General features: G+C 42.4%; 1 protein-coding gene across 3 annotated transcripts; it reads left to right on the forward strand.

The window, feature by feature from the left end:
* The first annotated feature begins 1,682 nt into the window (after positions 1 to 1,682).
* On the forward strand, positions 1,683 to 58,022 carry OCLN (occludin). 3 transcript variants are annotated; one of them, XM_003981047.5, is made up of 9 exons: positions 1,683 to 1,822; positions 11,578 to 11,694; positions 17,039 to 17,714; positions 20,370 to 20,531; positions 42,925 to 43,070; positions 49,195 to 49,410; positions 52,631 to 52,802; positions 54,205 to 54,246; positions 56,166 to 58,022. In XM_003981047.5, exons 2-9 carry the CDS (start codon positions 11,645 to 11,647, stop codon positions 56,265 to 56,267), a joined length of 1,566 nt encoding a protein of 521 aa, XP_003981096.1. In that variant the 5' UTR covers positions 1,683 to 1,822; positions 11,578 to 11,644; the 3' UTR covers positions 56,268 to 58,022. The 3 variants fall into 3 exon arrangements, with proteins under 3 accessions (XP_003981096.1, XP_019690751.1, XP_044917701.1); XM_019835192.2 differs by lacking the exon at positions 1,683 to 1,822 and adding an exon at positions 1,927 to 2,027; XM_045061766.1 differs by lacking the exon at positions 1,683 to 1,822 and adding an exon at positions 2,731 to 3,138.
* The last annotated feature ends 6,617 nt before the right edge of the window (positions 58,023 to 64,639 follow it).

The following is a 64,639-nucleotide window of genomic DNA, read 5'->3' on the forward strand; positions in this document are numbered from 1 at the left end:
AGTACACTATAAAATAATAGATGTGTGTTTATAAATCTGAGAGTATTAGGAAATGTTCCCTTGTTTAATTATAAACTGAATGGAATGTTTGGCGATTTCAGTAATCTGACAGCGAACATTAAGAGGATTAACCTGACTTCCCCAGTGTTAACACCACCAATTTAAGCTGCATCATTCAAAAACTACATGCTCATGCTAAAATAATTGTAGCAATAACTTCCACACACACACAAACACACACACACCCCAATTAGAGTAATTATCCATTAAGGTTGTCATCATTTCAAATACCTTATATTTATATAATGCTTTTACTTCCTTAAGTATTGAATTGTGCCTTAAGATCTAATGTATGGGAGAGTCACATCTCTAATCACTTAATTAAAGGCAGAGAAGTGGGTGAGATTGGACAAAAATTAATTAGTAATGCTGACATTCCAGATTGGAACACAAAGTGAAGCAGGAATTTAGGAAACCTGAATTCTAGCCTTCAATGTAGGTTAAATTGCAAGAACTAAAATTGCAATATTCTGGAATATAATTGAAAAATATATATATTGATGGGCGCCTGGGTGACTCAGTTAAGGGTCTGACTTTGGTTCAGGTCACGATCTCACAGGTTCATGGAGTAAAGCCCTGCATTGGCCTCTGCAGTGGTAAGGCAGAGCCTGCTTGGGATTCTCTCTGCCACTTCCCCACTTGCAGGCTCTCTCTCTCAAAATAAATAAACTTAAATTAAAAATATATATAGATACAGATATGCTATATACATACATAAAAGGATACACAGTTTTGTGTAGACTATGAACTTTCCTAAGTGAACTCTCCTTTGGAACCAGCCTCCAGATCAAGAAATAGAACACAGTACACAGAACTAGGGCCTTCAATTTTTTATTCTTTTTAAAATTTATTCATTTTTGAGAGAGGCAGAGACAGTGCAAGTGGGGGAGGGGCAGAGAGAAAATCCTAAGCCGGCTACCCACTGCCAGTGCAGAGCCCTATTCCAGGCTCGAACCTACTAACTGTGAGATCATGACCGAGGCCAAAGTCAGAAGCTTAAGGACTCAGCTATTCAGGCATACCCCCCCCCTTTTTTTTAAGCTAAAAAAATATTAAAATAGTTTAAATCCCTTAGGGGGGGTGCAAAGGACCTTGAGCTGGTAATCATGTACACTACCGCATGCACTTTATTTTTACAGCAAGTTAACCAACGAGATCCTACCACACTTTGAGTAATGGTCTTTTATCTGGCTCCAGAGATTCAGAACCGGTTCCTTAATTTACAAGTGACTTTTGCAAATCTCCCATTTCTGGCTGCTTTCCAACAAAATTTTAACCAAATTTTAGGAACAGAAAATTGTTGGGTAAGGACATGCCTTTCGTGTCAGCGTGTGAGCACCCTGGGACCTCCTTCAGAGTAAAACAGTCCTCCTCCAGACCTCCCTCCGCCTCTCGTCGGCTGTTCTACCCCAAGCAGAGGAGCTCGGTGCGCGCCGCAGGACGGTCCAGGACCACCCCCACCTTCTGGGAGCCGGGGCCCCTCCTCTGCGCTCGGTCGCCAAAGCTGCGCTGTGCCTTTAATTGGGATCGCTGGGAGGGTGTGCGGGGAAGGGCTGGTTCCTCCCGCCTCCTTCTCCACCGCTCCCTTCCCCCTCCCATCCGAGTTTCAGGTGAATGGGTCACCGAGGGAGGAGACGGCCACGACACACAATTCCTCGCTGGCGTCCACCCACACCCCCGACCTGTCCTTCCCCGGCTGGAGGCCGCGGGACTCCGGGGAAAGCTAGCCAGAGCGCCCAAGAGCCCGCGCTTGGTGTAACAGGTGAGACTGGCCAGTGCGCGGCCCCAGACCTCCAGCACCGGCCAGGCGGTGGTGCGCATGCCCGGGGGCAGGACCGCAGGGGTGGGGGGGTGGGAGGAGGAGAAGAAGGAGTGGAGGAGGAGTGGAGGTGGAGGACCGACAGAGTTCTTAGTCTAGTCCCAGTCTGCTGGCGGGCGGCCCGCACCTCGTCAGGTGCGCTCGCCAGGTAAGCGCGTTCCTTGGCTCCCGCGGTCCTTGGTGGGTCGTGCGGGGCAGCAGTGAGTAGATGGGAGTTGGGCGCGGCGCCGGGGGTCACGGTGGCCCCAGAGTCCCCCAGGGGATCGTGGCTCCGGTCTGGTAGGGGAGGCGCGGCGGGGGAGGACGCCCGGCGCCAGTTTCGGTGGCGGTTTCGCCTCTGGGCTGGGACCGGCGGAAGCCGGAGGGGCGCGGGTCCGCGGAGAGAGTAGCCCTGGGCTACTTTGGCGGCTGCCTCCCCCAGCGAAGGGCCACTTGGAGCCGCCGATCAGCTCTTTCGGCGGAAACACTTACAGCTCCTCGAGTCCAGGCGGCGCGGGCACCTTCTCGCTTTAAAGGGGGGCGGGCGGGCGGTTCCCGAACTGAGGGAGCGCAGAGCGCGGCTCCCGGGACGGAGAGCTAGGAGGTTCTCAGGGCGTGGGGCGTGCGCCCGGCTCCTAGGGGTCCTGAGTGTAGGGCTGGAGACTGGGGGTCTTGGATCCCGGCGGCGGGGAGGGACCTCATCGATTCCGCCCCGTTCACTCTTTGGGTACCGAGCGGGGAGAGGGGTGACGGGTTTAATCCGTGAAGTATTCCTAGAGCTCTGGGGTGGGCCGATCCGCTCTTTGGAATCCAGCTAGTGCGAGCGGTGCGAGCGCGCGTCGATTTAAGCCTGGGGGCGGGGATTTAATTTCGAGCGAGGCTGTACTTCGAGGGAAGCTGTTCGCGCTTGGGATCCTCACCCGTGACCCGCAGGCCGCCGCCAGGTGGGCGGACCTGCCTCCGGGCGGTCCCTGCTGACCGCTCGCTGCGCGCACCGGCCAGGGCGCAAGGACACGGACTGCCGCGGGCTTAGAGACTCCGGGGAAGGGCCGGCGCGCACGCTGCCTGCCGACATGTTCCCTGCGTCGGAGGAAGTGTGCGGGGAGAGCAGGGTTGAGGGGTCAAAATGGCCTCTGCTCCTTGGGGCTGGAGGAGCACCTCCGAGCCCCTGTGCCCCAGGTGAAGCGACTAACCTGGAGAAGCCACGGCATCCTCGGGCTGGCTGGGCACACTGCCCATTTGGGAAATGACCCGGGGCGGGGGAAGAGGCAGCCTTCCAGGTTAGTGTGTGGCCCTCACGCACAACAGGTGTATTATTGGGATCCCTGGAAAAGGTGAAACCTTCCTTTTAAGGCACTTCTAGTGATTCCCGCTGTGATTGGAAGCTAGTTCTTTCCAGGCGGAGGTAGATTTCTCAAGCTGTCAATTCCCAGTATAACAGTGCTTCTCTGGCACGGTACAAATGAATATTTTCTCTTTCTGGTATTTTAAAATAGACATTGTAGGGGCGCCTGGGTGGCGCAGTCGGTTAAGCGTCCGACTTCAGCCAGGTCACGATCTCGCGGTGGGTGAGTTCGAGCCCTGCGTCGGGCTCTGGGCTGATGGCTCAGAGCCTGGAGCCTGTTTCCGATTCTGTGTCTCCCTCTCTCTCTGCCCCTCCCCCGTTCATGCTCTGTCTCTCTCTGTCCCCCCCAAAAAAATAAATAAACGTTGAAAAAAAAAAAAAAGACATTGTAAATGGTGGAGCCACAGTAATGGCTGTCTCCTCCAAGCCGCCTTTTTGTGTAGTTCTGCATTTCTGTAGTTACCAGGTGCCTCTTTGGTTAAATGATGGAGAGGAGGATGGCGAGATTTGTGCAGCTTCCAGGCTGTTCAGGGAAATGATGGGCAGTGCCTCCTAAATGCTGGGCTAAAAAGAGTTCTGTGCTTTGTATCCTTTAATGATACTATCAACTCTGGAAGGTAAGTCTTACTAGAACTCCATTAAAAATTTTTTTTTTCAACGTTTTTATTTATTTTTGGGACAGAGAGAGACAGAGCATGAACGGAGGAGGGGCAGAGAGAGAGGGAGACACAGAATTGGAAACAGGCTCCAGGCTCCGAGCCATCAGCCCAGAGCCCGACGCGGGGCTCGAACTCACGGACCGTGAGATCGTGACCTGGCTGAAGTCGGACGCTTAACCGACTGTGCCACCCAGGCGCCCCAAGAACTCCATTTTAAAGGTGAAACACCGGTAGAGGAAACATGTTGCAAAGTTTGTGGCTTGAAACCTGCTTCAACAAATCGGGGAAGGTATACTGGACAAGCAGCAGTCCTGGATATTCCAGCACCAGAACGCTCTGGGGTTTTTCTGGAACTCTCTACCTTTGACTGGTCCCTATGGTCTCATAGAATATTTCCACATCTTGTTTGATGTGAAGATAAACTTCTTGTTTTCTTTTAAAGGTAGTGTTGGAATTACTGCCCTTTAAAAATTGAGAGATTACTTTTAACCACACAAATTAACTGATAGAAAACCTTTCACCTGCCTAGGAGCCTGCCAGAAGGGAAGTTTTCTTCACTTGCATTTTAAGGTTTACTGGATTAGATTCCCTAGTGGGCTTTTTTCTTCCAAGTTATTATTTATGGATGTACTGAGGTAAAAAGACAATGAGGATTTTTGTTACCCTTTTTGTTTTAGCTTCTAGGCTTAGAGCTGCTGTGTGATTTAGTGCTTCCTAATCTCGAATATGGTACGAATTGCCTGGGGATCTTATTAACATAGATTCTGATTCATAGGTCAGATGTGGGGCCTGGAATTCTGTTTTTCAGCAAGCTACAAATGATGTCCATGGTTAAGTGTTTGACCCTTTACTCTCCCTTTCCTTCAGACTGTAAACACTTAACTAATTTGGTTGAATGTGAAGGAGTCTATTTAGTGGCTGTTAGCATTGTGAACTTGAAGGCGTTCACAGCTGTATTGAAATCCCAACTCTGATATGGGTTGTTGGTTTTATAAATCAAATGTTGATTGACCATCACTTTGTACCAGGGACTGTAGGGATCTGGAAGAAGAGTGATGGTCATGATAGACATCTGGGTGCTTGTAAGGCCGGTGTTCCAGTTGAGGTGGAGATGGTGGAGATTATTTAAAAAATAACAAAGAAGAAAAAATAATAATTAGGGGGGAAATTCGCTCTGAGAATAAAATAGGCTTGGTGGGTGGAGTGAATAGCAGGGACGGAGCTTCTGAAGAGGTGACATTTGAGTTGAAAGCTGGACAGCTAGTTCCCACCATGTACAGATCTAGACATTATAGACAGGAAACTGACAAGATCAAGGCCCTCCTTGGATCGATGCCTTTAATTGAGGCAGTGATGCTCCAAATACATGGTGTGCTTAAAGATCACCTGGAAGGGGGGGGTGCCTGGGTGGCTCAGTCGGTTGAGCGTCCGACTTCGGCTCAGGTCATGATCTCGTGGTTTGTGAGTTCGAGCCCCACATTGCGCTCTGTGCTGACAGCTCAGAGCCTGGAGCCTGCTTCGGATTCTGTGTCTCCCTCTCTCTCTCTGCCCCTCCCTGCTCACGCTGTGTCTCTGTCTCTAAATAATAAATAAACGTTAAAAAAATTTTTTTTGTAATTTTTTTTTTAACGTTTATTTATTTTTGAGACAGAGAGAGACAGAGCATGAACGGGGGAGGGTCAGAGAGAGGGAGACAGAGAGAGGGAGACACAGAATCTGAAACAGGCTCCAGGCTCTGAGCTGTCAGCACAGAGCCTGACACAGGGCTCAAACCCATGGACTGCGAAATCATGACCTGAGCCGAAGTCGGATGCCTAACCGACTGAGCCACCCAGGCGCCCCCCCCCCAATTTTTTTTTTAAATCACCTGTAGGAGCACCTGGGTGGTTCAGTTGGTTATGTGTCTGACTTCAGCTCAGGTCATGATCTCTAGATTTCATGGATTCGAGCCTCGCATTGGGCTCTGTGCTGACAGCTTGGAGACTGCAGCCTACTTCCGATTCTGTGTCTTTCTCTCTGCCCCTCCACATTCTCTCTCTCTCTCTCTCTCAAAAATAAATGGACGTTAAAAAAAGTATTTGTTTTTGTTTTTAAATCATCTGGAGAGGGGTGCCTGAGTAGCTCAATTGGTTGAGTGGACGACTTGATTTCGGCTCAGGTCATGATCTCACGGTTCATGGGATGGAGCTCTGCATTAGTGCGGAGACAGCTTGGGATTCCTTCCCACCCCCCACCCCTGCCTCGTTTCACTGTTTTCTCTCTCTTTCTCTCTCTCTCTCTTTCTCTCTCTCTTGCAAAATAAATACACTTAAAAAAATCATCTGTAGATCTTACTAAAAATGCCCCTTCTGATACAGAGCTAGTCTGTTTCAAAATATGCCTAATTTTAAAATTTTAGACAGTTTACTAATTGTATGCCAAAATATAATAATTTAATACCAGGCACAATTTTAAAAAACTTCTTAAAGGCAAATTAACTCTTGCTGCATATGATTGAAAAGGAATAGGCTCTCCTTAAATATGATAAAGTTTATCTTTTACTTACTGACAGTTGCTTCAAAGAATTTTTCAGGGGGATAGCATTTTCAGGCTTTCTCTTCTTCCTCTTATGCTTAGGTTTCTATGAAGACAGCTTTGGCCAGTAACCATTTTCAAGGGGAGAACTTTTTAAATATTTTAACATTAATCAGCTTTACATATTTTGTAAGAGTCGGCTGTTTGCCTTATGCTTTCGACTTTTACTCAGCTGTTTGATTTATGTCCCTATCATTCACATGGTACGGGTTCTGTGATGGTGACCGATGAGCCCCTTAGGCCAGATCCTGTGTCCTTTTCATTCATTTTGTCCTTCACTCAGCATACTTTTACTGAGCAGATGTTAATATTGTTGTGCTGGGCGTTGGGTAAACAGTCTCTTGGTCCTTTTTTTCTTTGGCTGTGGCCTTAAAGCACAGTCCCGACTGCCTTAAAGGAGACATTAGAATTCCTCCAGTCCAGTCCCCCTACAATATCAAACAACTTAAGCTTTGCATACATGGCTTGAGATCACATTGTTATTTGTTATTTTTGAAGGGTGTGTGAAGTTAGGGTAAGGGAGAGGCTTCCTAACATTGACATGGAATCTGACCCTGTGGTATCTTTTTTTCAAAGAATGGTTTCTAGGACTACAAAGACAGCTGTGCAGATATTTGAAGGCTGCTGGAGTGCTCCTTCTAATGTTGATTGGTCCAGGCCAAACATTTCCTGTTTTATCATTTGTCTTAAGACATGGTTTTTCTTTTTCTTTTTTTTTTTTTAAAGTTTATTTATTTTTGGGACAGAGACAGACAGAGCATGAACGGGGGAGGGGCAGAGAGAGAGGGAGACACAGAATCGGAAACAGGCTCCAGGCTCTGAGCCATCAGCCCAGAGCCCGACGCGGGGCTCGAACCCACGGACCGCGAGATCACGACCTGGCTGAAGTCGGACGCTTAACCGACTGCGCCACCCAGGCGCCCCAAGACATGGTTTTTCTAGTTCTTTAACACTCTTAGTCACCTCCTGGAGAGGCACCTGCTTGGAACATGATGTACACATTTCAAGGTTGTGCAGAGGTTTGTTTCTTTTTCATAACTGTATCATTCCTAGATCTAAGCACTGTCTGTGCCTACTGCCAAAGTTCCGGATGGCTTGTTAACTTTGATGAAATTCTCCCCAAGGAAACACACTTCCAGAAATTGAGTCTAGGGGTGCTTGAGTGGCCCGACTCTTGATCTCAGCTCAGGTCATGATGTCACGGTTAATGTGTTCGAACCCCGCATCGGGCTCTGCACTGATAGTGTGGAGCCCTGCTTGGAATTCTCTCTCCCTCTCTCTCTGCCCCTACCCCACTTGTATGTGCACATGTGCTCTTTCTCTTAAAATAAATAAACCTAAAAAATTTTTTTTAATAAGATAAAAATTGAGTCTACATTTGTAAAGTGATTTATTCATGCCACTAATATTTGAAAATGGAGACAAAGTACCTAAAATGCCCAAACACTGAAATTTCTCACCTTCAGGGTAACCATCTTGCTGTGAATGGTTTTGCTCATCTTCCTTAATATATTGTCTTAATTATAACACCCTAGAGGTCAAGTTTGTCCCCAGCCCTTTGGCATAGGGGGGTAGTAAAGTTCAAGGAAGAGAAGTAGAATTTGTCCTCTCTGATTGTGAGCTGTTAAAACCTCTAGGGGACATAAACGCTCCATTCTTCATCCTATTTAGATTCTGTTTTTCAGTCCCAGAGGCATCTGCCTGAGCGTGCTGTCTGTGCATAGGGATGTGCTCAAGATCCTCAGGCTTCATCTACCAATCTGGCAACCTTCTCAAAAAAGTAAATGAAGTTCATATGCCATGATTTGTCCTTGATAAACTTCCTAAAATTATTTGCTTCACAATATAAAATCTCTGGTATCAGAGGATATTTGATAACAGAACTCTGAATCCAGAAAATGGCAGTTTGGAAAGGGATTTTTGTTGTCACCGTTTCTGACAAAATGTAAACTTCAGCCTGAGCCTGGATTAATTTAGAAGTTTCAAAAACTACCATGGAGGGGGCGCCTCGCTGGCTCAGTCGGTAGAAAATGTGACTCTTGATCTCCAGGGTCCTGGCTTCACGCCCTACATTGGGCATAGAGGATACTTAAAAAAGCCAAAGCAAAACAAAAATCTACCCTACCGTGGAGCCTGGAATTTTTGGCCTAGTCTTGAAGGAGTAAGCCCTGGCTATGAAAGGGGTAAGAAGGTCAGTTTGTCAGTATTTGACATTCAGTTTCACAACTAGAGTCCTACATTAAATAGTGTTTAAATTCCGTTTTTCTTAATATTATTTTTCTGAACATCCGTTAAGCCAATCTGGACTTTCACTCTCCCATAACACTGTAACGTGCTAGTGGCCTCAATTGCCCATTTTTATGTACATTTGGGTGCTAGTCATAGGTCTGTGTATGCTTAGGATTTGTGTACCTTTTTGTATGTGAATACTTCAGTAAAAACAGTTTTTTAAAGGAAAAACATAGCTGTGTTTGGAAAATCATGCTAATGGTGTTGGTGTTCCTAACATTCACTCTATTTCTCTTTAAGGTTTTTAGCTGATGTACGTTTGGGCATTATTTTCTTCTGAGAAATGTGGAATTGACTGTCCTTAAGGATGTGGAAGATAGTTGCCATTGATATTAAAGAACAAAATTTAGAGAGTTTGAATTTATTTACTTGACTAACATAATACCTTATTTGCACTTGCTTTTTTGGAAAGGAAAAACAATACTAGACCCTTGAATATACTCAGATTGTAGATCTTGCTCAAGTGACCCCTCCCACTCCCACTTCCTGCCCTCCTTCTTCGGGTCTTGGTCTTTCTTCTCTGCTTGGCCCCGTCTTGGGCTCGATCATGTTGTCAACCCTAATAACTCGATAACTGCCTGTTGTGGTTGCTTTTTTCTTTGTGTGTGACCTTCTGTAGTACTTCCACAGACTCCCATGGTGTAGTGTAGACACTTAATAAGTACTTGTCGATTGAATGAAATTGCCTCTCAGGTATGTAGGGATTGTGCTCTGAGGAATTTTAGAACAAAATCATACTGCTTTTCTCGTAGGGCAGAAGACTCTTTAATATAACACATAATTAATGTTTCCCCCCTTTCTGTAAACATTATGCACACTTTTGAAGACTTGGAAAATGAAAAGGAAAAAGTGTCCACAATCCTACCATCCATAGATGTATTGTGTAATAATTGGTAGTGATAAAGGCATACTTTTAAACCAGATTACGTTTCAACATTGAGGGACTAGTATGTGCTAGACGCAGCTCTGTATCCACTTTCCTATGCATTCTCTTCTGATATGGCCTTTCAAAAGTAATATGAAACAATAAGTTTTAAGAAGTTTTCTTTTTTTATGTTTCTTGTTCTTGGAAGGGACTGTTTTGAAAATTACCAATTTTTTTTTCTTTCTATAATTTATTTTATAATTTACATCCATGTTAGTTAGCATATAGTGCAACAATTTCAGGAGTCGATTCCTGAATGCCCCTTACCCATTTAGCCCATCCCTCCTCCCACAACCCCTCCAGTAACCCTCTGTTCTCCATATTTAAGAGTCTCTTATGTTTTGTCCCCCTCCTTGTTTTTGTATTATTTTTGCTTTTCATCCCTTAGGTTCATCTGTTTTGTATCTTAAAGTCCTCATATGAGTGAAGTCATATGATACTTGTCTTTCTCCAATTTCGCTTAGCATAATACCCTCCAATTCCATCCATGTAGTTGCAAATGGCAAGATTTCATTCTTTTTAATTGCCGAGTAATACTACATTCTGTGTGTATGTGTATATATATATATATATATATATATATATATATATACACACACACACACACACACACACACCACATCTTTATCCATTTATCCGTTGATGGACATTTGGGCTCTTTCCATACTGTGGCTATTGTTGACAGTGCTGCTATAAACATTGGGGTGCATGTGCCCCTTTGAAACAGCATACCTGTATCCCATGGATAAATACCTAGTAGTGCAATTGCTGGGTCATGGGGTAGTTTTGTTTTTGATTTTTTGAGGAGCCTCCATTCTGTTTTCCAGAGTGGCTGCACCATTTGCATTCCCACCAGCAGTGCAAAAGAGATCCTCTTTCTCCACATCCTCGCCAACATCTGTTGTTGCCTGAGTTGTTCATGTTAGCCATTCTGACAGGTGTGAGGTGGTATCTCATTGTGGTTTTGATTTGCATTTCCCTGATGATGAGTGATGTGGAGCATTTTTTCATGTGTCGGTTGGCCATCTGGATGTCTTCTTTGGAGAAGTGTCTACTCATGTCTTTTGCTCATTTCTTCACTGCATGATTTGTTTTTTGGGTGTTGAGTTTGGTAAGTTCTTTATAGATTTTGGATACTAACCCTTTATCTGATAGGTCATTTGCAAACATCTTCTCCCATTCCGTCCATTGCCTTTTAGTTTTGCTGATTGTTTCCTTCGCTGTGCAGAAGCTTTTTATTTCGATGAGGTCCCAATAGTTCATTTTTGCTTCTGTTTCCCTTGCCTCTGGAGACATGTTGAGTAAGAAGTTGCTGCGGCCGAGGTCAAGAGGTTGTTGCCTGCTTTCTCCTCAAGGATTTTGTTGGCTTCCTGTCTTCCATTTAGGTCTTTCATCCATTTTGAATTTATTTTTGTGTATGGTGTAAGAAAGTGGTCCAGGTTCATTCTTCTGCATTTCCCAGCACTACTTGCTGAAGAGACTGCCTTTATTCCATTGGATATTCTTTCCTGCTTTGTCAAAGATTAGTTGGCCATATATTTGTGGGTCCATTTCTCAGTTCTCTATTCTGTTCCATTGACCTGAGCGTCTGTTTTTGTGCCAGTAGAAAATTACCAGTTTTTACCTGTGCTGTAAAAGCTTTGTGAAATTTTTATTACTACAACTTAGCAATGAAAGTTAATATTTGTAAGCCAGTGATATGCAGTGCTTGGTGCTGTGAGGACGACCAGGCTGAATGATTCCTATGCTTAGTGATTTTCTGTACTCAAGGAATTAATGATCCATTGTATAAAGATGGCAGTGAGAAGGACAAGAGAAATAATCATGGTGTGACAAGTTACTTGAGATTGGTCTCATTAGTTTTTTTAGCAATGCAAGGAAACTCTGAGCTCAGTAGTAACACCCTTACCCTACTTACTTTGCTTAGATTGCCTTATCTTGGAAGCTACGGGGCAGCGCTCATCCTGAAGATCAGGTGATCCTTGGTATCAGCCATGTCATCGAGGCCTTTTGAAAGTCCACCTCCTTATAGACCTGATGAATTGTAAGTAATTCTTTAGTTGTTGTTTTTTTTTTTTTTTAAACTGTCACATGTAAGAAATGTGTATAGTTGAAATTTTCATCTGTTAAGTGTTTGCTGTTAAAAATGTCTGTTTAGGGGCCCCTGGGTGGCTCAGTCGGTTAAGTGTCCAACTTCAGCTCAGGTCATGATCTCACAGTTTGTGGGTTCGAGTCCTGAGTCAGGTTCTGTGCCGACAGCTCAGAGCCTGGAGCCTGCTTCAGATTCTGTGTCTTGCTACTCAACGCTGTCTCTCTCTCTGTCTGTCTCAAAAATAAATAAACATTAAAATATATATGTGTTTATAAATTTAAATCAAAACAAAGGTTATCAAGTGAAAGTTTTCCTCTGCCGCTTAACTTCCAGGATGACAGTTTTTCTCTGCAGAGGCAACTATTGTCACCTGTTCCTTCTTTCCTCCCTTCCCCTTCCCCTTCCCCTTCCCCTTCCCCTTCCTTCCTTCCTTCCTTCCTTCCTTCCTTCCTTCCTTCCTTCCCTTCCTTCCTTCCCTTCCTTCCTTCCCTTCCTTTTTTTCCTTATTTCCTTTCTTTCTTTGCAAGAGAGAGCAGGTGCACACGTGAGTGGGCAAGGGAGAAAAAGAGAACGAGTGAGAGGGAGAGAGAGAATCCCAAGCAGATTCCACACTCAATGCAGAGTCCAGCTTGAGGCTTGATCCCACAACCCTGGGATCATGACCTGAGCTGAAATGAAGAGTCAGACACTTAACTGACTGAGCCGCCCAGACACCCTTATCTCTTTCTAATGGTTGCTTCTAGATAGTTTAAGCTTATATTTGTGGGTATATTTATTCCTTTTTGTTTTTTCACAAATGGTGCGAAGCTTCTTTATTAATGCCCTGTTTAGGTGACTAACCCTAAACTTGACTCCTTGTCAATTTTGTAGTAATAACTTTTATTGACATACGGTTCACACACCAAATAATCCACCCATTTAGAATGGACAGTTTAGTACTTTTAATATATTCACAGAGTTGTACAACTGTCACCACATCAATTTTAAAACATTTTCATCACCCCGATCAGCAGTCATTCCTCATTTCCCTCTAGTACTAGGCCATCAGCAGTCCACTTTCTCTTTCTAGATTGTTCCATGTTGGACATCTCATACAAATGTAATCACACAATATGTGATCCTCAGTGGCTGATTCTTTCACTTGGCATAATGTTTTCCACATCGTTAGTTTTTTTCTTTTCTTTTTTTTTTTTTTTAAAGCCACCGGAGAGGTGGATCTTTTTTTTTTTAATTTTTTTTTCAACGTTTTTTATTTATTTTTGGGACAGAGAGAGACAGAGCATGAACGGGGGAGGGGCAGAGAGAGAGGGAGACACAGAATCGGAAGCAGGCTCCAGGCTCCGAGCCATTAGCCCAGAGCCTGACGCGGGGCTCGAACTCACGGACCGCGAGATTGTGACCTGGCTGAAGTCGGACGCTTAACCGACTGTGCCACCCAGGCGCCCCTAGTTTTTTTTCTTTAAAAAAATTTTTTTTAAGTTTATTTTTTGGGGGAGAGAGAGAGAGAGCGAGCGAGCACAAGCTGGGGAGGGGCAGAGAGGAGAGACAGAATCCCAAGCAGGCTCCACACCATCACCGCAGAGCCCAATGTGGAGCTTGAACTCACAAACTGTGAGATCATGACCTGAGCCAAGATCAAGAGTTGGATACTTAACTGACTGAGCTCCCCAGGCACCCCATCCACATCATTAGAGTGATTCTTGCCATTAATAAACTCAAGAAGCAAAGTTGAGGGTTCTTGCATCCCTATTCATTTGGGGGTTTCACCATGAAAAAATTTAAATTTGTTATCAGACTTTGATAGGGATTTCTTCCTGTAAGTAGTTTGTAGCTTCAAGTCTTTGATAACTGTAGTAGGAGTTGTGTTCCTATTACATTGCCCCTATAAACATGGGTGAGATATAACACACACACAGAAAAGGGCACAGAACGTGTGATGATGATGAGTAAGATAAAGATAAAGCAAAATCATCACGTAGGTCACCTCCAAGTGCATCCTTGTCTCCTCTCCTTCCCCTGGAAACCACCGTTCTGACATGATTATCACTTGATATTCTCTCTTTCTTTTTTTTTTTAAACATCTAAACAGTACATTTTAGCTTTACTTGTTTTTAACCTTTTTTTTTTTTTTTGCTTCAGAGCAATGCTACAGAAATAAAATGTGAATGATATATGTAATTTTTTGTTTTTTTTCTAACCGTATTAATAGTATTTCGCTTAACCCAGTATATTTAAAATGTTATGTCAACAGGTGATGTAAACACTGACTCATGAGGCAGTTTATATTCCTTGTTATTACTAGATGTTATATTTTAGAGCAGCTTTACATTCACACCAAAATGGAGAGGAAGGTACAGAGATTTCCCATATGCCCCCTGCCCTTATACATACATTGCCTGTCTCAGTATCCCCCTTCAGGGTGGCGCACATGTTGTAATTGACGAACCTTCATTGACAAATCATTGTCACCCAAAGTACGTAGTTAATATTGGGTTTTCTCTTTATGGTGCTACGTTTCTTTTTTTACACTATGATCAGTTTGGACTGGCCACATTTCCAGTGGTCAGTGGATCGTGTGGCTAGTGGCTGCCATATTAGACACAGCCCTGTAGCATTCCGTCCTGTGGATATGTTACAGTTACCTGTTCCACTCTAGGTAGAAATATACACTGTTTCCAGTTTTGGGTTATTCTCAACAATGTTTCTGTGAATGTTAACAACGTTAATGGAATTTTAAGTGGTGTAATCATCTTTTTTTTTTTAATGATATAATCATTTTGAGGGGGGGGGGTGCCTGGGTTTCTCAGTTAAGTGTCTGACTTTGGTTCAGGTCATGTTCTCACAGTTTGTGGGTTCAAGCCCCGTGACAGGTCAGAGCCTGGAACCTGCTTCAGATTCTGTGTCTACTTCTCTCTCTTCCCCTCCACTGCTTGCTCTCTCTCTCTCAAAAATAAATAATAAATATTTAAACAGTTTTTTAATGATATAATCATTTTGGAAAACACTTCGACATTGTCTTATAGAGCTGAAGTTAAAAAAAGAAAAATTTGACTCAAAAATTCTCCCGGATATATACCTTAGAAAAATAAGTGCTTTTCAGGGGTGCCTGGGTGGCTTAGTCTGTTAAGCGTCGGACTTCGGCTCAGGTCATGATCTCACGATTCATGGGTTCGGGCCCTGAGTCAGAGTCTGTGCTCACAACTTAGAGCCTAGAGCCTGCTTTGAATTCTGTGTCTCCCTCTCTCTCTTTTCCTCTCCCGCTCATGCTTTGTCTCTCAAAGACAAACAAAAATGTCAAAAATTATTTTAAAAAAGAAAAGAATAAGTGCTTTTGTGTATGAGGACACATGCTCAATCATGTTCAGAGCTACATTGTTCACAACAGCCCCAGATGGAGACATCCCAAATATTCAAGTAGAATGAGTTATGGAGTTTTCATATGTGACGTTTTCAAAGACCATCTTATCAGTGTTCTTTCTAGTTTGCATTTCCTTGCATTCAAGTGGTTAGCAGCACCCAGTAGTAAGATATCTTGCTTTGCAATGAGAGAAGTGGACCAAGAAAATAATGGCAAAAACAAAAGGGGGTGAGGTCAGTTGAGCAATTGAATTTTGTTCCTGCAGGACCCACATTTCTTACATTCAGCATCCACAGATCAATGTGCCTGTCTCCCGTGATGTTTATGATTGTATTACTGAAGTTTGCAAAGTAGTTGTTTTTTTTTGTTGTTTTTTGTTTTGAGAGAGAGGGCGAGAGCAGGGGAGATGGGCAGAGGGAGAGAGAGACAGAGACAGAGAGAGAGAGAGAGAATCCTAAACAGGCTCCACGATCAGCACAGAGCCCGATATGGGACTCAATCCCACGACCTGGGATCATGACGTGAGCCAAAATCAAGAGTCGGACACTCAACTGACTGAGCCACCCAGGCACCCCTGCAAAGTGTCTTTATAAAGATCTAATTAGACATCACCTTGATGAGTCCTCTTTGCATATTTGATTTACTTCGTAGCTCTTAACCATAACTAACCTTTGAGGGGTCTGGATTGAGACACTGCTGTTCGTTGTTGTATCCTCAGTATCTAGCGTAGTGCCCAGCGCACATCACCCTGGTGGCTCCAGTTAATAGCTATCATGTGAATAAACGCATGAATGTGCTTTCTCAGGTAGGAGAGTGAAGCTGCCAGGAATTGGACATGACCCTGGGTAGGCCACCTTCGGTGTCCTGTTTGAATGCACTGGTCTCAAATTCCACAAGCAGTAGCGTTGACATCCTTATTCTAAACTGCTTGGGCTTCCCTCCCCAGGAATCACAGTTTAACTGGTGTGGCATGCTCTGTCTAGGGATTGTACCCACTCCCCAGGTGATTCTAATATGTCAGAAACTTGAGAACCTCTACTCCATAGAAATCCACTCCATAGAGTGGTCATTCTCAGTGCACGTTTCCCAGACTGGCTGCACGAGCAGCAGCTTGTCCTTCCTGCAGAATCAGCACCTTGGGGTTGGGGACCAACAGTCTTTGTTTTAACAAGCCCTCCAGGGGATTCTGACGCACAGAAACTTATTGTTCACTGGGTGTCTCAGTAGCTTCAGACTGCTGTAACAAAGTAGTACAGACTGGGTGACTTATTTTCTCTATTAAAAAAATTTTTTTAATGTTTATTTTTGAGAGAGAGAGAGAGAGAGAGAGACAGAGCATGAGTGAGGGAGGGGCAGAGAGAGGGAGCCACAGAATCCGAAGCAGGCTCCAGGCTCTGAGCTGTCAGCACAGAACCCGATGCGGGGCTCACACTTCACCGCGAGATCATGACCTGAGCTGAAGTCGGCCGCTTAACCGACTTCGTGACTTATAAACAACAGTGCAGACTGGGTGACTTATAAACAACATAATTTATGTCTCACAGTTCTGAAGGCTGAAAGTCCAAGATCAGGTGCCATTGTGGTCAGGTTCTAGTGAAGTCCGTCTTCTGGGTTGCAGACTGCCAGCTTGTGGTTGTATCCCCTCGGAAGGTAGAAGGAGTCTCTTTTGTAAAGACGCTGTTTCCATTCTTGAGGGCTCCATCTCATTACCTAATTAGGCCACCTCCTAATAGCATCACATTGGAGTTTAAGGTGTTGGCATTTGAATTTGCGGCAGGGGGTGGGGGGAGGCATAAAGTGTTGTTGCTTGTAGTGGGGTGGTACTAATAATAGTTTTATTTGCCAATGGATAGTTTAAATTATTCCGAGTACACGGTATGTTCTTTCTACTTACCTCCAAATGATACTAACTTGAAACTGTTTTCATGTGTATTTCAGCAAACCCAATCATTATGCACCAAGCAATGATATGTATGGTGGAGACATGCACGTTCGACCAATGCTGTCTCAGCCGGCCTATTCTTTTTACCCGGAAGATGAAATTCTTCACTTTTACAAATGGACCTCTCCTCCAGGAGTGATTCGGATTCTGTCTATGCTTGTTATCGTGATGTGCATTGCCATATTTGCCTGTGTCGCCTCCACGCTTGCCTGGGATAGAGGCTATGGAACTGGCTTAATAGGAGGTGGTATAGGCTACCCTTACGGAAGTGGCTTTGGTACCTACGGAACCGGCTACGGCTATGGTTATGGCTACGGCTATGGCTACGGAGGCTACACAGATCCAAGAGCCGCAAAGGGCTTTCTCCTGGCCATGGTGGCCTTCTGTTTCATTGCTGCATTGGTGATATTTGTTACCAGCGTTATCAGATCTGAAATCTCTAGAACGAGAAGATACTACTTGACCGTGATAATACTGAGTGCTGTCCTGGGCATCATGATGTTCATTGCCACAATTGTCTACATAATGGGAGTCAATCCAACTGCCCAGGCTTCTGGGTCGCTATACAGTTCACAGATATATGCCATCTGCAACCAGTTTTACACGCCTGCAGCTGGTGGACTCTACGTGGATCAGTATTTGTATCACTACTGTGTGGTAGATCCCCAAGAGGTATGGGTGGTTTCCTCCCTGCCCTGCTTTGGGTAGAGGCTTTTGGGAGGCTTAGTAGAATCACTTTGGGACCTTTTAAAAGGTATTTATGACAAGGCTTCACTTCCTTTGAAGTCAGAATCTGGAGAGGGTCTGGTGTCATTATTATGATACTTTTAATACCAGATAGTTCATCCATTTAAAGTTTGGTTCAGTAATTTTTAGTATATTCAGAGTTGTGTGTCCATCCCCATAATCAGTTTTAGAACATTTTCGCTATCCCTGAAAGAAACCCCATAACACAATTAGCAGTAATTTCTCATTTCTCTAACCCTACCCAGACCAAGGCAACCGCTAATCCTATTCTATAGTTTTGCCTATTCTGGATAGTTCATATATAGAGTCACACAATATGAGGTCTTTTGTGATTGGCTTTTTTTAAGACCTTATTTATTTAAAGTTTGTGTTAGAGAGAGAGAGAAAAAAATGTTAGCGGGGGAGGGGCAGAAAGAGGGAGAACAGAAGGATCTGAGGCGAGCTCTCCCCTGATAGCAGAGACCCTGATGTGGGGCTTGAACTCACAGACCCCGTGATCATTACCTGAGCCTAAGTGGGAGGCTTAACCAAATGAACCACCCAGGCACCCAACCTTCTTTCCTTTTTTAAAGTTTTATTTAATCTCTACACCCAATGTGGGGCTTGAACTCAAGACCCTGGGATCAAGAGTCATATACTCCCCTGAACGAGCCAGCCGGGTGTCCCCGTGATTGGCTCCTTCCAGTTCACATCAATGTAAAATTCTCAAGGTTCATCCATGTTATATAGCATGTTGTGTCAATTCCTTTTTGTTGCCGAGTAATAGTCGATTGTATGCCTGTATCATTGTTTATCCATGCATCAGTTGATGGATATTTGGGATGTTTTCACATTGATTGTTTGGAATAATGCTCTGAACATTTGTGTACAAGTTCTTATGTGAACTCATGTTTTAGTTTCTCTTGAGTATGTACCTAGGGATAGAATTGCTAGGTCTTATGTTGTCTCTGGGCCTTTTTTTTCCTTTTTTCCTTTTTTTTTTTTTTTTTTTTTTTTAATGTTTATTTATTTAGAAAGAGAGAGAGAATCCCATGCAGGCTCCACACTGTCATCTCAAAGCCCAACACGGGGCTATATCTCAACGAACATGATCTGAGTCGAAATCAAGAGTCAGACACTTAACTGACTGAGCCACTCATGGACAGTGTCTCTGTGTTTTATCTCTTGAGGAACTGTTTTCCCAACAGGTTGTACTGTTATACATTTACTAGAAACGTATGATGATTGCAATTTCTGCGCATCGTCACCAACATTGTGTTTTGTCTGCTTGATTCTGTCCATGCTGATGGGTGTGAAGTTGCTCATCTTTTTTTCCTGATGGATTTACCTTTTTTTTCCCTTATCTTCTTGTTTTGTTTTGTTTTCCCCCTCCTTACACTGACTCAGTAATTCTCATTCTTTTACCTGAATGAGTCACTCTTTTGGGGTTACATCATCTCCAGTAACTCTCATTATTTTGAAGACTGAAATGTTTTCACCCCAAATGTAGGTTTTCGGAATGTTTGTTGACTTGCGAATGTATGTCTGGTAAATAGAGCTGAGGGCTGATATTCCTATCTTACCACACCCCCCGTCTCTCTTAGTCCTCTGAATGCCCCAAACTTGTATTCACTGAAAAAGGATATCACTGTTAGATGGCTGCAAAGAGACCCACTTGTTACCCATTAGCAGAATCCAGGCCAGGGTCCAGGTACCTGCCTAATTTCAAGCGTCGGCAGGCCAGTGGACCACTCAACATGCTTATCAGACACTGGGAGAACTGTCACGGGGAGGGATTCCTTGTCACAGGGCCCTTTCTTGTAAGTGCACAGAAGACTCCCAACAGAAACCACCTGCCAGACTAAATGAATCATTTTCTCTAATTTATAGCTTGGTTAGATCATGTCTGCATAATTTATGGTAAGGTAGATCCTCTATAGACTGGAAGTTACATTCAGTATAAAAAGATTTGCCGAGCATGTGTTATGAACAAGATTATAAACATGATTGGGTATTTGAAGCTACTTCTGAGAGGGGCGCCTGGGTGACTGCGTCGGTTAAGCCGCCGACTTCGGCTCAGGTCATGATCTCACAGCTCCTGAGTTCGAGGCCCGTGTCGGGCTCTGTGCCGACAGCTCAGAGCCTGGAGTCTGCTTCGGATTCTGTGTCTCCCTCTCTCTCTGACCCTCTCCTGCTCACACTCTGTCTCTTTCTCAAAATAAATAAACATTAAAAAAAAATTTAAAGCCCTTTAGAAGTATACCAGTGATTGAGTTAATTTACTGGCCATTTTCATCTGTTGGTAAAAAGGCCACTTAGTGCTCAAGCTTTGGAACTAGATTTCTATCATTTAAAATGGGGTGATGAGAGTACCTAACTTTAAGCCTGTTCTGAGTATTGAATCAAGTCACATATGTATTGCTAGCCTCCACCCAACTGACATGGGCTACATTATATATTTCTAAAATGTAACTATTTGTATCAGTTTTATATCACACCACAGATATGTAAGTGCAGGGCCTTAGGTATTTTTGGATAGTGCATTAGGATAAAGTAAACAATTGAAATCTAACTGTGTCAATATCTTTAATCTCTTTTTAGGCAATTGCCATTGTCCTGGGATTCATGGTTATTGTGGCTTTTGCTTTAATAATTTTCTTTGCTGTGAAAACTCGAAGTAAGATGGACCAGTATGACAAGTCGAATATTTTGTGGGACAAGGAACATATTTATGATGAGCAACCCCCCAATGTCGAAGAATGGGTAAGTGTTGTTAAAAAAAAAAAAAAAAAAAAAAAGAGCATATGTCTGGTATTTTATTAACCCCCCAGGTTTCTGTCTCTAAATTTGACTTTGAGTGCTTTGTGAAACTCTGTTCTTAGAATTATTGTCTGTATATGTTGCAAAAGTTGTGCTCTCATGTTTTGCTCAGACCTCTGAGAAGGTGGTACGATAACTGGAAATTGTTTCACTACAAGGTGAAAATCAGATTTCCATTTTTTTTTTTTTTTTAATTTTTTTTTCAACGTTTTTTATTTATTTTTGGGACAGAGAGAGACAGAGCATGAACGGGGGAGGGGCAGAGAGAGAGGGAGACACAGAATCGGAAACAGGCTCCAGGCTCCGAGCCATCAGCCCAGAGCCCGACGCGGGGCTCGAACTCACGGACCGCGAGATCGTGACCTGGCTGAAGTCGGACGCTCAACCGACTGCGCCACCCAGGCGCCCCAGATTTCCATTTTAAAGAAGTGTACCTAGGCCCTGAAACCAAATGGCTTCTAAAGAATTGTGCAGAAAGGACTTGGCTTTTGCAAAACAAAACACCTCTCCCCTCCCCTTCTATTTTCCTTCTTGTCATTTTGGAGGGAAACACTTGGGCGGGATGCTTGCTGTCTCTTGGCTCAGGATTGGCAGTGGTGTTTTGGAGTCGTAGCAAGTGGCATATGTTTAAACTTCTTCCATGGATAACAGCCTAGCAAATTACAGTGACTGATTCTGCATGGATACTTACCTAAGAGATACTTCCGTGAAGCAGAGAGAGACTGGAGCGATTCCCTTTTTGTGTATACTGTACTGTTATTCGTACGAGTATGTGTTAATATCTCAGAAATAGGTGTTCCTGATACCTGACCTGTCTTTAGAGATGTCTGCAGTGAGACTTTATTTCTCAGAAGTCCTGTTAGAATGCAGTTGGGAGCATCCTCAGAAACCCCCATCATAGGTTTCCTGGAGCAGATTGAAGTTTTGCCGTGAAGGGGAGGTGTGAATCCTGGACACGGGTTCCAGGGTAGATGTGTTCTGGACCGAGGGAGTGGAGTAAAGAGGGCTCAGGTTGGGTTCTGCTGGTCAGGGGAGGGATAAAGACATGGCTCATCTCGAAGGCCTCTTTAGCTCTGGCGTTCTGTGTGTCTGATTTGAAGAAACGTAGACGAGATTTTCTTCTGGTTAGTTAAGGAGCCACAACGAAACTCTTTTGAAAATCAGCAGGTGTGGTAGGGTTCCTGTGTTCCTGAACTCTCCTTGAAGCCTGCTTGTTCTCTTTTTCCTCCTCCTTCCCTCCCACCCCCAAAAAGTGTGAAGGTGTTAAGGACTGTTTTCTTTCGACCTTTAGCTCCAGGCAAGGCCACCTGTAGATGGAATAGGACTGTCTATTGTGAACTGTGAAGTAAATGTTTCTCCGGGAGTTTCTGGGAGTTTCTGGGCGTGTCAGTTTTCACTGGCTGTTGGATTTGTTTATTTAAGGTTTCGAGAGCCTAACAAAAAAAAAAAAAACTGACTTAAGAGAGACCAGTGCTGGTAATAGTAGAGTTCCAGTGAACTTTGGCTTCTCATCTGATCTTACTGTCAGGAGGTTTTAATCAGTTCTGGGTGCTTTAGATAATTGGGCAAAAGATAGCCTTAACAGTTTATGGAGGTGATAATGATGGTGAAGCAGAAAGCACTTTATTTTTTAGATTTTTATTAAAAATTTTTAATGTAATTTTTAATTTTTTATTTTTATAAAGATTTTATTTTTTATTTTTTTAAATAAAGAAATATTTTAAGAAAAGTTTTAAGAAGTTTATTTATTTTATTTTGAGAGAGAGAGAGAGAGAGAGAGCACCTGTGGGCAAGTGGGAGAGGGGCAGAAAGAGAGGGAGAGAGAGAATCCCAAGCAGGCTCCACGTGGAGGCCACCTGGAGCCCGATTCGGGGCTTGAACTCACCATTCATGAGATCATGACCTGAGCCCAAATCAAGAGTTGGGTGCTTAACTGACTGAGCCACCCAGGTGACCCAAGATTGTATTTTTAGGTAATCTCTACACCCATTGTGGGGCTCGAACCACCATCTGGAGATCAAAAGTCGAATGGTCCACTGACTGTGCCAGCCAGGTGCCCCAGCACTTTACTTTTAAAAAAGCATTATTTGGGGTATATGTATTTATTTTTTATTTAAAAAAAATTTTTTTAATGTTTATTTATTTTTGAGAGAGACAGAGCATGAGTGGCAGAGGGGCAGAGAGAGAGGGAGAGACAGAATCTGAAGCGGACTCCAGGCTCTGAGCTGTCAGCACAGAGCCCGGTGTGGGCTCGAATTTATAAACTGTGAGATCATGACCTGAGCCGAATTCGGACGCTCACCCGACTGAGCCACCCAGGTGCCCCAAGGGTCTACGTATTTTTAATATAAAAATAATCTTTGCTTAAAATAATGGTAAAAAACTCTAGCATTGATTATTTGTATTAAGGATTAAAATTTGAATTCTTGTTGTAGAGAACTAAGACCAGATACTCCCCATATAGCTACTAATGTTTTTTGTTTTGTTTTGTTTCTTTTTGGTGGGGGAGAGGGGAAGAAAAACTTACCAGAGGAACAATTAATTAGCTACTGAATATTAGTTTACTCCTTCCCTATATGTTAGGGTAGGTTTAGATGTTCATTATTTTATTAGATCTTACTGCCTTTCCTGGATTTTAAAATCTGTAGTATCGGAACCTTTGAGCAAAGATGCCTCAAAAGTTGAGCCTTAAGAGTTGTAAGCAGGTTTCAGCTCTTACGTATTATGTGTGGGGAAAATGTGCAACTCGCTAATTTCCTGTCTCTGAATCTCCAGTACAATGGTTTCTCTGCCTTCCTAGGGAATTTTCGAGTTGTTTTTTTTCCCTTCCCCTTCTGGATATCTTGTACTTTGTAAAATAAGCAGGCCATGTTTGCACATTGTTTTGGGTGTTAACCTGGTCCTTTGTAGTCAGTCAGTCACTTCAGTTTGTACCAACGTTGTAGATTAAATATTTGAAGGTTCTTTTAATTAAATTTGCACGTGTTTATTTTTTTCTGTTATGTCCTCAAATTCCAGATGTAGTTGGTACTTTTTCTGAATTAAAGTGTGTATATGTGTGTGTGTGTGTGTGTGTATTTTTAAAATTTATTTTATCTGATGGGTAACTAGAGATTTTGAAATACAGTGAGCTATAAAGAAAATTCTTCCACCCTTAGTTACAGTTCTCATGTATTTTCTGTCATACCCCAGCCTCTCCTGCACCTTCTTAATCTGAATCCGAAGAAGTAGGACTATGTTCCCCATCAGTGTAAAATCCTATTTTTTTAATAGAATTTTTTTAAAAGTTTAGTTATTTTGAGATAGAGCCTAAGCACGAGCAGGAGAGGGAGAGAGAATCCCAAGCAGGTTCCTCACTATCAGAGCAGAGCCCAACACAGGGCTCAAACCCACAAACTGTGAGGTCATGACCTGAGCCTAACTCAGGGGTCGGATGCTTAATTGACTGAGCCATCCAGGTACACTATGTAAAATCTTACATTTTTTTAATGTTTATTTTTTTATTTTATTTATTTTTTAAAATATTTATTTATTTGAGAGAGAGAGAGAGAGCACAAGCATGGAAGGGGCACAGAATCCGAAGCAGGCTGTAGGCTGCTCAGCTGAGCTGTCAGCACAGGGCCTGACATGGGGCTTATCCACGAGTTCATGCCCTGAGCCACAGTCGGACATTTAACTGACTGAGGCACCCAGGCGCCCCTAAAGCATTAATTTATTTTTGAGAGAGAGCAGAAGCAGAGGAGCGGGAGAGAAGAGGACAGAGGATCCAAAGTATGCTCTGCGCTGACAGCAGAGCCTGATGCGGAGCTTGAGCTCATGAACCTCGAGATCATGACCTGAGCCAGTCAGATGCTTAACTGACTGAGCCACCCAAGCACCCTAAAATCCTATTTTTTGATTTAACATTATATTGTAGGCTTTTTATGACATCATTAAATATTCCTCAAAAACATTTTTGATACTCTTAATTTTATTGAAGTACAACGTATATCTTACACAGAGTAAAGTACAGCAGGTACACTAATTGCGTGGCTTATGATCATGAGATCATGGTCGTGATCAAAGAGATCAAGACATAGTTCATTCCGGTGTCCGTGGTTTCCTCATGCCTCTTCTCAGTATCCTCTAGAGAGTGGTGACCTCTGTCATTTCTGTCACATCAATTGGTTTTGCCGTTCTTAAATTTCATATAAATGAAATTATGTACTGTGTACTTTTGTGCTCACTGAACATATTGTCTGTGAGATTCATTTAAAAAATTTTTTTAATGTTTATTTTTGAGAGAGAGAGAGACAGAGTGTGAGTGGGGAGAGGGGCAGAGAGAGAGGGAGACACAGAATCCAAAGCAGGCTCCAGGCTCTGAGCTGTCAGCACAGAGCCTGATGTGGGGCTCAAACTCACGGACCATGAGATCATGACTTGAGCTGAAGTCGGACACTTAACTGACTGAGCTGCCCAGGCGCCCGAGATGCATTTATATTGTTGCATCTATCAGTATGATACTGTTTTAATTTTTGTATTTTTTGGCAAAATAGAAACTTTCCTAAGTATCCCCTTTAAAAAGATCCCTTGGTCAGAATTACAGTGAAAAAAAAAGGTTTTCCCAAAGAGGTGAAAGACATCACTGATGATAAAAATTGAAGATGACACAAAGAAAGGGAAAGACATTCCATGCTCATGGATTGGAAGAATTAATATTGTTAAAATGTCTATACTGCCCAATGCAGTCTACACATTTAATGCAATCCCTATCAAAATAACACCAGCATTTTTCACAGAATTACAACAAACAATCCTAAAATGTGTATGGAACCACAGAAGACCCCAAATAGCCAAAGCAGTCTTGCAAAAGAAAAGACTGTATACAAATCACAATTCCAGACTTCACATTGTATTACAAAACTGTAGTAATCAAAACAGCATGGTACTGGCACAAAAATAGACACATAGATCAACAGAACAGGATAGACAGCCCAGAAATAAACCGTGATTATATGGTCAATTTATCTTCAACAAAGGAGGAAAGAATATGCAATATGAAAAAGATAGTCTCTTCAACAAATGGTGTTGGGAAAACTGGACAGCTACGTGCAAAAGAATGAAACTGGTCCACTTTCTTACATCATACACACAAATAAACTTGAAATGGATTAAAGACCTAAATGTGAGACCTGAAACCATAAAAATCCTGGAAGAGAGCACAGGAATCAATGTCTCTGACATCGGCCATAGGAATATTTTTCTAGATATATCTCCTGAGGCAAGGGAGACAAAAGCAAAAATAAGTTATTGGGACTACATCAAAATAAAATGCTTCTGCACAGGAAAAGAAACAATTAACAAAACTAAAAGGCAACCTATGAAATGGGGTAAGATATATGCAAATGACATATCCAATAAAGGGTTAGTATCCAAAATATATAAAGAACTTCTAAGACTCAACATCCAAAAAACAAATAATCCAATTTAAAAATGGGCAGAAGACGTCAAGAGACATTTTTCCAAAGAAGACATACAGATGGCTAACAGACCCCTGAAAGGATGCTCAGCATCACTCATCAGGGAAAAAGAAATCAAACATGAGCCATCACCTCACACCCGTCAGAATGGCTAAAATCAACAACACAGACAACGGATGATGGTGAGGATGTGGAGAAAAAGGAACCCTTGTGCACTGCTGGTGGGAATGCAAACTGGTGCAGCCACTGAGGAAAACAGTATGGAAGTTCCTCAAAAAGTTTAAAACAGAACTACCCTAGGATCTAGCAATTGCACTCCTGGGTGTTTGCCTACCTAAAGGATAAGAAAACACTAATTCTAAAGGGATACATGCACCCCTATGTTAATAGCAGCGTTATTTCCAATAGCCAAAATACGGAAGCAGCCCAAGTGTCTATTGATGAATGAATAAGGACAATGTGGGATATATATATATATACAATGGAATGTTGTTCAACTATAAAAAAGGATGAAATCTTGCCATTTGCAATGACATGGATGGAGCTAGAGTAGACAGTATAATGCTAAGTGAAGTTATTCAGCCAGAGAAAGACAAGTGCCATATGATTTCATGTGGAATTTAAGAAATAAAACATGAGCAAAGGGAAAATAAAGAGAGAGGCAAGGCAAGAAACAGACTCTTAACTATAGAGAACAAACTGAAGGTTACCAGAGGGGAGGGTGGTAGGGGGATGTGTTAAGTAAGTGATGGGGATTAAGGAGGGCACTTGTGATGAGCACCGGGTGTGTATGAAAGTGTTGGATCACTATATTGTACACCTGAAACTAATAGAATACTATATATTCACTAACTAGAATTAAAATAATAACTTAAAAAATAATAAATAAAAATTTAAAAACAGGTTTTTGAGGAAATGTCTCCTTGCCATCCTTGTGTGCCCATTTTCTCTTTTTTTAGGTATCTTCCCCTCCCCCCACTTCCCACTCTTCTAGGTACTCCTCTTAGTTTTTTATCATGCGTTTCATGGTTTTATTTTGCAAAAATAAAACCAAAGAAAAATAGACTCCCTGCTTATTTACGCAAAAGTTAGTGTAGTGATCACACCATTCTGCTCGTACCTTGCCCTTTTTGCTTTACAGTGTATCCTGATGAACTTTCTAACCAGTTTTTAAGGAGCTTCATCCTGGTATGGATGTACCATGATTTTATGTCACCAAAGTCATTGATGGTTACATTTGCTATTTAGTATTACAAACAATGATATGATTTAAAATCTTTGTTTACGTTGTGTACATGTGTACACAATCTTCTCTAGGATAGATTTCCCAGAGTATCCTACTAATACTCAGTAATATTACTGAGTCAGAGGATATATGTGTCTATAATTTTGATAAATATTGAGAAATTGAGTACTGAAGTTGCCTTTTAGAGGAGTTGTACCACTTTATACAACATCAGTGATGTATGAAATTCTGTCCACACACCTTTTCTAGTAACATTCCATGGTACAGGTTATTTGGCCAATCCCTGCTGTTATTTTTTTCAATTTTTGACGTTTTAAAATAATGACTTTTGTTTGTGGTGGTTTGCAAGAAGTTCTTAATGTGAAAAGAGTACATATTTATTGTAACAAAACACAAGCAATACAGGAAAAAGGAAGAAAGGGCACCTGGTTGGCTCAATTGGTAGAGCATATGGCTCTTGATCTCAGGGTAGTGAGTTCAAGCCCCAAATGGGGCATAGAGCCTAATTAATTAATTAACTAATTTAAAAATTTTTAAATGTTTTTTTGTTTTTGAGATTGGGAGAGAGAGACACACACAGAATCCGAAGCAGGATCCAGGCTCCTGGCTGTCAGTACAGAGCCTGACACGGGGCCCCATCTCATGAACTATGAGATCATGACCTGAGCCAAAGTCAGATGCTTAACTAACTGAGTCACCCAGGTGGCCCAAGCCTACTTAATTAAAAAAAAAAAGGGGGGGGGGGAGTTCCCACCCCTCTCCCTCTGTTTCCCATTGGGGCAGTGACATTTAACAGACAGATTTATATCCTGTTTTTATTGTTACTGATGTCATACATTCTAAGACACTCCTTTGTTCCCTCCAATGTAATTTTTTTGAGATTAGGGACTTCTTACTGTTGTAGTGTGGATGCTTCTCCTCCCCCAAGTCCTCGTCTTAGACTCCCTCCATGTGTACGGTCGCAGGCACAAAACCAGTACAGTGTAGTAGAGTGGGTGTGAAGTGTGGAGCCAAATTGCCTGGGTCCCAGTCCAGCCCTGCCCGTTGAGTTTGTGAGGCCTGGCAGGGTCTTCCGTGTCTGTGCTTGAGCTTTCCCATCTCTAAAATGGGGATGGTAATTGCATCCACCTCATGGGTTTGTTACAGTGAATTAACTTTGTAAAATCCTTAAAATAACTAAGTCTGTCGGTACAGAACCCATGTACCTCATTGCTTTTAGCAGCTGTAGGGTATTACACCGTATGAGGATACCATGATTCATCCCCCCTGTTGATGGACATTTTGATTGCTTCCGGTTGTTTGCTCTTGGAGATAACGGTGCAGTGAACATTCTTAAACGTGTCTTCATGTGCCCTTGCTCGTGTAAGATAGATTTCTCCAAGTGTTCGTTGAGTGTACAAGTTTTGTATTTTGTTAGGTGCTGCAAAATTGCCGCATCGTGAAAGGCTGTTTAGTTCTCCTGACAGTATGTGATGTGAGAGTGCTCATTTCTCAGCATCTTTGCCCTGCCCTGGCCATTACCAGTCTAACGTTTACCAATATCCTAAGTGACGATTGAGTTGTATTTTAACTTTAAAAATTCTGTGATCCAGCATGTTTCCTCTGGAGTTTTTCATATTAATGCTTCATCTAAGACCGGGCCGGGGAAGGGCCCTGATGAGGCCTGGGTCGGGTCACCATCTGCACACCAGTCTGCTGTGCTCCAGGGAGGGCTCTCATCACATAATATGGCAGATGGCATTTCCCACAGTTACTGTGTGGCATAGGGAGATGGTTTCTAGAGAAACAGGGCTCTGGAAACAATACGTACTACATGAATTAATTGTAACTGCCCTCTTATTTTTGATAACATCTGGACATGTAGCCAGGTTCACATTCAGAGTGCCTTTGGAAGAGCTTAGGATGACTTCCTGAGCAGCTTTGAACGTGCCTGCTTCACTCCAGTGCCCCTCTGTGCTCTGTCGGCTCCTCCCAGGAGGGTGTCGTGCTGCTCAGATCCCTTTGGGCCCCTGCTTGAGCTGGGATTCTTACCACAGGGCAGGGGACAGTGTCATGGGGGCACACTGTTCAGCCATGGTGCCAGAGCCACGGGAAGGACTAATATTCATTAGCCTGTGAAAATGAGTATTTCCTGTTGATCTTTGTGCTCAGATCTCTCCCCCCACACACACACTTTCCGAAGGTCATAAATATAAATACCAAGACATACAGACTCATTTTTCTTTAAGTAAATACTCATAAACGGAGCCTGGTCTTGGGAAAGCATACGCCAGTGGTAATTATTAAAGCGTTGATTGTAAGAGGTGTGCACTTGAGGTTAGTTTTCATTGATACCTACAGCGTTCCGGTGCAATAGTAACAAAGTTAAGAACCTCAGTTTCAGGCGCTCCTGGGAATGACTTTTGATTTGGCTTTGGTAAAGTGAAACGAATTTGAGGGAGGTCTGGGACCTTAGGATGAGGTCCTCCAGTCTGCCTCAGTGACCTTACCTGCAGGCAGCTGTGGGTGTGCCAGGCGGACACGCTAATTAGATGGCAGCCAGGGTGGTGACTTAGTGGGTCAGGAATAGGCCGCTGTTGTTTAGACGACTTTCTCAGGGCTCTCGCCGGTGTAGTACATCAACTGACTCGGGTTTGAGCTTCACATTTTAATTTTGGCAACAAAGCTATAAAGAAAAAAAAATCACAGCAAAAGAAAGGAACCAGCATTTCCTAAGTAACCATTATAGGCTAGCCACTTTATACATGATTATTATCCTAACTGCAATCCTGACGGTGTGGGCGCTCTTCTTGCAGAAGGAGAGACTGAGGTTTGCAGAGGGCTCCAGCAGTTTGACTCAAACCTGACATAATCAGCAGGACAAGGATTGTATTTGCCTTATAACTTGTGTTTTGGGGTCTGTTGTTTTTCCTCTGAAAACCTCTGAGCTTTAGTTTTCTTTGCCAGCAGAACTGGGGAAGATACCACTTAGTCAAACTGACAGATTAAAATGAGGTGTATATGTGTAAGGTGCTTATCTGCTACAAACCAGCTTAGCCATTCTCAGCTAGTATTTCCTGCACGGCTCCTAATTTGCACCCTTTTCCTTGTCACGTCACTTGATCTGTTTCAGAAGCAAGAATAGAGTAAGTTTGGAGAGAGAACATGCCATTGACTCACTTCTCCATTGTTATCAAGTAGTAAATGAAGTCTGTTAAACAAGATCCTGTTTTTAAGTTGGAAATACTTAAGTTTAAAGGCTAATAACTTTGTTATCTGGGTAGTTTTATTTCTAGAAATTTTTAAGGTTTTTGACATGGTGATGCAACATTGATGTAGTATTGTTTTCAGCATTTCACCTGTCAGGATAGAGAGGATGATCTGGCTGGTTGTAGGGAAAGGGGGCAGGATCCTGATGTACATCTTGGCCCCTGTCCTTTATGGTCAGCATTGGGTGGCTTTTGGTTTCCTTGGACTCTGATGAAGGAAATCACTTTGCCCTGAGGTGGTTTTATCTGTTCATTTAATAGGTTCTTCATATGTAAATGAAAATAAAGGTTTCATCTGCAGACAAGCTGATGTGGTCATGATTAAAGGGCTTAGGTCAGGACCAGCACATAGTTTATTAACACACAGTAAATTTTATTTGACGTTTATTTATTTTTCAGACATAGAGAGACAGAGCATGAACGGGGGAGGGTCAGAGAGAGAGGGAGACACAGAATCTGAAACAGGCTCCAAGCTGTCAGCACAGAGCCCGATGCGGGGCTCGAACTCACGGAGTGTGAGATCATGACCTGAGCCGAAGTCGGTCGCCCAACCGACTGAGCCACCCAGGTGCCCCAACACACAGTAAATTTTAGCTGGAGTGAAATTGTCAGTGTTTGTACTGAGAGCTGGAATAAGGAAGCTTGGGTAAGAGTACCCAAAATATAAATACTTTTAATGTTGGTTCACTTTAACTTAATCCTTTCCTTATTTGTAAGCTTGCCACAAATAAAATAACAACGACTTTCCTAAAGGTCGCAGGCGGGCTCTGCTTGTTATGTCCCTGCACACCGAGTGGGGAGGCAGGTGGGTGTGGGGCAGGTGGCTGGGACTAGCCGGTGGTGGTAATCAGCATCAGACATCTAAAGAAACTTGAACGCCTTTTTAATTTTCAACCAGTGCCAGCATTCTTTAATGTACCAGTAGTCCTATGGGCTGCCGACTCTCAGGACATTAGGTTCTCACTGCGGGAAGGATGGTGCTGTTACCTGTGGCCTTACAGGGGGCAAAATGGAACAAAAGTGGAAGTGGCCTATCCATCTACTGACCTAGCACTCAACAGCGTGGAGTACAGAAAGCCCTGTCTGTCCCAGCACCACCGTCAATGGAAACGGGGTGGCGGATGGGCCAAGGCATCCTGGAGAGCCGGTTTAGAGAGTTGTAATGAATGGCGAGGTAGGTGGTAGAGTCTGTGGCTGTCTGAAAGCAGAGATTCCTAGGTTTCCAGCCCCGCTGTTAATGCTAAGTTAGCAGTAGGTATTGTCCATGGCTGGAGGAAAGTTGTGTCCTCCCTCGGCTGTTCTTAGCAAGCATCAGCATCACCTGCAGGGCTGGTGAAAACAGCCTGTTGGACCCCACCCGCTGTGGTTTCTCATTTTCAGGACTGGGGCATGAGAATTGGTGATTCTAACAAGTTCTCGGGCCAAGTTGATGTTACTGGTCTGGGGACCACGCTTTGAGAACCAAAGCTGCAGCTGGCACACTGCAAGCCCAGAGAGCTGTTGAGTTAAGGCGAGGCCTTTTCCAACCCATGGCATACTTAGAAAATGGTATTGTCGTACAGAGCAATAGAGTAAACTGAAAGGGGATTTGGATCCCCACACGTGGACTGACCACAGGCTCTGAGGACCAAGGTGTTCTGTGCCTTGTGGCACACCTGTTGCCGTGTGCCGGCACAAGCTACGTGCCTATTAAAATACAGTCTGCGCCAGGATTTCTGTTACTAGGACAAGAGGGCCTAGAAGGAGATCACAGACTGAGTGTAAAGTTTCTCCACTGCACCCCCTGCCGAAGCTCGAACAACTCCTTGACTCTGAGGGAGCTGCAGAATTCATCTTGGCTGGTATATGTTATTTCCCTGTGGGCAGCGTGCATTTGGGTAGGGGACCTTGTGCTTGCTAAATCCTCAGTGCCGTGTGATTAACATACGTTAATCAGACTGTGCTCAAGCCTCGTCCATCCGTGATCTCTTCGTTTGTGGGATTTGTACATCTGGGAGCATCGCCTTCAGGCAACCTAGAGTGGAAAAACCTTTGAGGGTACTTTCCCGAGGCAATTTTGAGGTTCCTGTGGAGGGAGCATCTGCGAGTATAAAATAACAGCAAACAGGAAAAACGAGTTGGACCACTTACTGTTCTGAGAACTTGTAGTGCAAGGGAAGGGGGACCTCAGGTTGTAAAGACTGGCGATGGTACTTTGAGATTACAGTGCTCTTCTCTCTGATGTCTGATGTGTTTCTCCACTTTTAATTACCAAGCAGGAAAAGCCTTTCTGTTTCCCTTTTTGAGGGTGGTGTTCCTACGCTCTGTTCTAAACAAAGGCACCTGGTGATAAAGCACGTATTCATTTTAGGTTGTATTTTGTGTTTCTTGTGTTTTTTTTTTTTGTTTTTTTTTTTTTTGAGAGAGACAGAGCAAGCAGGGGGAGGGGGGACAGAGAGAGAGGGAGAGAGAGAAACAATCCCAAGTAGCCTCCACACTGTCAGCACAGGGCCCGATGTGGGGCTCGAACCCATGAACTGTGAGATCATGACCTGAGCTGAAACCAGGAGTTGGATGCTTAACCGACTGAGCCACCCAGGTGCCCCAGCATGTATTCTTTTTAATTTTCAGGTCAGTTTAATCCATAGTAATTTTGTGTCGAAAGCTGCTCTAACAGTGTTAGTCTAATTGGTGAGTAAAACTTCAAATGGATTCACATCATATCCCATTAGGGTGTGGTGAGGAGTTAAGGCATTGAGAAGAATGGTTCCTTTTGTTACAGGGAATAGTCAGTACCTCAAGACCGTGAGTATGTTATGCCAGAAAGAGCTGGTTTTGGAGTCAGGCGGACGAGGGTTCCAATCCTGTCTCTACCATGTGACCGTGAACAAATTAATTTAACCTTAGAGGCTCAATTTCCTCATCTGAAAATGGAGATAACCCTATCTCACCAGGCCGTGGTGAGTAATAATGTCAGGTTTCATAGGCACATGATCGATACTTAAATGCAGAACTTTCCCTTTTGTTCTTAGAGGTAGGTGACTTTTGTCACATTGCTACCACCAGCTGGATGCAGGTCTAGCCTGATATTTTCTTGTGTTATGTGATCGAGGAATGAAGACAGGACGAAGAGAAAAGTGGGGGATGGCTGTCATTGCGCCTTTTTGGTTGTACTAATTCCAAATGACATTAATTTGCTTGGAGAGAAGTGTTTCCCTAAACTTAGTTTTGAGAGAAGGTTTTCTTTCTTTAAAAAAATATTATTTTGGGGGCACCTGGGTGGCTCAGTCAGTTAAGAGTCTAACTTCGGCTCAGGTCATGATCTCACAGCTCGTGGGTTCGAGCCCCATGTCGGGCTCTGTGCTGACGGCCCAGAGCCTGGAGCCTGCTTCAGATTCTATCTCCGTCTCTCTCTGCCCCTCCCCAGCTTGTGTACTGTCTGTCTGTCTCCCCCCACCAATATAAGTAAACATTAAAATAAATAAATAAAAAAAATTGTTTTTAATGTTTTGTTTATTTTTGAGACAGAGTGTGAATGGGGGAGGGGCAGAGAGGGAGGGAGATAGAATCCGAAGCAGGCTCCAGGCTCTGAGCTGTCAGCACAGAGCCCGACCCGGGTCTCGAAACCATGAACATCGAGATCATGACCTGAGCTGAAGTCGGGTGCTCGAACGACTGAGCCACCCAGCTGCCCCTAGAAAGTTTTCTTTCAGAGTGACCTAAAAGTTTTTTGACCTTTTTATGCCATCTTTGACTTCAAGGATTCGGGGTCAGGAGGCTGCTCAGGAGTCCGTATAGGCACAAATGAGGGTGGAGATGGCTTTGTGAGGTGAGGAAGTCACAGTGAGGAGGACAGGTGTTTGGAGCTCAGCTGTTCTGGAGCCTCGCTCTTTGTGTGCCTCTTGACACCCCATGGGGATTTAGGATGTTTTCATGAACTCTCCAAGGAGTGTTAGATGTCATTTGTTACCAAGATTTTTTTTCACAAGTGTGTGATCAGAGCTCTTCTAATAATTAAATTTGGAATAAAAATTTGTCCTCATTATAATGACCTCTTGTGAAGATCTTTTGAAATTATTTGATTTCAGTGTATTTCATTTTGACATTTCACAAGCACTTTAGTTCTTTCTTGATTGGAATATGAATCTCAGTGAAATCTGCCCTGTGTATCACGCTAAATTAATTCACTGTATTCTGTAGACATGGTCTCTGTGAGTACTTGTGCTTTTTTGAAGTTAGTCTCAATAGTGAGTCTGAGTCATTCTTTTGGTTGGTTAGGTGTGCTTTTTCTCCACAGCCTCTTAGCGTGTCTGTGTTTCTTTCTGGTGTCTTGTTTTTCCCTTTTTTTTAATGTTTATTTTTGAGAGAGAGAATGAGTGGGGGAGGGGCAGCGAGAGAAGGGGACAGAGGATCAGAAGGGGGGTCTGGGCTGATGGCAGAGAGCCCAGTGCAGGGCTCGAACTCAGGAACCGTGAGATCGTGACCCGAGCCGAAGTCAGGCGCTTCACCGACTGAGCCACCCCAGTTGTTTTTCTCTTTTTGGAAGTCTGGGGTGGGGTGGGGTGCCACTGCCAGCACCTCGTCAAGTAGAACCCAGTTAAGGGAAGCCAGCTGGGCCCCGCTGGGTGGGTTTCTGCTGCCTGCAGTGTCCCTCCCCCTTCACTTAGGTCTCCTCCCCACCGGAGGGCCCCCGGGGTGGGAGTCTGCTGGATGAGCCCTCCTGCCTGGCCCGAGAGTCCACTGGGCTTCCGAGCCGCATCTCTAGCCTTGATGGACTCTCAAACTTTTCTTTCCCGTCACTAATTAAAAGACAAATTTTATTTACTTAACGTTTCACTCCGCTTTCTTTTGACCCTAATGTCTTAGAGCTTTTCTTTTTTTTTTTTTTAATTTTTTAAAAATGTTTTATTTTTGAGAGACGGAGAGACAGCATGAGTGGGGGAAGAGCAGAGAAAGAGGGAGAGACAGAATCCGAAGCAGGCTCCAGGCTCTGAGCTGTCGGCACAGAACCTGACGTGGGACTCGAGCTCACGAGCTATGAGATCATGACCTGAGCTGAAGTCGGATACCCAACCGACTGAGCCACCCAGGCGCCCCTTTTCTTTTTTTTTTTTTTTAGTTTTTTAAAAATGTTTTATTTTATTTTTGAGAGACAGAGACAGCATGAGTGGAGGAAGAGCAGAGAGAGAGGGAGACAGAGCTTTTCTTAAGTTATTGGAGGAAAATTGTTCACAGTTTGCTCTATAGCATTAAGCCTCATTTTTCTCTGGTTCTAAAGCTTTAAAAATTTACTACAGTCATTAGAATGATTGGTTTTGTTTGTTTGCTTGTTTTAAAGAACTTTTGCTAGGGGCGCCTGGGTGGCTCAGTCCATTGAGCATTTTTGGCCTGGGTCATGATCTCACCATTTGTGAGTTCAAGCCCCACGTCGGGCTCGCTGCTGTCAGTGTAGAGCCTGCTTCAGATCTTCTGTCCCTCTCTCTGCCCTTCTCCCCCCACCCCCTTAAAAATAAATAAAACATTAAAAAAAAAAAAAAAAGCAAGTCACATCATCAGGTTTTGTGGGTGGGCTGGGCACCCTGTCCGTAATACAGTGAAGCTCAGAAATCCATTTGCTCACCCCAGGAACACAGGCTGAAGACTCCTTGTGTAAATCACTATCACCTGGTCAGGCCCTACTGGGGCTTCCCCCCTTCTGTCCTTTGAAAGCAGCAGGTTTATACTCACTTGTCATCGGTAATATGAGGAACGCAGTATTTTTGCTTCTTTGGGAAAAATGAAGTATAAACAGGAAACAAATACCTTACTCCTTGTTTTTACAAATACATTTCACCTCGGCCTCTAGATGCTCAGGCTCCTTTTTAAAGACAAAGACTGCTGCTTATTCATCTTTGGGCCTGGCTGGGGATTTTTTTTTTTTTTAATCTGCAATGCATCATAAATTTGCATGCCCTTCTTGCAGCGGCCATATTAATAATTAATCTTCCCTCCATTGTTCTAACTTGAATATGTGTTCTGGCAAAACAAGCGCGCTGCCTTGGAATTTTTTGTGCATGTGTGTAAAAAAAGGTTTAAGACATGGGAGCCCTGTGCTGGAGGGTGAAGTTGGTCAGGCTAGTCCAGTTCTGCGGACGCTAAGAGATAAAGGTCAGCTCAGAGCAGCCCCATTTGATAAGACGTTCGAATATACACAGTGTGGAAGTACAGCAGTAATAAATAAGGTAACCTTTAGGCAACAACTCTGGGCTCCTGATTTGTGCCAGGTACCGTGCTGGGCTCTGGAAACCCGAAGGGGAAGGTAGGAGGCTGCCCAGGTTGCGATGGTGGATTTTCACAGAGGCTTTCACATGAGTGGCGTATTTAAGTCCCACATGACCATTTACTCAGTGTAGGTCCTTGGGAAAGTTGTCATAGTTTCCTCATTTCTAAAAAGGGAAAAATAGTACTTACCTGTAAGGCCGAGCCTACTAAACCATCTGTCAGTTCGTTGTTTGGCACATTGTAAGCAGGCAGGCAGCGGTGGCTTTAAGAAAGCGCACTGCCCCCTGGAGTTAGAGACCATGGGAGCAAGCCATCAGACTGTGTGGGGGCAGTTGTTCCGCAGTGCATGAGTGCTCTGGTGGGAGGCTTGTGTGCACAGGTGTTCAGGGAGCTAGGAGGACAGGTGGGTGCCTCTCCCAGCAGAGACATGTGTGCAAAGCCTCCAGGGAGTAGTGAGCCAAGACTTGAAGCCCAATTAAGGATTAGCTGGCAAAGAAAGGGGAAGGACATTCCATTCCAGGCTGTAAGAAGTTTACAAGGACACCCAGGCATCTTTTTTTTTTTTTTTTTTTTTTTTAATAAAGTTTTGGTTTCAGCTTTGCCAGAGTCAGTAGAGCTTTGCAGTCTCCGTTCAGGTTGTAAAGGGGGAAAACCTGGAAAAGGGTTAAATGGGTTTTTAAGAAAAGGAGGTCGTTTTAAATTCTGATGAAGTGTCCAGAATAAGAATAGACCTTTGACTTGGCAGTGCATGTGCCTGTGAAGCTTGGCTGATGGTGTCAAGTCCTAGGGAATTCAGTGGGAGCCAAGAGTGGTTCCCACCTGTCCCTGTCCCTGCTGTGGTGACATCTAAGCACACTCCTTGCAACCTACCCACTGGTTTCCCAGTTGCAGACAGACTCCACTTTCAGAAGAAAATAATTCCATTCTTTTCTTTAAACAATCAAGAATACCTTGTGTTCTGGGCGCCTGGGTGGCTCATTCGGTTAAGCATTCGCGTCTTGGTTTCTGCTCAGGTCATGATGTCATTTCGTGAGTTCGAGCTCTGCATCAGGCTCTGTGCTGACAGCATAGAGCTTGCTTAGGATTCTGTCTCCCCCTCTCTCTCTATCCCTCTCCACTCACACTGTCTGTCTCTCTCAAAAATAAATAAACTTTAAAAAAAGAATACCTCATATACTTAAAGTGATGCAATAACACATACCTTTCCTTGGTAGGAAAGGAGGAGGTCATGTTTTGATGCTATGCATAATGGAAAACAAAGCGTAAAGTGTGTGTGTTTCAGGGAAATACACTGTCTTGATGCTGAACCTAATTGCAAGGATTTATAATAGCAAAATAATCCCATTAAAAGTCTGCTGTCACCTTCAAATACTTACAAAAATTCTTTGTTTAGATCCAGTAGCTTTAATTTCAGAATCCAGCATCTTGTGAGTTTTTACAATGCTCATCAAGGTACTGTGCTAAATATGAGACCTTGTCATCCGATTTGATTGTCAAAAGAATGTTATGAAGTAGGTAGTTTCTCCCCCCACCCCGAGTTTCTTTTTTTCTTAAAGTATAATTAACATACAGTGTTACATTGTACAACATAATGATTCAACAATTTTGCACTTGACTCCATGCTCCTCATGATGTGAAATCACCATTTGTCACCAAGCAAGATTTTTCCAGTCTTATTAACTATACCCTCTATGCTGTGTTTTTCATCTTTGTGACTTATTTTGTAACTGGAAGTTTGTACCCCTTATTCCTCTTGAATGTACTTATCCCCCCAACCACCTCCCGTCTAGCAACCAGAAGTTTGTTCTCTGTATTTAAGAGCCTGTTTTTTCTGTCTTTTTTCTCTGTTTTGTTTCTTAAATTCCATATATGAGTGAAATGATAAGGGATTTCTCTTTATCTGACTTATTTCACGTGGTGTAATATCAAGTCCATTCATGTCGTTGCAAATGGCCAGGTCTCGTTCTTTTTTATGGCAGAGTAATATTATTCCATTGTGCATATATGTCACATCTTCTTTACCTGTTCATCTGTCAGTGGAGATTTTGGTTGCTTCCGTGTCTTGGCTATTGTAAATAATGCTGCAGTAAACATAGAGGTGCATGTATCTTTTCAAATTAGTGTTTTTATTTTTGTTGAGCAAATAGCCACTAGTGGACTTCCTGGATCATATGGCCTTTCTGTTTTTAATTCTTTGAGGAAACTCCATACTGTTTTTCAAAGAGGATACATCAGTTTGTATTCTCTCCTGTAGTGCACAAGGGTTCCTATTTGTCCACATCCTCGCCAATTTCTTATCTTTTTGTTATTATTTTTTGGTGTTTTGTCTTTTTATTACTTCTGTTTTATTTTAGCCATTCTGACAGGTGTAAGGAGATACTCATTTTGGTTTTGATTTGCCTCTCCCTGATGATTTGTGATGTTGAACCTCTTTTCATGTGTCTGTTGGCCATCTGTTTGTCTTTTTGGGAAAAATGCTTAACAGGTCCTCGACCCATTTTTTTTTTTTAATTTTTTTTTTCAACGTTTATTTATTTTTGGGACAGAGAGAGACAGCATGAACGGGTGAGGGGCAGAGAGAGAGGGAGACACAGAATCGGAAACAGGCTCCAGGCTCTGAGCCATCAGCCCAGAGCCTGACGCGGGGCTCGATCTCACGGACCGTGAGATCGTGACCTGGCTGAAGTCGGATGCTTAACCGACTGCGCCACCCAGGCGCCCCTAGACCCATTTTTTAATCAGATTATTTGGTTTTACTTGATGTTGAGTTGTGTAAGTTCTTTATATATTTTGGATATTAATCCCTTACTGGATATATCATTTGCAAAAATCTCCAATTCAGTAGGTTGCCTTTTTGTTTTGTTAATTGTTTCCTTTGTTGTCCAAAAGCTTTCTATTTTGGTGTCGTCCCAGTAGTAGTTTATTTTTGCTTTTGTTTGTCTTACCTCAGGAAATATATCTAGAAAAATGTTTTCGTGGCTGATGCCTAAGAGATGATTGCCTATGTTTTCTTCTGGGAGTTTTATGGTCTCACAATTGGGTCTTTAGGCCATTTGAGTTTATTTTAGTGTATGTTGTAAGAAAGTGGCCCAGTTTCATTCTTTGGCACGTAGCTGTCCAGTTTTCCCAGTGGCATTTGTTGAAGAGACTGTGTTTTCCCCATTGCATATTTTGGCCTCCTTTGTCGTAGATTAATTGACCATATAAGTTTGGGTTTGTTTCTGGACTCTCTGTTCTGTTCGATTGATCTGTGTATCTGTTTTGGTGCCAGTACCGTACTATTTTGATTACTTCAGCTTTTTAGTATATTTTGTAATCTGGAATTGTGACACCTCCAGCTTTCTTCTTTCTCAAAACTGTTTTGACTATTGGGAGTCTTTGTGTTTCCATACAAATTTTGGTATTATTCTAGTTCTGTGAACAACGCTGTTGATATTTTGATAGGGATTGCATTACATCTATAGATTGCTTTGAGTAGTATGGACATTTTAACAATATTGGTTCTTCTGATCCATGAGCATGTAACATCTTTCCATTTGTTTGTGTCATCTTCAAGTTCTTTCATCAATTTTTTTTATGGTTTTTGGAGTACAGGTCTTTCACCTCTTGGGTTAAATTTATTCCGTAGGTATTTTTTATACCTGTTGGTGCAATTGTAAATGGGAATGTTTTCTTAATTTCTCTTTCTGCTACTTCATTATTAGTGCATAGAAATGCAACATGGGTGACTGGGTAGCTCAGTTTGTTAAGCGTCTGACTCTTGGTTTCAGCTCAGGTCATGATCTCATGGTTTGTGAGTTCAAGCCCCACATCGAGTTCTGCACTGACAGTGTGGAGCCTGCTTGGGATTTTCTCTCTCTCCCTCTGTCTCCACCCCTCCTGCTCACTTGCTTGCTCTGTCTCTCTCTCAAAATAAACTTTTTTTTTAAAAAAAGGAGTGTTTAAAAAAAGAAAAAGAAACGCCACAGATTTCTCTATAATGATTTTGTATCTTGCAACTTTACTGGATTCATTTATTCTAGTAGTATTTTGGTGGAGTCTTTAGGGTTTTCTATATGTACAATAATGTCACCTTCGAATAGTGAAAGTTTACTTCTTACCAATGTGAATGCCTTTTACTTCTTTTTCTTGTCTGCTGCCGCTACGACTTCCAGTACTATGTTGAATAAAAGTGGTAGTTTCCCTATTTCTTGAAGAAAAGGGACAGACTTTCTAGAACTTGTCGTTGGCAGATCTAGAGTGAGCTCAAGTTAATCTCATGTCATTGTTTTCATTACCAAGCTAAACCAGTAATTTCCTCCTTAGTTTTGAAAAGTTGCTCTTTTTCACATTACTAATTTTTGTGGAGTTACTTTTAATTTTTCCCACACCTTATTTCTATTACTTTGTAACAACTAAGTGACTTACCTGGGTTTCTCAGTAATTATTTGCAGAGTAATATATAACAACTTAAAGATTGGAAATGAAACAGAAAGTGTTGGATCTACCACCTGAACTCCAACAGTCAATATTGGGAATCTAGGGGCATCTAGCTGGCTCAGTCAGACGAGCATGTGACTCTTGATCCCAGGGTTATGAGTTCAAGCCCCATGCTGGATATAGAGATTACTAAAAAAATAATAAATAAATAAACTTTGTAAAAAATGTTGTGAATCTAATTGGCAATGCTTACTGATATTTAAATTTTTCTCTGACAGATCCTTTGGGAAATCTTTCACGTTAACAGTGCATAATCTCAGTGTGTGTTACCTTCTAGGACAAATTCACTTACACGTCAGAATGGAATAGGTAGTAAAGTAGAGAAGGAAGGCAGTGATCGTGGACTCTACTGTGTAGGCTATTAAGAATAGAGGCATTGAGAATGTATGTTAAAGGAAAATAAATCTCTTATTAAAGAACTGTAGCACCTGGTGCACCTGGGTGGCTCAGTTCATTAAGCATCCGACTTTGGCTGTGGTCATGATCTCTTAGTTTGTGAGTTCGAGCCCTGCATCGGGCTCTGTTCTGACAGCTCAAAGCCTGGAGCCTGCTTTAGATTCTGTGTGTGTATGTGTGTACGTGTGTGTCTGTGTCTGTCTCTCTCTCTCTCTCTCTCTCTCTCTCTCAAAAATAAAGATTAAAAAAACAAAACAAAAAAAGAACTATAGCAGAAATCATCAGTTTAAGCTTCTTAATTTCTTCTGTGGTTTTAACATTACATATTTAGTGTGGATGGGTTAAGAGATCTAGTGTCTTTTGGGGCGCCTGGCTGGCTCAGTCGGTTAAGCATCCGACTTCGGCTCAGGTCATGATCTTGCAGCCTGTGAGTTCGCGCCCCGCGTGGGGCTCTGTGCTGACAGCTCAGAGCCTGGAGCCCGTTTCAGATTCTGTCTCCCTCTCTCTCTGCCCCTCCCCCGTTCATGCTCTGTCTCTCTCTGTCTCAAAAATAAATAAACGTTAATAAAAAAAAAAAAAAAGGAAGAAGAAGATCCAGTGTCTTTTGTCCAATATTAGTGGTTTTCCAAGTGTGGTGCCCAGACTACAGCATAAACATTACCTTAGAACTTGCTAGAAATGAAAATTCTTGCCTAACCCAGACCTAGCCTAGAAAAAATGAGATTAGGGGCATCTGGGTGTCTCAGTCAGTTAAGCATAGCACTCTTGTTTTCAGTCAGGTCCTTATCTCCTAGTTCAAGGGTTCGAGCCCTGTGCATCAGGTTCCACACTCACAGTGTGGAACCTGCTTGGGATTCTGTCTTTCTGCCCCTTCCCTACTTTGTGCATGAGCATGCTCTCTGTCTCACAAAAATAAATAAATAAACTTAAAACGATGAGATTAATCTTTCTAACGTGGGGTGGAACAATTACCATGGATAATGATTCTGCCTAATCACATCAGGATAAGAGTCAGGTCATTGTGATTTTTTTTTTCCTTTTTTGTAATTCATTCTGGACTTGTTAAGCTAACGAATTGGCATCATTTGTGTGTTGGTAACAATACTGATTTGATTGTTTACACTAACAAGGTAGTCATTACAGGTTAATAGTATTTAATGAGCCCAATAAGTATTAGGTAATTTTATATCTGATATTTTTCTTCCATTTCTTTCCCCTTTAAATTGCAGGCTCAATGATAATTGTATCTCTTGGGTTTGTTTCTGTAGGTTAAAAATATTTCTGCTGGCACACAAGACATGCCTCCTCCCCCTTCTGACTATGTGGAAAGAGTGGACAGCCCCATGGCTTACTCCTCCAACGGTAAAGTGAATGACAGGAGGTCATATCCAGAGTCTTCCTATAAATCAACACCGTAAGTAGCAGCTTCCTTCTTCAGGTAGAATGAGTCTAAACAAAAATGAATATTTGCTGGTGTTGATAAATCAGTTCTTGTTGTGCCATTTGCCTTAAAAAACAAACAACACAAAACAGAAAAACACTTTCCCAAAGACTGGAGACTGATGTTGGCCTTGTTGGTGGAGGCTTGCAGCTCCTTGGGAGATGAGGGGAGAGTGGCTGTGAGTTGGTGGGGTCTTTTTCCCCATCTAAGCTGAAAGTGCTTCTTTTTTCTCTCGTTGGTTTAATAGAGAAAGGGTAAGTTGGTTTTTTTTCCACTCTAAAAACATGGTTCTCTTTCTGATTCTGGTTTTGAGGTTGAGGTGAGGGTCAAGGACGTTACTGATAGTGGAACTGTGTGTGGTTGTGTCTATCCTTGCCTGTCACTGTTAGAGCTCATTTAATGGAAAGGGAAGATTGCTGGTTGATCTACCCTTAGCCACATACATTTTTATTAAAGGAGCAGACCTTGTTTGAATTCAGGAATTCTGAGATCTCACTTGCTGTGCTAGATCCTTCATGTCCTGGGGGATGTGAAACTGATGAGGCCTCCACGTTTAGAGTTACAAGTAGCGTAAAAAACCTCACAGTGAGTTTCTGGCCCAGAGTAGCTGCCATTATGGTTACTGAAATGGTATCTCCATGGTGGTTTTAGTTTACCCTAAAGCCTGATTCTAATTCATCCTAATGACTAGTGAAGGAGGGGTTTTGGAGAGACTGTTACTGACTGGATGTGATTTTTGCCAGGGGATGATAAATTGCTCTTCTTTTTTTTTTAAGATTTTTTTTTAATTAAAATTTTTTTTTTAATGTTTACTCATTTTTTGAGAGAGAGACAGAATGAGAATGTGGGAGGGGCAGACCAAGGGAGACAAAGAATCCCAAGCAGGCTCCAGACTCTGAGCTGTCAGCACAGCACCCCATGTGGGGCTCGAACTCAGGAACTGCAAGAGGATGACTTGAGCCAAAGTCGGACACTTAACCAACTGAGCCATACAGGCACCCCTAAAGATTTTATTTTATTTTATTTTATTTTATTTATTTATTTATTATTTTTTTTAACGTTTTATTTATTTTTGAGACAGGGAGAGACAGAGCATGAACAGGGGAGGGTCAGAGAGAGGGAGACACAGAATCCGAATCAGGCTCTAGGCTTTGAGCTGTCAGCACAGAGCCCGACGCGGGGCTTGAACTCACGGACCGCGAGATCATGACCTGAGCCGAAGTCGGACGCTTAACCGACTGAGCCACCCAGGCACCCCTAAAGATTTTATTTTTAAGTATTCTCTACACCCAGCGTGAGTTGCATGCTCCCCTGACTGAGCCAGCCAGGTGCCCCATCTTCTTATATATGTAATTCTAGAACTCCAAATTCCTTTGTAGACTGAAAAAAAACAAAGAAAAAAACACCTTTCCTTTAATTGCTTTGATTGTTTTATGTTAAAGGTGTATCTGCTGGAAAACTTTCAAAGTTTTATCCATAGCTCCCTGCCCCACCTCCTTTTAATGGGCCAGTTTATATAGAGATCAACCCTGAGTGTGCGGTAGTTTGGACGCCTAGAACCCCTTAAGGTGACACCAGCAGCTGAGTTAATTATGGACTCAGTTTGAGACAGTAGGTTTTATTATTACCCTGGAGTGGAATGTGGGAAACACACTGTCAGTTTGCCTTACCCTCGACACATGTTTTGTTTTGGTCTTCACAATTGACCCTCCTGTTGCTATCAGTTGTGAATGATTTGGAGAAGGAGCATTTTCTGTGTTCTCCTTCTGTGTGGATTTTGACAAAAATCTAAAACACTTGAGGCTGTGAGGGGCAAAGGTATACCCAGTAGAGACACGGTCCTTTTAAAAGTTTCAGGCTAGGAGTTGCGTGACTTCTGTGCATACATGAGAAATATTTATAATGCATCTTGTGGCCAGCTCTGTCTCTAATTGTAAAGCCTGAATGGTTACATAGCATTCCACATGCTGTCTTTTCATGAAAACCAAGATATTTTCACAGGTTCATTTGGAACCATTGAAAAATCTTAGCTTAATTCTTGAATAAGCCAGTACCTTTGTAATGTAAAATCTTAAATGGACAGAAGGATAGCTTTTGTCCCCAGCTACCTAGTTCCTTTTCCTAGGAGCAGCTGGTGTTACCAGTTTCTTTTATATAACCTTCCAGAGGCTATTTTAAAATAAATGTGCTGGCCAAATGTACATTACTTATATTTTCCTTTAAAAAAATACAAGCATAGGGGCTCCTGGGTGGCTCAGTCGGTTGAGTGTCCAACTTTGGAGCCTTCTTCACATTCTGTGTCTCCTTCTCTCTCTGCCCCTCCCTCACTTGCACCCTGTCCCTCTCCCTCTCTCAAAACATAAATAAACATCAAAAAAGAAAAAAGAAAAAGAGAATGGCATGATCTAGAAACTCAGAGGCTAGCAAGGCTCCTGTTGTTCTGTGGGCTTTATTGTTGGTAGAGCAGAACAGTCAACCACATTTTCCAGGCTACGCTAACTGAACTTCCAGTTAGCCCTCTTTCAAAGCTTACATATACAACCTGTTGAAAGATTCTTGATTAGCCCTTTTTGGATCATTGTCTTTCCTGAGGCCAGGGAGATGGAGTTCTCTGATGGACAAGGCTTAGATATTCCCCCCGATAATGGTGACAGTTCTGAAGTACCATGTACATCATGGACATTATGCTCATAGGACACTGATGTTGATCATGCATTGTTTCTCTTCCCTCGCTGATACTGGGTGTCATCAGAATTCTTGTGAAGGTGTTTTCAATTCATTAATGATCCTGAACACCTGCCAGGTACACAGTAGGGTAGCTGCCCCTGGAATAGCAAATCCTTGTTGTCATGGAGGTTGCAATTCAGGGACAGAAGATAGTGCACAGTAGCGACACTGAGAGTCAGGACAAGATAGGAACACCAAATGCATGTGAGAGGGTGTGTGTGTGTGTGTGAATAAAACAAATGAATAAAAAAGACAATACAAAAAGGTGAACTTCTGGACTTGGATACTGAGTTGGATACGAGGGAAAGTACACAGTTGGTTGCCTCTTCTGGGGTATGCAGATTATGACCTAACAGGATTTGTATCTAAAAGTGGGTTCAAGGGCACCTGAGTGGCTCAGTTGGTTAAGTGTCCGACTCTTTCTTTCTTTTTTTAATGTTTATTTATTTTTGAGAGAGAGAGAGGGAGAGACAGAGTGTGAGTCAGGGAGGGGCACAGAGAGAGGGAGACACAGAATCCAAAGCAGGCTCCAGGCTCTGAGCTGTCAACAGCCCAACGTGTGGCTTGAACTCAAACTGTGAGATCACGTCCTCAACTGAAGTCGGACGCTCAACTGACTGAGCCACCTAGGCACCCCTAAGCGTCTGACTCTTGATTTCAGCTCAGGTTATGATCTCATAGTTTGTGAGTTCTAGCCCCACATCAGGCTCTGTGCTGACAGTGCAGAGCCTCTCTTCCTCTCTCTCTCTCTGCTTCTCCCCTGCTTGTGCTCTCTCTCCCTCTGGAAATAAACTTAAAAAATAAAAGAAATAAAAAAGAAATAAAAGTAGGCTCAAAGATTATTGGCAGTACAAAAATTCCCTAACTCTTGAATTTATATATATTTGCTAAGCATTTTGTTTTTAGGTTTTATGCCATATCAAGTAAGTTATCCTCTAGAGTTTCAAAGTATGTAGGAGAATGGGAGGTGGAAAGCTCCCAAAGTCGGGATTTATAATATAAGTATCTAACACAATTATGAGAGGATGCCCATTTTAATGTTTTAGGTTTTGTTCTTTTCTAATTTGTTTTGCTTTTTAGTTTTCTCCTCCTCTAGTCCCTACTCCCTCAAATAAGCCTTCTGCATTCCCACAACGAGGAGCATAATACGAGGCAGTTTTGGCAGAGTGTCTAGGAACTTGTTACTCATTGACTCATGGAGAAAGTCACATTTTCCCTCCTTTAGATGTAGCGTTAATATAGCACCCTAAGCCTCAGGAACCTGAATACATTCCAGCAGAAGGAATAAATCACACCACCACCCCCAACTATGCACACACATCCCAAAGCTTTAGGATTCTACAAGAAGTTACTAAGTGTGATTAGAAATCTGAAGACTTTGGGGCACCTGGGCGGCTCAATCGGTTAAGTGTCTGACTCTTGGTTTCAGTTGAGGTCATGATCTCACGGTTTGTAAGATTGAGCCCCGTGTCAGGTTCTGTGCTGACAGCTTGGAGCCTGCTTGGGATTCTCTCTCCTTCTCTCTCTGCCCCTCTCCCACTTGTGCATGCATTCACATGCACACACACTCTGACTCTCTCAAAATAAACATTTAAAAAAATCTGAAGATTTTGACAACAGTTAGTATCAAGCAGTTCTGGATCACCTAGAAAGTAGAGTACACCTCATAGATGAAGCTCAAGATTATAGTTTCTGTCAAGGTGCCTGGGTGGCTCAGTTAAGTGTCCAACTTCGGCTCAGGTCATGATCTCATGGTTTGTGGGTTTGAGCCCCGTGTTGGGCTCTGTGCTGACAGCTCAGAGCCTGGAGCCTGCTTCGGATTCTGTGTCTCCCTCTCTCTCTGCCCCTTACCCACCCCTCACATCCCCCCCCCCCCAACACACACACACATTCACTCTCTATCTCTCTCCATCTCTCTCTCTCTCTCCCTCTCCCTCTCTGTCTCAAAAATAAATGTTAAAAAAAAAAAAAAAGATTATGGTTTCTGTAAGTGGAAAAGCAATAAGAAAACAAAAGTCTTAAGACATTTTTACTAGTTGATTTGAATAGCAGGCCGATGGTGGAAAGTCTCAGGCATGACCTTTGTGTTCTTTCATTGTTCTTCTTGACCTTCTTTAGCTTTGCTATCAGGGAAAGTTAAGTTTCGCATCGCTGTTACTCAGAAGTGCTTTACTGTTGCCACAGCTCTTGGTGTTTTATTCCACGTTTGGCTTCATATTTATGCTTGCAGCACAAACATTTGCACGTAAAATTCCAATGTGGGCGGCGCCTGGGTGGCTCAGTTGGTTAAGTTTCAGACTGGTGATTTCGGCTCAGGTGACAATCTCACAGTTCGTGGGATCGAGCCCTGCCCTGGGCTCTGTGCTGACAGCTTGGATCCTGCTTGGGATTCTCTTTCTGCTCCTCCTCCACTCTTGCATGTGTGCACTCTCTCTCAAAATAAATAAGCATTAAAAAAAAAACAAAAAACAAAGGGCGTCTGGATGGCTCAGTCGGTTGAGCGTCCGACTTCGGCTCATGTCATGATCTCATGGTCCGTGGGTTCGAGCCCCGCGTCGGGCTCTGTGCTGACAGCTCAGAGCCTGGAGCCTGTTTCAGATTCTGTGTCTCCCTCTTTCTCTGACCCTCCCCTGTTCATGCTTTCTCTCTGTCTCAAAAATAAATAAATGTTAAAAAAAAAAAATTTAAAAAAAAAACAAAAAAAACAAAACAAAACTGATGCAATTGGGAAAATAAGTCTAATGATAACACTTCCAGGCCATTCAGTCTACATGGCTGCAGGATTAAACATAGCAGTTGTTTAAATTTTTAGTCTCTTTAGTTTTTTCAAGGTTGTATCTTGAAAAGAAAGTTGATACACAGGAGTCTAAAATTAGTATTACAATATGCTTACCTCTGAGAATCAGCTTCTGAAAGTAGATGTGTACGTGCATTTCTCTTGACCGTTTACCATTCCGTGAAACTGGAAGAACCTGTAGAAAAGAATCCTGAGCATTATTTTCCTGCCTGCCTTTTGTGGAGTAAGTCCCTGGCACAGGTCGGGTGAACACCTCTTCCAGATCAGCCAGGGCTTCCTCAAGTGCAATCTTAGATCCATCCTGCTTAGGAATGTTTACACATGGGCTCCCCTTACATCGGAACCTTAAAGCTACTGGTCTGTCTCAGAGGATCTGAGCTGGTGCGAAACTGAACACGGGAAACTGGGGATCTGCTTCGTGTTGGGAACATGAGCTGCTTACGTGAATGAATGCACTTATGTTTAGATGTCTCTTACTGCTTACTGTGGCTGCTCCTTGTGATTACAGCGCACTTGCTGGCAAAGAGCTGTGGTGTACCTATGACCCCTGAAAACCGATGGCTGTTTTGTTAGGGTGCCTGAGGTGGTGCAGGAGCTTCCAGTGACTTCACCGGTGGACGACTTCAGGCAGCCTCGCTACAGCGGCAGTGGTAACTTTGAGACGCCTTCAAAAAGGGCACCTATGAAAGGAAGGGCGGGAAGGTCCAAGAGGCCGGAGCAGGACCACTATGAAACAGACTACACGACCGGGGGCGAGTCCTGCGACGAGCTGGAGGAGGACTGGATCAGGTACGGGGTCACCTCGTGTTGGAACCACTCGCACATCTGATGGGTCGCCTGGGCCAGTCAGCTTTGGGGTTTTGCCTGCCACATTGGAGTTGGGTGGTAGGATTTCGTTCCTGCACAGCCAGGACTGGAGATGGTATTTCAGTAGGTTCTTTTCTTTAGTGATCTTTTGTAATAAAGATTGACGTAGAGGGGATATGTTTGGCTCCATTGCGTCTTAAAAACACTCTCAGTGTCTTTCACAAAATGACTGATGAACTTCACTCTTTACTTGTACCAGTAGTCACCCAAGAAAGGTCTTTCAAATAAATAAAACACAGGTATGGAGGAACTTTTGTTACTGATTATATAATTCCCAGACCAGAGCTATGGCTTTGTTTTGGCATTTACTTTTAAGTTAAGGTTTCATGGGGAGACCAGAGATTCTTTTAAAAGTTTAATCCAGAGGACTTTGGCAAACGGTTTTGTAAACAATTAAGTTAACAATTTAGAGTTCTGGCCAAGGTTGTGGTTAAGTTCCTTTGTGTGTTGGTGGTTTAGTTATACTTCATCATCACTAACTATCCTCATGTATGGTGTATAGCCCTTTTATGCCCAAGTGTCCTGAGAAATGGGACACGAATCAGAAACATTTGTGGTCTGGATGGTGGTCAGTCACAGCGTTGCTTCTCGAGCTGTGAGAGGTGGGTGATGTAGCATAGCCTGACATCGCCTCCCTCGTGGTTCTCATACCACACCTTCCCTTCTTCCCACAAGAGTTCTTGGCCAAGAGGCACCTGGGGCGCTCAGTAGGTTGAGTGTCCGGCTCTTGATTTTGGCTCAGATCACGATCTCATAGTTTGTGGGATCAAGCCTTGCTTGGGATTCTCTCTCTCCTCTCTCTCTCTCTGTCTGCCCCTCCCCCTGCTCACGTGCTCTCTCTCTCTCTCTCTCTCTCTCTCTCTCTCTCTCTCTCTCTCTCAAAATAAATGGATGGACTTAAAAAACAAAACAGAACAAAAACAGAGTTCTTGGCCACGTTCAGTTGTCTGGCTATAAAATACTTTCCTAACCTGTTTCATGGAAGATTTAAATGAAAAGGTTTTTTTTTTTAATTTTTTTTTAATTTTTTTTTTTTAATGTTTATTTATTTTTGAGACAGAGAGAGACAGAGCATGAATGGGGGAGGGTCAGAGAGAGGGAGACACAGAATCTGAAACAGGCCCCAGGCTCTGAGCTGTCAGCACAGAGCCCGACGTGGGGCTTGAACTCACGGACCGTGAGATCATGACCTGAGCCAAAGTCGGCGGCTTAACCGACTGAGCCACCCAGGCGCCCCCTAAATGAAAGGTTTTAAGAAATTGTTTTCTTGTTTCTCTTTTGAGCAATCATTTAATTTCTCCCCTCTGTAAAATGAAGATAGGAGGCCAATTTCGGTGTAAAAATTGAAATTCCATATTGCTGTGAAGTTCCTACATCTTGTGAAACAAGTCAGAGTGTTTCCTCAGTGGATTATTAGTGAAGAGCATCACCTGGAAATGTAAAGAATGGCTAGTCTCTTGAGAGATACAAGGGATACAGAATTGCATGTATCGCCAGATTATTTGTACAAGGAGCATGCATTTTTCTAATTGTACATTTTAATGTCTGATCTTACCATCAAAGGTTTTAAAATAAGCCATTTCTGTGGAGGAAAACAAGTTAAGTTGGAAAAAGAAAAAAGAATCTGAAGACTATAGTTGGTGGCAGAAAACAACCAGCTACCAGCCAGTTCTTCTGCTGCCGTAGTAATGGGAACGCACTTTGTGTTCCAGTATTCCAGTTTTCACACTTTAAATTCAGGGGTGCCCAGGTGGCTCAGTCGGATGAGCGTCCGACTTCGGCTCAGGTCATGATCTCACGGTTCATGAGTTTGAGCCCCGTGTCGGGCTCTGTGCTGACAGCTTGGTGCTTTTAGGCTGCTTCGGATTCTTGTTTCTGTCTCTCTCTACCCCTCCCCTGCTCATGCTCTGTGTCTCAAAAAAATAAATAAACATTTTAAAAAAGTAAGATTTTAGACATACTCTATTGTCACATGGTGTTGTATTTTCAGAATAAATAAGTTCCTATGACTTGAACCTCAAATTTCATAAATGATTTTCAATTTTATTTCTAAAAATTATATTAGCATAGTATTTCTTTTCTAAGTAGGCTTCACGCCCAATGCAGAGCCCAACATGAGGCACAATCTTGAGATCTAGACCGAGCTGAGAGCAAGTCAGGTGCTCAACTGACTGAGGCACCCAGGGACACCCCTAAGCATAGTATTTTCTTTTTTAATTTTTTAATGTTTTTATTTATTTTTGAGACAGAGTGTGTGAGCGAGAGTCAGATGCTTAACCAGCTGAGCCACCCAGGTGCCCCTTTTTAAATTTTTTTTAAGTTTGTTTATGTATTTTGAGAGAGAGAGAAAACACAAGTAGGGGAGGACTGGAGAGAGAGGAAGAGAGAGAGAGATTGCCAGGCAGGCTCTGCACTGTCAGCACAGAGTCTAATGCGGGACTCAAACTCAGGAACTGTGAGATCATGACCTGAGCCAAAATCAAGAGTCCGTCACTCATCCAACTGAGTCACCCAGGTGCCCCTAAGCATAGTATTTTTAAAACCATAACTAGTGATGTAGAAGTATAATCATTCATTCATTTTTTTTTTTAAGTTTATTTGGTTATTGATTGAGGGAGAGAGAGAGTGCACATAGAGGAGAGGCAGAGAGAGAGAGAGGAGAGAAATCCTGAGCAGGTTCCATGCTGTCAGCTCAGAGCCAGATGCTGAGCTGGAACTCCCAACCCATGAGATTATCACCTGAGCCCAAACCAAGAGTCGCTTAACCTTTTTTAATGTTTATTTTTGAGAGAGAGGGGGCGAGTGCGAGCAAGGGAGGGGCAGAGAGAGAGGGAAACAGAGGATCTGAAGCAGGCTCCTCGCTGACAGCAGAGGGCTCAGTGCGGGGGCTGGAACTCAGGAACCGTGAGATCATGACCTGAGCTGAAGTCAGACCCTTAACCAACTGAGCCATTAAGGCGCCTCTAAGTAGAATCATTCTTAAGAGAACTCACTTGCTTCTCACCTTCCTCTCATAAGCAAGAAAAAGAAAACAGGAGAATGTCACTCTCACGTCCCACCAGCTTTATTGTCTTGGCTGAAGAAATACTGGATTTTATGTCTGCTTGAGTCAAAAGTAGTCATTTTCTCACTGAATTTTTAGGGAATATCCACCTATCACTTCAGATCAACAAAGACAACTCTACAAGAGAAGTTTTGACACTGGCCTGCAGGAATACAAGAGCTTACAGGCAGAACTTGATGAAATCAATAAAGAACTTTCTCGTCTGGATAAAGAGTTGGATGACTATAGAGAAGACAGTGAAGACTACATGGTAAATTCAAACCTGATAATTGTATATTATATATTATGTCATTCTAATTTATGAAGATACAGTATCCTTTCTATTAATGTTGATTCAGATTTTGCTAGTAATTTTTAAATTGATTGATTGAGAAATAATTGAAGTCCAGTCTCAGATGAAAGTCTTTCCAAATTGAAGAGTGTACTAATGTAGTTAAGTAAGAAATAGAAAACAAAAGGCTATGTACATATATCCCTTCCTGTTTAAAATAGCTGGATTATTTTTTCTATTTTATTTTTTTTTTAATTTTTTTTTCAATGTTTATTTATTCTTGGGACAGAGAGAGACAGAGCATGAACGGAGGAGGGGCAGAGAGAGAGGGAGACACAGAATCGGAAACAGGCTCCAGGCTCTGAGCCATCAGCCCAGAGCCTGACACGGGGCTTGAACTCACGGACCGCGAGATCGTGACCTGGCTGAAGTCGGACGCTTAACCGACTGCGCCACCCAGGCGCCCCTTTTTTCTATTTTAAAACACTGTTCATTCTTTCTGTAAACTATTAAACATTACAGAATTGGGTACAGAAAGATAAACTACCTTAAATTCTGCCTCCTGTCACCAAAATGTTTGTTTAAATATCCCCTTCATGCACAAGTGCACCTAGACACATACCATCTTTGATAAAAAGTTATCTTTTTTTTCCCCCCGGCTGAGGTTACGTTTGTCCATGAAAGTTACTCTTTCCTTTTTAATCCCCCTTTCCATACTTTCATAGTGAAGGAAGTCACTATGCACAGATCACACCTAAGAAATGGAGAATTATGTTCCAGCTCTTTAAAGACCGTGTACCTACACAAATTATTTGGAATTCTTGTGCATGAGAGATTGGTTACTTCCTCCCATTTACTTAATCATTCACTTATACCAGTATTGACTCATAGATATATCTATTTTATACGTTGTGTTATAATCCAATACTACTTTACTTTGTTGCTCAAATTATTTATGTATAATATAACACGTTCACTTAACGATATATGTAATATGCATACACGGGGTAGTTACTGGGAGCTCAGACCAGTTTCCTAACGGGGTATAACCAGATGAGAGCTACACTTGACAGAAGATCTCTGTGGGGTCAGCACGGCCCATGGACCCGCATGGGGAGTGTTGAGAAGCAGCAGAACCATTACCTGTCTATGGGAATGGAATGTGAGGAATAGGTCTTAAATTCCTCTGTCCTGGCTTCCTCCAGGCTCTCTTGCTGACTATATGAATAACAGCTTTAAGGACCTAAAGACTTCATTATTTTAATTTCCTGTATTTGGGGTATTGTTGGCAGTTTTAGCTCCAGAATATATCATCAGGAATGTCATTTTTGAAAGAGAAGATTCCCCCCTAAACATATTCTATTGTGTTTCTCCTTGATAGGCTGCTGCTGATGAGTACAATAGACTGAAGCAAGTGAAGGGAGTAAGTATTCCAGATTGTAAGATTCTTTCAGAGAGAATGTTTCTAGTATGTGTTTTTTATTTAACCTTTGGAATGACTGTGAATACCTAGTCACACAAGCACTGATTATGACAAAAGGCCTTATCATTACAAGGTGAAAACTGTACCTGAGAAGTTAGGACCTTAATTTCAGTTGTTTGCAACTATAGCCAATACTGATTTTTTAAGATTATTTTATTTTTTTAATGTTTATTTATTCTTGAGACAAAGAGAAAGAGAGAGAGAGAGAGACAGAGCACGAGCAGGGGAAGGGCAGAGAGAGAGGGAGACACAGAATCCGAAGCAGGCTCCAGGCTCTGAGCTGTCTGCACAGAGCCCGATGTGGGGCTTGAACCCACAAACCACAAGATCATGACCTGAGCCAAAGTCGGACGCTCAACCGACTGAGCCACCCAGGTGCCCCAAGCTTTTTTTTTTTAAAGTTGAAGTATACATACAGAAACTTGCACAAATTTTGAGTGCACAACTTGGTAAATTTTCACCAACCACCATATACCTTTGTACCTGGCGCCCAGATGAAGAAATATATTTCCTAGTTTCCTAGGCAACCCCCTCTGGAACTCCCCTCCAATTTTTACTCTCCCCACAGATAACTACCATCCTAATTTCTAACATCATAAATGAGTTTTGCCTATTTTGAACTTGATGTAAATGGCATCTATAGTATGTATTTTTCATGTGTAATGTCTTTTGCTCTTTTTGAATACCCATTCATATTTTTGTGTGTGGCTATGGTTCATTTATTTTTACTTGGTAAATAGAAGACAATTGGTTCATCCATTCTTTCGTTAGTGAGCCTTTGGGTTATTCCTAGATTATGGCTTTTATAATTAATGCAACTTCAAACATTTTTGAATGTGTGCACATCTGCACACATATGTTAAGGATATATTTGGGAGTGGAATTGCAGGGTCATTGGGTCTGTCTGTCTAACCTTGGCTTAAATAGTGTCAAACAGCTTTCCTGGATTGCCAGTTTATATTCCCACTGAAGTGTGCATATTCCTTTTGCTCCATATCCTTATAAACACTTGGCGTTATTAATCTTTCTTGATTTAAAGCTTTGTTTTTAAAGGATTTTATATTAAAATTTTTTGAAGTCACAAAACATTGTAATTTTAAATGCAAGAGTTTTATATAGTGGGGCGCCTGGCTAATTCAGTCAGTAGAACATGACTCTTGATCTCGGGGTTGTGAGTTTAAGCCCCATGTTGGGTATAGAGATTACATAAAAAATAAAAAAATAAAATGAAAGAATATATACTAAAATTTCCTGTCTTTTTACCCATTCCTCCTTTTCCAAGTCAACTGATATCGCCAGTTTTTGTTGTACTGATTTTTTTTTAAGGATTTTATTTATAAGTAATTTCTACACCCAACATGGGGCTTGAACCTACAACCCAGAGACCAAGAGTCACATGTTCCATCCACTGAGCCAGCCAGGCACCCCTGTTTTACTGATTTTTAAAAAAAAATTTTTTTTTTTTAACATTTATTTATTTTTGAGACAGAGAGACAGAGCATGAACGGGGGAGGGTCAGAGAGAGGGAGACACAGAATCTGAAACAGGTACTGATTTTTTTTAGATGATGTGTTAGCAGAAAGGTGAGTCAATTTTGGGGGTCACTTTATAAATCACTAGAAATTAGTATATGTTTTGTAAAACTCAGAAGATATGACTAAGCAAAAAGAATCCATTGCCTGTTTGGTCAGAATGGTCAGAGAAACTGCCAGATCACTGTGCATATTACTCTATTCAACACCCCAACAATTTCATTTGACTAACATTCTGTGGTTTTTTGGCTCACCTCTGCCTTCCTAGCAGCTAACACAACTTGTTTTTATTTTGTTAAGTTTACTTGGCTTTTTTTCCCCCCCAAGTCTGCAGATTACAAAAGTAAGAGGAATTATTGCAAGCAGTTGAAGAGTAAATTGTCGCACATCAAGAAGATGGTTGGAGATTATGACAGACAGAAGACATAGAAGGCAGATGATACCACATTGTTTGAGAGGTTAAGAAGTTATTTGACATCTCTGCAATGTTGTCAGAAGGCAAAATGACTGGATTCTAACCCAGGAAGACAAACCTTTGTCACATTACATACTTTTGGTGGCTTTACTATCATCAGTTTAATATCATCAGTATTGAAGCATTTTATAAGTAGCTTTTGATAATCAACTGGGCTGAACACTCCAATTAAGGATTCTGTACTTTAAACTTCGGCTCTTATATTAAGGACTGACTATAGGTTGAGGTTTTTAAACCTTGAAGGCAGGTCCCATGGTGAACTGTGCTATGAATTTGCACACTCAGGCAGTGTTTTCTTAACACCTAAGTGCACGCACTGGTTCACATTGGTGATCTCATCCATTCCTCCCAGAAATCTGTTTTCAGAACTGTTATTTATAATCATTTCTTTTCAGGTAGGGAGACTGGGTCCCTGCAGTGAAGGCTCTGAAGTGAATCTGCCTGTTTCCTGGCTTATAGTTTTGGTTAAGTCTGTTTTACGACTTGACTCCATTAATTAAAGTCCCTCGGCCTTTCCCTTAGCTCCTGTGGCTAGTGCATTCTCTCAACCTCCCTATTCATTTTTTTTTTTTCTGTGTATAAGTGGTTAAAAGAGCTTTTCATTGTTGTGTGCTATCCAGATAATAAAGATCATGTAAAAATAACACATTGTGAAACTTAAAAGATTGTAAATACATACAGGTATTCACTTTTTAAAAATCACAGTTTAAACCTGGTTAGAATTTGGTTGTGTATTTTAAAATTCTTTTAAATCTTTTATGGTTTACATGTGTGTTTGTTTCCTTTTTTTAAACCAACTAGGCTTTTTCATTATATCAGAATATCTGATTACATTGCTAATTCGGTTGTGACTTGGATCGTGTCTCAAGAGAATATTCAAGTTCTGTACATATTTTGTAAGGTATTAAACCTGGTGTTTTCTTTCATATACTTGTTTGACATCGTTCGTGCTGTTGATATGAAGATGTGGAAAATTACACTCAGTTTTATCTGAGTATATAGTTTATTGCATTAAACTATATTGGTTGCTGTGCTGGTTGCTGAATTTCCCAGTCTTTCGGTTATAAGAAGGCTGATTTGTCTGAGAATACAGCACAATACAACAAAACATCAAATTCTTTCAGATGGTGCCCTTGGTCTCACCACTTTTTTTTTTTTTTTAATTAAAATTTTTGTTAGTAAAGTAAAATTAGCTGATAGTAGTGGGCATATAGCTAGCCAAGTTGATTGTTTTTATCTCCCCCCCCCCCAGGTTTAGAGTGGTTTTTGTGAAAATTTTGGAAGAATAACCTTTAATCATTAGTATGCAATTCAGACATTATACCCAAGTCTGAATCATTTTCCAAAGATAAACCTTAAAATGTTTCTTTTATAACATTGTTCATTTCTTCAAATTGAAGAAATTCTTAATTTTCCATGTGCTGTACATACTTATTACAAAAGGTAGTAGTTTATAGTTTTCGTGCCTTTTGGATTCACACCAAATGGTAAGGACTCTTTTGAGGAACTTAACTCATTTTTATGCATGCTAAAATATAAATCTCTTTGTTCTTGGAAGTTCGTGTACTTAGATTATGAAGATGGCAAAATTGCCAGTGTTCTGACAAAATAGTACTGTTCACCTGAATGCAGAAAACCAAATAGCATGAGTTTCCATTGTAAACTTGTGTCATAAGGTTGAACTTTGAAATAAAAAAACAAGAAAGTCATTTTTCAAATGTGCTTAAAGACTGCTTGGTATTAACCAGCTGGATGTAACTTTAAAGAAGCACCCAGGCATATTTCTAGTTTGGAAAAAGGAGATTTAGGTTAGACGTCAGAAGTCTCTTCCATGTCTGACCTGAGATTCTTAAGTTTGTTTTTTTTTTTTTTTTTTTTATGAAAAAGAGCATGTGTGAGTGGGGGGAGGGAGAATGGGTGAGGAGGGGAGAGAGAGACAGAGAGAGAGAGAGAGAGAGAGAGAGAGAGAGAGAGAATCCCAAGCAGGCTCCACTCTGTCAGTTCAGAACCCGATACAGGGCTTGAACCCTCAAGGCATGAGATCATGACCTAAGCGGAAATCAAGAGGCAACACTGAACTGAGCTATCCAGGTGCCCCTCTGACCTGAGATTCTTATGTGTGCTTCTGTCTTCTATAAAGAACATTCCATACATTCTGTTGTGAAAGGATGTGGTCGTTAGTAAAGGTTAATTGCATACAGTGATTCCCTTACGTAGGTGATTCTGTGATAAAAGGCAAAATCAATAATTTCTCTTTATCTTGAAAAATTTAAAGAAGTATAGAAAATGAAAAATACAAATATCCAGGGTGCCTGGGTGGCTCAGTTGGTTAAGCATCCAACTCTTGGTTTCTGCTCAGGTCGTGATCTCACGATTTGTGGGTTTGAGCCTCACGTCAGGCTCCACGCTGATAGTATGGAGCCTGCTTGGGATTCTCTCTCTCCCTCCCTCTCTCTGCCCCTTCCCTGCTCGCTCGCTCTCTCAAAAATGAATAAACTTAAAGAAACACATATATCCACCACCAAGAAATGACAGTTGTTAGTTTTGTCATATATGCCTTTTATTTTGTGAAATAAATTTAAGTCTATTGGTACTTATACTAAAAGTTACATTGTATACACACGTGAAATTATCACTTATTCCTTATATCATTCTATTGACCTTATCATTTCTCATTCTCATTTTACAGGAAAGAAAAATAATGTTGTAGATTAGTCCACTGTCACATACTAGCAAGTGATTAAACTAGGATTGGAAGCTTGGTCTGTTGAAAATAATAGGCTCCGTACCCCTGTTCTAGGTTGCCTGTCACTAAATTAATGTTTTGGGTAAGAAGCGATTGGTCTGTATGGTGTTAATAAAATTTCGTATTTTAATTGTAAGTGCATTTTAAGTACTTTGAATTAATGTAAAATGCTTCATATGAAATATCTGAAGTATCTGTAAAGATCTGAGTGGGTGTGTGTGTGTAAAGAAGGGTAAGAACAGTGGCACCTGGGTGGCTCAGTCGGTTAGGTGTCCAACTCTTGATTTTGGTTCAGGTCATGATCTCACAGTTCATGAGTTTGAGCCCTGAGTCAGGCTCTTTGCTGACAGCTTGGAACCTGGAACCTGCTTCGGATTTTGTGTCTCCCTCTGTCTCTGCCCCTCCCCCACTCACGCGCACGCGCGCGCTCTCTCTCTCTCTCAAAAGTAAATAAACATTAAAAAAAAAAAAGACGAATGAATTAGATACAGGGGTGTATTATCCCTTCTGTGTCTCATATTAACATTTCTTTTAATGAGAATAGTTTTCATAAAAATGCCCAAGTAACTTGGGTAGTTTTTAGAAAACACTTAAAATAATGCCACTTTGTGGTTAGAGAAAAGCATGGAAACATAACTGATTTTGTGTGTGTGTGTGACTGCAACAAAATGTAGGCGTCTCCCCAAGATTTGTAATTGCTGCCACAGGACCAGCTCGCTCTTCCCTGCTTGGGTTGTTGTGTTCTTGCTTTGCCCTCCAGCAATTACTTGACCTTGGACACATTATTTACCCTTCCTCTCCTTCAGTTTGCTTATTTGTGTGAGAGCTATTTGTACCTGATCTCATAGTTGTTATTAAGGTTCATGTGGGACTTAGCTACAGTCCTTGTCGGACAGTAATAAGTAAGGGCTCTTATCTCCCAAAGCTGGAAGGTGATGCTTTAAACAAGCTTTTAAAAAGCAAAAAGTGATGGGGCGCCTGGGTGGCACAGTCGGTTAAGCATCCGACTTCAGCCAGGTCGTGATCTCGCGGTCCGTGGGTTCGAGCCCCGCGTCGGGCTCTGGGCTGATGGCTCAGAGCCTGGAGCCTGTTTCTGATTCTGTGTCTCCCTCTCTCTCTGCCCCTCCCCCGTTCATGCTCTGTCTCTCTCTGTCCCAAAAATAAAATGAAAAAAAAAAAAAAAAAGTTGAAAAAAAAAAGCAAAAAGTGTTTTAAGAATGTATGTATCATCCCAATCCCTATATGCTTGGTCAGTGCTGGGTGCTATAAATTAGGCTATGAATTTATAAACTTAGGCTATAAATTAGGCTGTTATAAATTAGGCTATAAATTCTTTTGAATTCTAGACAACTGCATTAGGCTTAGCCACAACTTCATAAATAATGAACAGGTGCTTTAAAAGATAGATTTACAGGGGCGCCTGGGTGGCGCAGTCGGTTAAGCGTCCGACTTCAGCCAGGTCACGATCTCGCGGTCCGTGAGTTCGAGCCCCGCGTCGGGCTCTGGGCTGATGGCTCAGAGCCTGGAGCCTGTTTCCGATTCTGTGTCTCCCTCTCTCTCTGCCCCTCCCCCATTCATGCTCTCTCTCTGTCCCAAAAAATAAATAAACATTGAAAAACAAAAATTAAAAAAAAAAAAAAGATAGATTTACATATCAAAATAAGGACTATTAGGGACTGTTAAAAGCAGTTGTGCAGGTTTTCAGTGAGTCTTTCTCTGGAATGATTTAGGTTCTATCTAAAGGTATTGGAGGGGTGCCTGGGTGGTTCAATCAGTTAAGTGTCTGACTTCAGCTCAGGTCATGATCTAATAGCTCCTGAGTTCAAGCTCTGTCCTGGGCTCTGTGCTGACACCCAGAGCCTGGAGCCTGCTTCAGATTCTGTGTCTCAGTCTCTCTCTCTCTCTGTCTGCCCCTCCCCTGCTCGTGCTCTCTCTCTCAAAAATAAACATTAAAAAATAAAAATTAAAAAAAAAAAAAGGCATTGGAATAGGCAGGCTCACCTCTCCCATTCTCCAAAGTTGTACACCCTGAATTTCAGCTTAATAACATGGGCTGAGCTCTTCATAAATTTCTTAACTCAGTGGACTGTGTCCAGGTACCCATGGGCAAAGAACTGTTTCATTCTTCACAGTTGTCCCCGAGTTTTACTAGTTGAAACATTAGGCTAGGTTAGATCCATTTCTTTATTCTACCCATTTGCACACAATTAGAATATTACGTCAGTCATAATTATGGCAAGAGATTATAATCCATGGATTTATGCATTTTTTGTTTTGCCTTAGTACCACTCCTACTTGAGTCAAGATCTACGAATAAAATCTATACAGTTGTTTAAATGATTCAGCCTCCTCTCCACAAATAAGCTTTAAATTTATTGGGAACTCCTGTTCTTTTCCTAGTTTTTCATTAAAAACAAAGGCCTTCCTTAGGGGATCCTGACTGGCTCAGTCAGTAAAGCATATGACTGTTGATCTCAGGGTCGTGAGTCCAAACCCCACATTGGGTGTGGAGCCTACTTAAAAATTTTTAAAAATGCTTTTTTAATTAAAAAAAGTTGTTCCCAGACTGATGGATAGTGAACATACACAGGATATATACTTGGGACTTGGGGGTGTGGCCACTTGTCCCAAAGGAATGCATCCTGTCTTGGAATACGATGGCCAACGGGAGTGGAGGGAAAGAAAAAGGAAAAAGTGGAGTTAATGGAAGGGAGCATAGGGGAAAAGTAAGAAGGGCAAAGAAGAAGTCCTGAAGAGAGTCAACGATGTGGGGGATGCAAAAAATGGCACTAGGGTCAGCAGTGCTAATTTCTCCTCTCCTTTTAATTTTTTTGAAAAAAATTTATTTTATTGTTTTAAAATGTTTACTTTTGGAGCACCTGGGTGGCTCAGTCAATTGAGCATGTGACTTTAGCTCAGGTCATGATCTCACAGTTCTCGAGTTTGAGTGCTGACAGCTCAGAGCCTGGAGCCCGCTTCAGATTCTGTGTCTCCCTCTCTCTCTGCCCCTCCCCCACTTGCATTCCATCTCTCTCTCAAAAATAAAATGAGACATTAAATCTTTTTTTTTAAATTTTTTTTCAACGTTTTTATTTATTTTTGGGACAGAGAGAGACAGAGCATGAACGGGGGAGGGGCAGAGAGAGAGAGGGAGACACAGAATCGGAAACAGGCTCCAGGCTCTGAGCCATCAGCCCAGAGCCTGGCGCGGGGCTCGAACTCACGGACCGCGAGATCGTGACCTGGCTGAAGTCGGACGCTTAACCAACTGCGCCACCCAGGCGCCCTAAATCTTTTTTAAACAAAAAATAAGTAAACATTAAAAAATACTTTTAGAGAGAGAGAATCCCAAGCAGGCTTTGTGCTGTCAGCACAGAGCCCGAGAGCAGGGCTCGAACCCATGAACTGGGAGATCATGACCTGAGGTGAGATCAAGAGTCGGACACTTTACCACCTGAGCCACACAGGCGCTCCCTTAAAGATTTTATTTTTAATCTCTACACCCAATGTGGGGCTCAAACTCACAACCCTGAGATCAAGAGTCACATGCTCTACCAACTGTGCCAACCAGTCACCCCTCTTCCTCTCCTTTTTATAATTTTTAAAAAGTTTTTATATATTAATTTTCAGAGAGAGAGAAAGAGAGGGTGAGCAAGTGAGGGGCAGAGAGAAAGGGAGAGAGAGAGTCCCAAGCAGGCTCTGCACTGTCAGCACAGAGCCCAATGCTGGGCTTGAACTCAAGAACCCTGAAATCCTGACCTGAGCTAAACCAAGAGCCTGGTGCTCCGTAGACTGAGCCACCCGGGTGCCCCTCCCCTTTTTAAAGCCAGTACCGAAAATAAACGGTAAGGCCTTGTTTTCTGGGGGTAAGTAAAAATGCTGGTAATGGAGTTTCCCCTGTGTGATGTGTAAGCCCTGTAGGGTAGGTAAAGGTATCCCCATTTTATAGGTCAAACTTAGGTTGTGACTTGCTTGTGGTCACCCTGCTAGTGTGGCGGACGCTGATTTTAAATCCAAGTCTGTTCTTTCCACTACTATGCAGGATGCCTTGTGTTTATGTTTTTGAGGGGCCAGAACACAAGGAAAGATTTTGGTACCAACAAAGCACCAGAGGGGAAGCATATACTGATGGGGAAGTAAAGAAGCCCCAGCACGTACAGTTCCTTTCTATTATTCCTCTCCTGTGGTAACTGTTTTCCGATGCTCTAGATGTGCCTTGCCTCTCCATTTCTCAAGTGTGGGAAATGCTAGAATCAACTGGAAAAAAAAAAAAAAAAGCCAACCTCAAATAGGTTACTAAATGTATTATATGTTGTTTTGCTGAGGACCCTAGCCCAGGAAAGTGTTTCAGATGGCTCAGAACTGCTCTGAAACTTTTAGCTTTACCGGAGATTATACATAAAAAGGGTAAGGAGTTTACACGCTTGCGAGCAGTTCTCTGATGTATAATTACGTGTCACAAGGTATAATCGTTTCGGTTGTAAAAATTAAGGTTTATGGATTTCCACATAGACACGTGGAAAACCCTTAGGTCATCTTAATACATTGTGTTTCTAGCCTATTTGTTCAAAAATATTGGCTGTATGCCTCTGCTTAACTGGTTTTCCTGTTCTTGTTTTGGTTTCTCCTCGAGAAGGTTGACATCAGTCGTCTTTTTTAAAAAAAAAAATTTTAATGTTTCTTTATTTTTGAAAAGGGGAGAGGGGCAGCGAGAGAGGGAAACACAGAATCTGAAGCAGGCTCCAGGCTCTGAGCTGTCAGCACAGAGCCTGATGCGGAGCTCTACCTCACGCACCCTGAGATCATGACTTGAGGGGAAGTTGGACACCTAATCGACTGGGCCACCCAAGTGCCCCATCAGTTGCCTTTTTTAAGGTACTGCAGTTTTCGTGCACACTGGTAATTCCATATGTATTAGCAGGCATCTCAAACATCTCAAACTTGTCCAAAACTGAACTGTCCTTACCACCCCTTCACCCTCTCAGTAACTACAACTCTAACCTTACAATACCTCAACTGAAAACTGGGTCTATGGATCCTAACACCCATCTGCTCTGTTGGAGCAGAATCCAACAGATTCTAGAATCCAATCTTCTCACTAGCTGCACTGCCATACTATACTAGTTCAAACCACTAACATTCCTCCAAAACTTATTAAAATGTTCAGAGCTCCCACCAGATTTCAGCAGTGATCACTCAACCATTTCCTCACCCAGTCCCTGAAACACATCATTGTGTTTCCACCTCGGGACCTTAGCACTTGCAGTTCTCTATGTCTGGGGAGGTCTTTCTCTAGGTATCAGCATGGTTAACTCCCTTTCTCATTCTGGTCATGGCTCAACCATCTTCTCAGCGAGGGTTCCTCTGACTAGACTATTTTAAGCTGCCACCCTTTCCCCCTTCCATGCTTAATTTCTATTGGCACTATCACCATTTGATACAGTATGCTTTTCTTGATAAATACCTTCATGGTAGAAGCAAAATTCCAGGACGGCAAGGATTTGTTAGTTTTTCACTGCTATTTACTCAGTGCCTAGAACTGTCGCAGGCCCACAGTAGGTGCTCAATAATACTTGTTCC

This window comes from Felis catus, chromosome A1, assembly GCF_018350175.1.
Source record: "Felis catus isolate Fca126 chromosome A1, F.catus_Fca126_mat1.0, whole genome shotgun sequence".
Classification (NCBI taxonomy): Eukaryota; Metazoa; Chordata; class Mammalia; order Carnivora; family Felidae; genus Felis; species Felis catus.

Coding starts and splice junctions, on each gene's coding strand:
- OCLN (XM_003981047.5), top strand. CDS start 11,645: ATGTCATCGAGGCCTTTTGAAAGTCCACCTCCTTATAGACCTGATGAA. Junction 17,715..20,369: donor GTGTGGTAGATCCCCAAGAG/GTATGGGTGGTT, acceptor ATCTCTTTTTAG/GCAATTGCCATTGTCCTGGG. Junction 20,532..42,924: donor CCCCCAATGTCGAAGAATGG/GTAAGTGTTGTT, acceptor TTGTTTCTGTAG/GTTAAAAATATTTCTGCTGG.